The sequence below is a fragment of the Pholis gunnellus genome (genome assembly GCF_910591455.1).
Source record: "Pholis gunnellus genome assembly, chromosome: 19".
NCBI lineage: Eukaryota > Metazoa > Chordata > Actinopteri > Perciformes > Pholidae > Pholis > Pholis gunnellus.
In genome coordinates this window covers 11,992,779-12,064,867 of record NC_136546.1, presented here as the reverse complement: position 1 = coordinate 12,064,867, position 72,089 = coordinate 11,992,779, and the positions used below count along the sequence as shown (strand labels likewise).

Genomic DNA, 72,089 nt, shown 5'->3' with positions numbered 1-72,089 from the left:
TTAAAATGTTTCTGTGAAAAAATTTCTGTGTAATGTTAGGCCTAGATCCTTTTTGATCCTAACATGGCAACTCTTAGCTAACTTTCCAGAAAGAGTTACTGAATACTTTATGGCTTAAACAAAATAGGAAATGATTAAAGTCTCATGATGGAGGGTTTTTTGTGTGTCTGTTGATGTTTGTGTGCATCATATACCGTTGTTTTGCATGATAAAGTCCCGTACATCCTTGGACCGTGACAAATTTCCATATGCACAGGTGGCCTCAAGCATGGCGTCCATGCTGGAGCAGAGCACCAACTTCAACATCACTGAAGTAAAAAGAAAGAGTGGGCAGAGGAAAAGAGAGAAATGGGGGTGTGAAAGGGGGAGGGAATTGAACAACAGCAGGGAAATGGGAGGGGAGGGGAGGGGGGGGGGGGTTTACAATCAGCAAAATACACCTGTTGTTTTTATTTTTCATCTCCACATCAAAGTCTTCTAGTCTTACACTTTGCCATGGTGAGTTGACTGCGTCTGAATACAGAGCTCTCCTCCTGGTAGAAGGACAGGTTGTTGATGGTGGCAGCCACATTCACCAATAGCTCCTCGCTTTCCTGCACACACCTCAGCTCTGTGTCACAAAAACACAAAAGGAAAAGCCACTGCTAGACCTAACCTTAAATGAACATCATTTCCAATAGAGATCTTGAAGTAAATGTCTGGGACTTTTCCTTAAAAATCCTCTTGTATAAAATACAGCCAACAGAGGGAGCATCCGCACTGGACAGGCTTTCATTTAGAAAGACGTCTCTACTCCCTCATTCTGGTCACTAGTCTCAACATAATGTGAGAAATTATAATTCATTTTCTATTGCCTTGTAAAGAACTCAAAATATACAGCTCTTCACCTTTTAATGACTAACCCGGTGAATCCAGGTGACAGCTCTGCTTCCTTTTATGTTGATGAAGAGGAGCAGATTATAAATATAATAAATAGAACTATTATAGAACTATTTAAATATGATAAATACATGCATACATACACCCTTTGCATATTACAGTTTGGGCCACACTGATGTGACACTGTGACATTATCATAAAAGTAGCTGTTATCTGTGGGTTTTGCTTGTTATAGACAGTTTGATCATGAGCTGGCATACATACAAAGGTCAATGTGAACCAATCCAACCAGCCGTGACACTGTGAGCGGCTTGGAAACCGAGTATGCTCCTGATATAGCAGCAGATGTGTGCTCAGTCATAAATCGCGGATATTGCGGTCGGCGTCAACAGGCGGCTGTGTCGCATAGAATTTTTTTTCTGTTTCTGACTGGAAATGCTGCTTTGTTGTGCCCCCTACTCGCCCCCCCCCCAAAAAAAATAGCTCTGTAAAGCGGCACGGCCTGTCATGAACTTGGTCAAAACAGGACATGGATCAGCCAGCCCCGCTCTTTCACTCTTTTATCTGCTACTGAGATTTTGTTTCCAGCTGTCACACCAACTCCATATTCTCCCTCATTCACTTATTTCAAGTTTCTGTCTTCATTTACTCAATTTAATTCTCATCTTACTCTCTGGCATGAATCTCAAACCCCTCTTTATTTTGAGGGTTGACTTTTTTCACCAATTTGACCTCTGATGTGTTTATTTCATTTTTCTCTCCCAACTGCCATGAAGTGTGTAGGAGGCAGGCAGCAGACAAATTGAGAGTTTCACAACCACCTGCATATCAGTTCAGCCTGTCTTGAAACCATCTAACCACATGGGGGAATTTCACACACACAAACCAAGTCGGCTGCGAGATGTGACAGAACATCCTGCAAATGCAGTGAAGCGCTTCGCTCTGTCAGACTTGAAGGAACAACAGGTAAACCGAAAGAGGATGTGCATTGAACGAAAAGCACTGAAAGGAAAGCGAGCAATGGATTGAACAGACAAATGAGGAGCGTGTTTTCGACTTGTTCCCAGCACAGGGGAAGTGGTTGGGTGCTTAGCAGATACTGTACTCACAATGCACAAAACAGCTATTTTTAAACTTCAGAACTCCAGATTTTCACACACTGCTCCCTTTGTATGACAGAGATACAACATGTAAAATAAGAACAAATCTAGAAACGTGATTGCCGTACATCTTCCACTGACTGTATCTTCTATTTTTCAACTTAAGTAGTTTAATTAAACATAGACTGCTCACCAAGTGTCTCCATCAGCAGCTGAATGCAGGCTGTGTGGGTTGCCAGAGCTGGACCTACAGCCGGGTGGATGCACATGTTTGCCAGCACCCTGACCAGCTTTACCAGCACGTCCTCGTCCTGCTGCACTTTCACTGGAGGGGCCTGAGGCTCGCTGTGGGAAGGGGGACCTCTCTGTGGTTGTGTGTGTGGTGAGCCGTCTCTACGCTGGTAGGCGTCGTACAGCTGCAGCAGTGTGTCCATGCAGCCCTCGCACTGAAAGAGCTGCCATCGAGCCTCGTCGCTTTTGGCCGTGAGGTTCCCGAGGGTGAAAAGAAGGCGCACAACGAGGTCCTGTGGGAGAACGGTGAAGAGCACTGTAGTGGTCGATGTGCATCTTTGTGCAATTGTTTTACTTCGTGGATTAAAGTAAACCAACAAAAAAAGTGTGTTCAGTTTCTTTATTTTGCAAATGTTGCTGAAAGGACAAGACTGCATTGGGAAAAGTGACTTAAGGGCTTCAAACCTTTTATACAACTGATTTTAACATATCCAGTGCTAGCGGTAAATAGTATGCAGATAGTAAAGGACATCTATTTTGAGCGTGTTTGTACAAGTTTCTTTTATCTATCACATGAATGGATAGTTTAGGGATGCAAATAAAATCAGTTTGTGCATCTCCCTCATCCCTTGTGTTTCTTGTTGGTTATTCTCTCTCTCTCTCTCTGTCTGTGTGTGTTTGTCTGGACGTGGCTCTCCATTCTACTCTTGCTGCCAGCTCTGGCAGTATATTATGTATCAAGGCTCTTCACTCCAGTTTTCACCAGATCGTTCAGTTCACCAATGTGGAAGTAATGCTACGGCCAAAGTAAGAGCTTGTGTTCAGTAGCTTCTTGTGTTTGTGAAAATTCTTGAACCGGCTCAGCTTCCCAAACTCCAACTCACAAAGATTTCTAAGTAACTCGGTGAACTGTTGCCAGCTGCTGTCTTATTCTGCTTATTCTTAAATTAAACACGTCCTTACACCAGTTTATGGTCCCACTGCTTAAGACTATGTATTCAAATGTCTTGTTTTGTCTCCGATCAACAGTCCAAAAACGAAAGATATATAATTCAAAACAGAGACAAAGCTGGAACCAGTAAATTTTTGACATTTTTGCTTTATGGTTATGTTGAAGAAAATCCTCGTAAAAATTGTTATGTTGAACTTAGCACACTCTGGTTTCATAAGAACATTCCTAGAAAGTGGTAAAGGCGCGCCAGACAAATTGGAATATATGATTCCAATTGATTCCAAACATTTCCCGTATGTATCACTTGTCCTGGCAGAATGTCATCTTGACCTAGACGAGGGCATGAGAGCATGACATAATGAGGAGAGTGTAGATGTGCTGCGTTTGTGTTTGTGACTTTAGACTATAAGAGTAAGCTGTAAGAACTAATACTTTGGATTTGTTGAGTGTTACCTTGTGTACATTAAAACACTTCCCGCTGGTTGCAAACTCCAACTACTACGTCTCTTCTCGTCATTCCTGCCACAACAGTTATAATAAAATATTTATATATAAATTTAGTATATTTAGTATAGTATATTTACTGCACATTTTCTAAAATAAGGATCTCCCCCAAGAGTGTTCCTGCAGCACTGCAGAAAATGAATCATTCAGTCATCATTAGATCCTATGAGATTTAATGAGCAATTCAAGCTCACCAGCCACTTGACCTGCAGCATAGTGAGCCTGCCCTGTCAAGTGTCACTCATTTCCCCCAGAAGGCCCACAGCTGGACATGTTTGAAGGTAGCGACACCCTATCTTTTCTATGAGTTATCACACACTTGCAGAGGACAAATGACGTCCTGTGCGCCGCTCTTGCATCCCGACTCCACTTAGTAAATAACATGAGGAGCAGGTGAGCTGAGAACACACTATTTCCTCCCATAAACCAACACTGGAATTGATATCGGGACAGGACGTGATGTCCCAGGACTAGGTGCTTATTACATGTATCACTCTCCAGTGTGTGTGTGTGTATTTGTAGGCGTGGGCGTGTGTTTATTTTCATTGAGATTAAGAACACATGTCAGTCATATATGATTGCCAAAGTCCCACCCTTTTCTTCTGTTCCTACTCCTCTTTTCTATGACTCCTCCCCTCAACCTCTGTATCACCTCTACTGTATTTATCCGCTCACGCTCACCTCATTCTTTTTCTTGTTCTCCTCCCTCCCTCCGCCCCTTTCCTTGACTGACTCAGGCCCTCCTGGGATGACTTAATGTCAAAACACACACAAGAATAAGACCCGAACGCTTCGTGCCAATGGACACAATGTTCTTGGACTTGAGGTACATAAACAACTTGCTCTGGGGGTAAACATGTTTAGTGGATATCATCATGGATGCCTGAAAGTCTTCACTTCTCTCTAATACACACACACACACTCAAACACACACAAGAGGAGGCCCGTGGACTCACCTGTTTTTGGTGATGTTTGTTCAGCAGTTCTAAAAATAGTTGGTAGCAGTTGGGGGTCTGGGCCAGAGCGAGGCGGCACTCCGAGTAAGAGGAGAGTTTACTGAGGGAGAGATGGGACAACAAATACCACTGACTATTCCACTCACTGCTGCTCCGCTATGTTGACTTAATTTGGAGATATTAAATCAACACTGCTAATGGATAAGTAGCTCTGGACTGGGATCTCCCTTTCATGCTTTCATTATCTTGGGCTGTATTGGAAAAACACTTCTAATAAACACGAAAGCGCTACATGTTTTATTTTGTGCTTCAAACATTGATACAGGTTCTATTGAAACCTTGAGGGAACAACTGAAGATGGGGATTCAGAGCATCATTGCAATTGAACCATTCTCCCACGTGCCTCTACAAAAGCTCAAGTGTATGGCTAAAATCTACTGCATTGCATTTATATCTGAAGCAAGAAGTGCAGTGCGTCAGTGGAATAAGTTGAATGATGAGGGAGGATACAGCTGAGCTCAAGTCAGGTGTCTGTCTGGTTCAGTAAAAGAGCGGTACACTTCCAGCTTAAATTCCATCTCTACAACTATAGTGTGAAATATTTTGCCTGCAAATACTTAAAGAAAGAAATAACACATTCTTCTTCTTGAAAGTTAAATGTTACTGTTTTTTGACAAGCAATAAAATGCATTTACTGCTTACTTCAGTGTTCTCAAAGGTTTTTCTGCTACAGCCTTACTTGTTCTGGTATGACCAGTAGCTTAAGGTGGCTAATATTAGCTAATGTTGGCAAGCTTTAAGTAGATCTAACTGTGTAACTGACATTACAGAGTCAGTTTGCTCACCTGAGTCTTTGCTGCTGCACTACTGTTACACAAGTTGCATCGTCTCCCGTTAAACTATTGTACTATGTGTATTTTCTCTCCGAGTACCTGCACATACAGTCACATAAGACCCAGTTTTAGATTATATCAGATTAGTGTAACCTTGGAAGTGCGTTTTGTAAACTGTTGGCACTGTTTTTTATTTGCTAGGAGCTTTGTGTGACTTAAAAGCACCTTACCGATGTAGCTGAGTAGTGATTATTCTGAGTGAGCAACACAACATCTTACTTTTGTTAGTTCTAGTTTAGATGCGATTGTTTTGAATAGACCAAAGGTCCTAACATAAACTTTACTTTAAACTGCGCATGTAGTAGCCTTTTCTTTGCACGCACGTCGTCACAATTAAATTCATTCGCACATTCAGAACTCTACTGGAAAAGCTAAAAAAGTATTACATTACAGCAACTGGCAACTAGCTGCGTCACTACCCTAGCGTGTTTTTGTTACGATGCGGACACAAAAACAGATGTATAATTACTTTGCCAAAGGCTATGTTTCTCTGGAAACACTTGTTTTGCGAGACCAAATTACAAACAAAGACTCCATGTTAGAGGAAAAAAAGAAAGCAGGGGAGTTAGACGCAAAGTTACTGCTGGGGTTAGAAAGTAAAAGAGCTGAATGACGGGCTGTTTTGATTCAGTTCACGACAGGTTATGATGCTTTGTGTTAGTGAGCTGAGGAGAGGAGTAGGATGATATAAGTGCATGTGTGATACCTGTATATTCTGGAAATGTTGGTGCAGATGTCCGGGTCTTTGCGGTGATGACGCAGCACCACACAGAGCTCTGACAGTATAGAGAAGGAGATGAAGATTGGACGGGAATCAGGGTGATCTGCAAGGTTCCTCAAGGTTGCTGTCAGCTACAGGGGCCAAAGGTCGACAGAGAGAAGCGTGTGAGTGTTGGATGGCAAGAAAAATGTACACAAATGTACTTGCTGTATCAAAGCGTTGATATTTAGGCCAGTGGTGTGTTTCAATGTTAGTCATGTGCTCATGAAGGCTGGCCGTTGGCCCGTACAGGACGCCAAACAGCAGAGCGACCGGAAACTATTCAGGATGGACATAAATCATTTTATCATAAAAAGGGAAACAGTCATTTCCAACACATGGCAGCACTTCTGGAAAGTCCTAGTCTGTGTATTTCCCTTCTTTAACAGCAGAATGAATTGTGTTAGATGTCAAATGAAGCGCTGGCTCAAGGCGTTTGCTTGAGCCAACTTGTACAGTTAGCAGTAATCATTTTCGGAAGAGTGAAGCACTGTGTGTTTTAAAATGAAGTGGCCCGGTCAGCAGAGAACATATACCAGAAATAAACAAAAACATTTTTGTCTAATAGTGGGAAAGTCTACATCATCCAACAAAAACATGAAGAACATTATTTAAGTTGTGTTCCTTTATATTGACCTAGTACATTTTTTTTAACTCGCATAGTCAAACTGTAGAGAAAGTATGTATATTGTTTAATAAACAGGAGTAGATGCTTCCACGGGTAGTGATACAAAAGCTATTGGTGACATAAAATATCTAGTAAATCATTCAAAACTATTTAAAATATCCTTTAAAACGTTGTGACACACCTGTACAAGGATGTGCCCCGCTATTGTGAAGTTGGTGCCTTCAGCTGTGCAGAGCCTCTGGATGAGTTTCTGAGCCACACCAACACAGTTCTTGTCTAGCAGGAGTCTGAGGATTGCACTGTTTCCTGAGAGAAATTTCAGAGTCCCAACGCAGTACAGCAGAGCTTCTCCAGATGAGGACACATCCTCGTTGTTCAAAATGCCCAGAAATGAGTCTAGACACAAGAAAAAACAAACGTTACCTTCCATATTGTTGAGGAGAAAAACATTGGCAATCTTTAATGACCTGGTAAAGAGGTTCCATAGTAAATGACCAGACACAAATATGACCTAACATATATAGAACGGACAGATGCTCTTGGAGCAGCTCATATGCCAGACGTAGACAAAAACATTTTTGTCTAATAGTGGGAAAATCGACATCAGCCAACAAACACAGAAAGTAGATTATTTAACATTGTGTTTCTTTATAATGACACAAAATAACTTTTGTGTTTTTTACTCACATATATTTTAGCACACAGGACTTGGTACAGAATAGGAAACCTAAGCTAGATCACCGTGACCTAGAATAGTGTTCACCTATGATAGTATGAGAGTTGTTCTGGAAGAGGACGTCGTTGCTTTCACTGCGGCTGATCTGGAAGATGAGCTTACAGATGTTGAGCAGGTTGTTTCCACTGACACACAGCTAGGGAGAAAAACATATTTAGTGCCCGTATGCCCTGGATGCCCTAGCGATAGTGACTTGGTGGCAGACATGCTGACACCTACACAGACACAGGCGACTCACAGCAAGGCAGAGCTTGGCGATGTGCAGGTTGAGCCGGGCAGAGTTGAGGTCGACGAGGCGGAACAGTGTTCGAAGTATCCCTGACCTCCTCTTACAGCGTCGGCCGAGCATGTCCGCTTCTGCCAAGGTGCCATGGAGACCGTCACACAAATCACACAGTCGGTCCACCGAGCCCTCGGAGCTGCCTGGCATCGCTGGAAGCCAGATATTGCAAAAGAAAAAAGATCACGTCAAATTCAGGGCAGCATGTCAAACATTCACAGAGAAAGCAAACATCCCAAAATGAAAATACCCTCCTGTGTGTGTGTTGCCAAGGGTGTGTCCATATAAATACAGATGATTGATGTTTTGTGTATCTTGTATGGTATGTATGTGCAATATGCTTGGGCTCTACTGCAAGGTGTACATTTATCATTAGCACGAGGAACCTGAGGTTAAATCCTCAACATCAATAATGCCTTGGTCAGCAGTAAAATAACATTCCCCTCCCTTTTCTGAGAAGCAGCTTTGTGTTTCAATGGTCAAATGCAGGGGAACAATTCTGCAACAGGCAGCTGCGAACTTGACGCAGAGGAAGAGAAAGGGTGGAGTCTTTTCCTTGTTTTTGAGGTAAAATAAATGTTTCTCTTGCAGAAATAACAGGGTTTGGCCATTTCTAAAAAAGGTTGGCTGCAGTCTCACTCTCAACATTTCACTGCATTTCCCTCTGAATCTGAAAGGTGTTTTATGCATGAGCCAGAAGGCACTTGGTACAATAAATATTTAATATTTATCTTTCAAATGAATTTTCCATTAAATTTGTAGAGTGTTAAAATATTTACAGCCATGTATTTCATCTCATGGCTGCCAGACTACAGTTTCAGGCTAAGACAATTCTGCATGGATGCCAAACAAATTACTGTTTTGTTTGCCTTTCTTCAGTGGTTGAAGTGACAGTGCTTTTTCATTTTGCATGACTATCTGCCAATGCTAAAAACCTGCTGGTTGAAAATGAAACGTAATAAGGAAACAGGACGACTAAGAGAAGCTTACCTTTAATAAAAAAAAGACATTATTTTAAATTAGTCTCAGAGACTTTCTTCAGCCCAAAAGAAAAATAATAATATTGAAAAGTGATACTGTGAGTGAAGTTGGTGACAGAAATGTTATATTCTTTGGATCAAATGAATGGACCTGGTCAAAACGAATGCATGTCACACTTTTATTGTGTTACTAATTGCATTGCCCACACTACCTGCAACCACACTCTCTAGTTGTTGGAGACGAGGCGCAATCATGTTATTCCACACCAATGACTCTGCATCCTCCTCTGTGCTTGTTGTGTCAAATCCGTTCCCCTGCTCTGAAATGTGAAGAGAGAATTGAAGTCAGCCAATTACCGCAACCCAACGCAGACAGTGAAAATGAGCGGCGAGCATGGTTCACAAGTTCACCGTCTTAAAATAAAACAGCAGGAAGTTTGATGCCACAATGAAAGGTCACCATCCACAGTTACACTTCCTCTGATTTCTGTTTCTGTGCTGAAATAGTCTGCATGTGGGCATTTGAGTGTGTGCACGTGTGATGAAAACACATGTGCATGCGTGTTTGTGCACGCAAATGTCTGCAATCGCACACGCCATGCACCTTTTTTGTTTAACATTTGCATACCCTCTTTCTTGGTGTGGTGCAGGAAACTGTTGTGGCCCAAACCAACAGCTCTCTCAGCTATTGGCTGGCTGCCTCTCATGGTGGAAAATTAGGCTCTTAGCAACAACACCCCAATCAAAGTTTGACATTCAAGAAGGGGTGTTCAGTTACTGAGGGAGAGGTGTGCCTATGTTGCTTGTGAAATCCCATTTCTGGGCTCAAGTCTTCGTATAATTTGACACACTTGATTTCAGTTTGGCTGTAGACATCATCGAAAATACAAGTAAAATCACTGAATGGTTGAGTGGTATGTCAGGGAAAGTTGTACCTATACTTTACATGCTGTACAAAATGTACCACTCATGTTAAATATGTCAAATAAAAAAGCCTCAAAAGAAGTTAAATCAATATATCTGGACAAACCTGTTCTCCGTCCTGCCGTGCTCTCTGTGAGTCTAAGGCCTGAGTCAACACCGGGCTGCTGTATTCTACTGTTGGCACAAAGAAACACAAGGACAGTGTCTCGTTACATCACAATTTGGAAATGAGTCATACAGTATGTGACTGCTGACTAGTTTAGTTTTATTTAAGTGACGTTGGGAGCTCATGTGGACATTAAGGTAGTAGTAAAAAAAAAAGAAAAAGAAAATATTTAAAAGGTGAAATCAAAGAATTCATCTCCATGAAAAGTTGCTGACTTTATATTCGGTCAACAAGGCTACAGGTGTATTTTCATCAAGAGCCACTAGGTGTCCCTGTTGCAGCAGAGGTCGAGACGTGTGTGCAGGCGCTATTATCTCTAATGTGCGTGTGTCTGTGTTTGTATAGCTGCATGCAGATACACTTGTGTGTCTGTTTGTGCGCGGCTGCTTGTAAGTTTTTTGTGTGCGTGTGAATCTTTGTGTCTGTGCAGGCGTGTGTAGCGTTGTGCATCACAAACTGCAATCCCCAACAGACAGGAACTAAGATCTTAGCTTTGTGGGCAGTTTGGTTAAAGCTGTTCATGCTTTGTCACCGTGAGCCGTCTCCACAGCCTCACCGCCTCTGTGCAGTAACCGTAACGTGCTTCAAAAACACACCCCTTGTCATGCTATGCTATGTGTTGTGGCTTGCCCTCTGCATGTCACTGTTGCATCTTACTCTTCGCATGTCTGCAGATACAAAGAGAATGACTCAATGTAACAACAAAGTCTGTAAAACACGACAGGCAGTGTGTCTTATGACTACTTACTATGTGACAAACTGAGAAAATAACTATTAATAAGTAGATGGATAAACACAAGCAGCATCGTGAGTCATCCTAATCATCGCTATAGAACTGTAAGATTTCCTTCACAAGTCCCACACTAAAGAGAGAATCAATCATAGAAAATATGGAAAAGTGTAATCACTCCTGTCAAAGACAGACATTATCATATTATCAGGACTCCGAAGCTTCTACAATGACACTAGTACAAAAGGCTGACTCTCAGCTTATTGAGCACTCAAGTGAGCCTAATTTCATGGTTTTGCTGACAGGTATGAGACAGAAAATGGGCCTCGCTATTGTAAAGATGTCTCCTTTTCATTCCATTGGAGCATCACCAGCAGGCGCTGCTTGATCGCATTATCAGTAATATACAGTGTGCGGGTTTGACTATAGAGTGCACTTTCATTTTGGTGGAGATTTTAGTGATTGGTGTAAAGTGGCACACAGGGCATATGTAGCAGGGGAGCTGGCCAAGGCCTGTTGCAGTGAATGTCAGAGAGGGGGCTTTGGCTCTGTATGATAGGATTAAGAGCCTGATAATAAGGCCTCTTTGTGTGGTGCTGCATTCTCTGAGACATGACCTCATCCCTGTCTTAGGCCTGGCCAGTGCACTGCAGTCACAACACACGCTGCTGCCAGCCTTGCCCAGATGGGCACCCAAATCTAATAGAGAGCCATTTGGAGCTATAAAGCTCTGGCTTATTGGAGAAAAAGTACCTAGTGGATGTCTAATCTCCCCTATCTTTATATCTCATCCAACTCCTCATATTAATCTGTCATGCTGTGTCTACTTTCACTCGCAGTCCGTGTACTTGTGTCTTGACTATCTCTGTGATTTTCACTTTGTTTGTCTCTGTCTAATGTACCTTTTTAGTAGATCGTTGCAACAACAGTGCTTCAAAAACTCTGACCTGACACCAATCAAGGAGTCTTTAATCTTAGCTTCTTGAATCATGAATTGACCGCAGCCTGACCTCTTGGGACTTCTCTTTGTCAGCAACAAGTTACATAAACATTGCATGTTAACTTGGCTTGTGAGGGAGGAGGCGGGGAGGTTGCGCTGCGGGCAATAGCCCAGATTTCCTGTAAAAGTGTTTTATGGTCCGTCCCCCCTCTACAGCCTCAGCTGCCCCACCCAATCGATAGTCGGATGGATTGTAACGACAGCCCCTGACACCACGCCCAGAATTATGCCCCTCGTTCTGACACACAGCTGATGAGGTCGGCAGAAATAAGCAGAGCTTTCTGTACTGTGAAAGTGTGAAAGCTGACACATGATAGTCATGACAGATAGAGGTAGTTTCACTGAAAATGGAGCTGGATTTCACTGTGCCCAAGATATAGTGTACAGTAAATAATATGAGGTTTTAAAATGGGTGTCTCAAGTTGAAGAATTTGAAATATTGGTTGCTGGCCTAACTAACTTCATCAGCTGTCAGGGATGGTAGCTGAACGTATTCAAAATAAAACACTAGTAATTAACACTAGATTTGAGTTTGTGTAATGTTTGTCCCTGTACAATATAAAGACATGTCAATCAATAGGAGATGTGTTTTAATTTTTGTCAACTTTTGGATCCATGTTAAGCATAGCGCAAATGAAACAAACACTTATAATGAGATCAGCTGTACTAAGGTATATCTCTGGACCAAAACGGGAAATGCAAAGAGATAGGCAAGAAAGCAAGGAGGAGGAGGAGGATTTAATGAAAGGCAAAAATGGAAGGCACAATCAACTCCATCTTGTAATGGCTACCACTGCAACCTTTGTGTGCCTATAAATCTACAAGTCATTGTCGCACTGTCACTTGGGGTGGGGGTTGGGGGGTTGGGGGATTGGGGGGGGGGGGGGTGGTGGGTGGTAGACAAGAGAGAAGGACAGATCTTGCAAGTCAAACAGAGGCCTTTCCGTACCTTTCACTTGCTGTCCTGCGTAGGCCTGGGTTGTGGGGACCACTGCGGACCTCGGTGTGGTCTGTACTGGGGAGTCGTTTAGCTGACGGCTGCTTTTGTGCTGAGCCTGGATTTAATCGTTCTTTCACTAAACACACAGAAAGGATGTGGGAAAGTTATTTTCAGGTTGCCGCTATATGCTGCGTTGGTGCTTGTTTCACTATAAAAGTACATTTGTAAACTATATATGCACATGTACTCAATTCAAAGATCATCCTCATTATCTATTTCATTGCTCCAAATAGCAGAGCAGATTTGCAAGACAAGGTTTGAGAGAGCGAGGGAGAGCTCCCATTTCCCACTCAAAACAGCAGCAGTAAATCACGTTTTTCACCCAGCCCAACCACAGAGAATGTAAATCAGGAATAATGTCGGCACGTGAATGGCTCCATTCATTTCCTCGAAAAACTGCTCTGGCTCTAGTGCTTTACAGGGATGCAACGAGTGAAATAAATGGAGTCTGGTTTTCTATTTTATTGTCTACCTGTTTAAAAAGTGCACCATCTAGCCCCTTCTATTATTGTAAGCACAACATGGATAGTTAGGTAATAATAACAGCTTTACTTGTATCTACCATCTTTTCTCTCTTGATCTTGCAGAAATATGTTTTCCTTACTATCTTTGTGTCCCTCTACAGGAGACAACGTGGTGAGAGATCCAGCCCTGAGGAGGCGTGCCCGCGTCCCTCGCACCCCCTTCTTCACTTCCAGTGGGGCACTGGGGGTTTTAGGAAAGGCCTTGAAGGGATCCTCAACATCACAGTGGACTGGGAACTTTGGCTTCTGGTACCACACAAACATATTAGTGGAATATGATGGTGTGAACAATGAGCCACAACTTGAATCCACAAATGAAACTTCTTATGTCCACAAAGAGATTATTTTGGTTGCTCATTTATTCCTATTTTTTGATTTCATATATATTAACATAATAATCCCATTTATTAAAATGAATATGCTTTCATGTTGGTGTACAGAGGCGTGCTTACTCCACATCCTTTTTTTCAGTTTTCATGGTAATGCTAATAATATCAAAAGATGCAAATATGTTACAACAAATAACACCGTAATTACTATTTGAACTACCATACTGTATAGGTGTGTGTGTGTGACATAACTTACATGGTCTAGGGGAGAGAGGCGTGTCCCTGAACCTGGCCTCGAGTCAGGTGCATCAAAGTTTTGAGCATGAAGACTGAGGAGTGAAAGAAAAAAAGTCGAATTACTTCTACGAGTCATATGTGACCCACAGTTGATCTCAGGACCTGAAAAAAATGAAGGAGATTTAATTGAAATGTGTAACTAACCTAAAGGTAGATGGAGGTCTGCTCTCGCGGTCAGAGCAAACAGTGCTTTTTCCAAAAAGCTGCCTGTGTCCATCTCTGGGAGTAAATGGTCGCTGAGTGGAGTGGACTCGCAGGGACCGTCTGGCTTCACTGACAATTTCTGCACTTGTTTTCCTCACTGCGTTACGTCGTGGAATGAAGGGGCTGCAAACCTCATGCTTTCTATCCATAGAGGCCATTTAGGCTTATGTGACATTTGACGAGACAGTCTGCAAATGACTTCAGTGGTTTGAGTTCATTATGCAGGTGGTGACAGGGTGTCACACTGATGGGAAACAGTTGGAAACATAAAATAAGGATAATGCCAGAACAGAAAATGAACAGCAGGTGTAAAATACGTCTGAAGTTGCAATGAATAACATTTGATGCTTGGCAAGCGGAGATGAAAGAGGTATCCAGATCCTTTGAGTGATCTCAAGTTGCAATGCTACAATTTAAAATGACTCCAATGGCAAATAAAAGTCCTGCATTCAATCTTATTTAGGTAAAATTATGAAAGTATCATCAACAAAATGTACTTAAATTATTAAAAGTAAAAGTACTCATTCTACTTTGTTATAATGATTGCATTTAATTGCAATGATTGCAATGCATCATATTTTATAGGATATACAAAAATGCATGTAAATCTTAATCTGCAAAGTAACTAGTAACTATAACTGTCAGATGAATGTAGTAAGGTAAAAAGTACAATATTTACTTCTGAAATGTGGTATAAAGTAGCAAAATTCAAGTAAAACACAAGTACCTTAAATTGTATGTAAGTGTAGAAGGCTAGTATTCACTTACACTTAATTATATAGCTCTGACAGCTCCAACAATGAGTCAAAATATAATATTTCTAGAAAGAACCTCCGAATAATTTCTTATTTTTGTGAATGAGAAATCCCCATGCGCGTTCACGCTCCATCTCCATGGTGACCAAATGATAGCTTGCACAACAAAGCCGAGATACAAAATAACCAAAGCATTCAAAGAGACCTTAACTTTTAATCATTCCCCGTAGGAGCAGATGAAAACGTATATTCTGTAGAAAGTGCACCCACCTGTTAAATGACCAGACCGAGCAGGAAGCGGTTGAACAAACCTGGGTATGTCCATACAGTTTAACAGATAGTAAACTATAATAAACCTACCATTAACCCCGGAAAAAGCCTCTTTGGGTGACAGTCGGGACAGTTATCACTCCAGATCCTTAAATTCGGCTTCCACAAAAAAATCAAATCAGTCACAACACCAGCAACTTGTTGATAATTGTTAAGTTTTCCAGCTTTGCAGCCTGCAGCAAGCTGGTCCGACGTGCACGAGCTTCTCTTAATGGAAGTCTCGCGCGATTCGGTGACGCGCGTCTCCTCGCGGTGTAAAGGTAAAAGGTTGGATGCAAAGTATAAAGGTTTCTTTTAAGGAAATGTGTTGATTTAAACATTGTAACAAATCGCTTTGATGAATATAGGCCCTCTGAAGGACAAATGGACACGTAGGTGAGAGGAAACTTAAAAGTGCTAAACTCGAAATTCAGAGCATTAATTCAGCAGATAACATTTGCAATGTAAAGATATAGTGGAGGTCATGCTCGGAATGAGGTCACCCTGAATTTCTTTGTGCTTTGTTTACACAGTGCGTTTTAATACATTTAATACACGTCTCTGTTGTGGCCCATTGGCTCTAATGGACGTCGTGGTAGCGTAGCTCCTCCCCTCCGGCTCCTCTGTTGCTGTTTGCAATGTTTGTGCTGTTAGCTTCGCTAGCTTCTAGCCGCTGGCTCAGCAGTCTCCATGTTGAGAGCCTCGTGGAGTCAATGCTCTGAATTCTGTATTGAGCACCTTTTTAAGATTTGACAGGATTTATAGAGGGCTTGTCTGTATTTTGTGGGGGTCCTTAAGAACACAATGACAAAAATGTCCTGAATGCTTAAACTTAAACTTGTGGTCAGTAAATCAATATAATCTTCAGAGTCAAACAAAGTAAAAGTACTTTGTGAAGTCTTAATGAAAATACTCGTCAGTAAAATATATTTTCAATCCTGGGCAGTAAAATCCCATAAAAAGTTAAAAAAATATACAGCAAATATACACTATATATAGATAAGGTCTGTAGACCACAATGGCTTTGACTGGATATGTTTCTATTTATATGAAGCTCTATAGAAATGGGTCTTGCTATACTGAGGAAGTAAATAATATTACGCAGTCTCTTACATAATCTTGTTTGAAAGAAAGGAAAAGATCTGAGAAGTTAGGAAAACATATATATTTCTTTATTTCATGCATTTTAAAAGTTCCTAAAACAGACCTTCACAGGTTACAGCAACCCCTACAGCGGTGTTATATAGACTACAGCAGATGGAGGTGTGTGTGTGTGTTAAACACTGTAGTCATAATTGGATGAAGCAGGGTAACAAAAGGCACAATTCAGTATCACAGTGTAGGAAGAAAAAAAAAACGCTCCACAATTTAGCTTTATCATTTAATAAATAGGCAGTTAAACGTTAATAGTTAAACAGAAATTCAGTAGCAACTTGAAGTGTAACTGTCATGTGTCATCTGCTCTGTAAACCTCACTCCACACTTTAAAGCATTACAAAAATGGATAAAAGCAATACTATACGTCTGGCACATTTTGTTTTTGTGAACCCACACTTTACACAAGCTTTATTAAGTTCACAAAATACACTTCTTTTTCTTCCGTTCCGACACCTTCGATCTGTCGGTCAGTGAGTTCTCGTGGTCCCGCTGCAGTAGGGAGCAGCGGTCGTAGCTGTAACCTACTTTCACCCCTCGTTCATGTGAAAGACACACAGCCAGGTCATTCTCTATAATCCTGTAAGCCAGAGAGCTTGTTCTTTTGACATATCCGCTCTCTGTGACACAGAACAACATATGTGAGCGCTAAATAAACGCAGTATACCGTGTAAAACACTAGTAGCCTTGCTTTCAGCTGTATTGCAAGTTACACGATTATTTACCTCAGACGAATGTAAATCAACAAAAGACACGAAGAAAAAGTTTATCATAACCTACAATGTCTCATATAAGCAGTACACACAAAATAATAATCTCCTACAAGATGGAAATGTTAAAAATGCACTTTCAGCAAAATTGTTGAATTTTGTTTTAAAAGGATTTAGCGTGGCCAGCCCGACGTTCGGGTTTGTCCACCATTTTGTCGCCACGGAAAGTATGACGTGTCAAAAAAAAAAGAGGAGTGGACACAAAATGGCTGCAGACTTACGCCGTGTTCGCCAGCGAGAGTTTCATTCTCTAGTTGTGGTCGCACTGCAAGGTGGTGTGTGACGCAAGAGTCCTGCTCCGGGGTGCACCATGAAACACACGGTCGCACAGGAGAAACGACCTCCAGCTTTAACTTCCTCTGTCCATTTGATTTTGAACCGTGCCGTCCCCTTGCTCTCTCAAAACATCAGTGCAGAGAAGAAGTAGAATCACATCGATGTTCCTAGATGAACTCAAGGTTCAGGAGGAGTACATGATGCAGAAGTTCATTCATTCGACTCGCACGCTTCGCTCTTTTTAACTCGTCTAGATGGGCCGACCACTGTAAACACCAATCAGGTCTGTCTGGATTTGCACATTCGTCCACTCGTAAACCTTTTCCCCCTTTTTTTTCTTTTTTTTTTGCACCGTGAAATATACATCTGAACAATCTTGTGAGTCTCTGGTTGGATTTAAATAGCCTTACATGCTTCAGTCTCTTGGATACAGGGAACCTGATTGGCCGAGAGTGAATGCCGGGCATGCCCAATCACGGGGCATCACCATGGAGCTCAGCAGCCAATGGGAGGAGGAAGATGGTCTCTGTGATTTCATTGTCACTATGGGAGGGGGGAAACATACTGCCAGGACAGTTGGCACTAACATGCTAAGCGGTGGACTCCATTATAGTTGGAGTCTATATGTTTGAGATAACCTGTGGAGCGCTTGCCAAGGAGAGAAGAGCACAAAGCGGGTGTAAAGATGAAGCTGCTCTCAACCAGGAGCTGCTCACAGTGCACTCACGTCACCGTTATCGCTGCTGCTCACGTCACAGGAATGAATGGGTTGATTTGTGAGAGCCATCGTCCTGGTGGAAGGTGGTGTGTCTCCTTGGCAACCAGCTCCATCTCTGACAGAGAGCACTCGAATTGCAGGACGGGGTTTTTCTTTTTCTTTTTTTTTTTACAGTCCCTCAATCGCCATTCAGTCCTGGTTTGACCCCTGAAGAGTGATATCTCTTCTTCTCTCCATCTGTCCCTCTGTATTCTCCCTTTTCTTTGACCTGTTTTCACCTCATTGTTGCGTTTTATCTGCTTCACGCCTCCCAAAACCCCGTCATCTCTTTATTCATATAGATGCAATTATTATCGAATAGTCGATTCATTGTTTGGTCTTTGAAATGTAAGATAATATATGTTTATGTTTATTAACATGCAGTCCACAATGCAGAGATAGTCATTTTGCTAAAAAACAAAACAGCAAAGCCTCTCATACGAGAAGCTGAAATTTGAATTTTGTCATTTTTGCTGGAAAATGTACTTATGCTGTACAACTTGATTGTTTATCATTATCACACTATGCTATTGTATAGTGTGCAAACACACACACACACACACACACACACACACACACACACACACACACACACACACACACACACACACACACACACACGCATCTTTGCTATTCTAAAGCTGATATTATGATTTATCGTCACAAAACTGTAAAATGCTTCTGTTTAAAATTAACATTTTATTAAATTGAAAAAGTACAATGTTTCAGGCACCAATTGGCTATAGGTATAGAGGCGGTAAAATACTATTAATTATACTTTTTAATTTGCAATTATTTATTTAATGTCCTCTATTCCTTTGAATATGTTTCCAGAACTGACATGACGAGCAGTATACATCATTTTAAGTGTTTCATATCTTTTGAGCACAACAGTTCATTCTTGGCCTTGGAAATATGTTTGAGACAGAAAATCTTGTTTAAGTCCACTTATTTTCAAGATCTCCATACAGTTTACTACCCTTTGCTGTATCGAAATGGAACATTTATACAGATGTTGTAACTTCAATGTAGTTTTGTTTAAAAATGGGACATTTCTTTTTAAAAGAAAGTACTCTCTCATGTTTCCTGTTTTGTCCGTTGACTCATAAGGCCGTAACACTCCTGATGTGACAGAAGTTATTCTTATCTCTCTCCTTTTAACGTGCAGCCTTGTCTTAACTCTGTAGTCAGCTTTTCTAGCAGTGAGAAAAGTAACCGCCTTTGTTGAGTCACGTTTTAATGAGCCAGCAGGTTGACATGACAGAAATTAGCAGTGAATCGTTCTCGGGTTTTTCTTTTGTCAGCAGCTTGCTTGTTTCTGACAGACCGGAGCGTGTGCTCTGACACGAAAAATCTAACTCCTAACTTCTCAGCACTGATGCTTGTGCAAGATTGCATTCAGCTTTTGTGCTTAGTCAGATATCTAAGATGAGTTAGGTTCTTCAAGGGACGTTAGTAATAAGGGGAGATGTGTCATACAGGAACAGGACAGTGTGTATTTTGCATTTCTGTGAAGATAAAAACATGCTAAAGTAACTCTTCTTACATGACAACAAGCACTGTTTTTCACTTGATCACCCTTACCAGTCAGTTTTATTAAGGAGGAAAAGGCAAAAAGAAATACCGTTTACAGTCAGAACCTTTTATCCGTGCAATCATTTTCCTTGGCAGTATTCTTTTTGTTTCTAAACGTCAGGCTGTCCACGTTCATTTCTTTCCACACTGTTCGGTCAGAGGCAGAGGCGGGCACAAAGCCAGAGTCTCCTGCTGTCTGTTAAGATGAAGAGTCAACTGACACTGTACACAGACATTCAAATAAAGCTGACACGCCGGGCAGACAGTCGCCGCCTTATCGCTCGTCTCTCTTTGTGTGCATGGAAAATAAAACATCTCGCACACACACACACACACACACACACACTTGTGTTACGCTCAGATGAGCTTTTTGAAAGCCTTATCCAGGCGTAAACAAGGCACGCAAACACTTGAACATATGGGCACGCAGGTGCCCTTATGCACATACAGCAGGAGAAACCATGAGATACTTGAAAATGATACGAAGCACTCTATTGTCTGGTCACTTGTATAATACTGGTTAAACCGTAAAACCTTTTCTATTTACATGCATCAACATCTATGAAAGGCCCCATTTGAAATACATAAGATAAAATAGATAGTAAGACATTGTAAAAGCTACAGTTCGTAGGCCAGCTGTTTCACCCTGTTTCCAGTCTTAATGCTAAGCTAAGCTAACCAGCTCATATCTTTTTCTACAAATAGGAGTCAATCTTCTCATCTAAAGAAAGCAAAATGTAGAACTGCTTCTTTTAATATAGTTTTTAAAACTAGTCCCCCCCCCCTCCTGATATTGCCATCACCCTGACAGATCCCAGTGAGGCATGTCCATCTCATTTTGTATGCTAATCAAAATGCAGGCGACTCAGCCCTATCTTGATGGAGCTTGTGCCCGTTTCTATGAATAGATATGCGGGTGTGGGTGCTGACCTGTCTGCGTGTTTCACCGTGTTCCTCCCTTTGCATCGGCCCTCGCAGCACTTTTCACCAAGGCCATCTCACCACACATAAACATCCTCGAACACACATTTCCACCGACTCTCTCAAACATGGCAGGCCTTGTTTTTCTCCTGTATTATTCTATTTGTGAAGCACTTACAGATGCTGAAATGCTAATGTGTGTTCCATCTTCGACATTCCTCAAAAATTCTGTTTAAAAAGTGAGCATCAAGGTCTGCGTTCGTCGCTCTCAGAATGGGCTTTTCTGAACAAGCACACTTGGGGGCTGGTGAAGGCCATCGGCGCTCACCTCGCTCTTTTACAGATTCTATTCTCTTTCCAGGCTTTAGTGTGTTTATCAGGGTCCCACTTATGTAAGTGCATTTGTGTGTCTTTTTGCATTTGTATGGCAGTAAGTAACCTTCTCCTTTTACTTGAATGCCTTTTTGCTCATTTTACGTCACACAACCGATGGTGCAATCATGCTCTTTTATTAAGAGCAAAGAAGAAAAGAAGAAGAAATGTTTCAGCGTCTTAGCTTAATATAGTTTTATCCCCTTGAATATAATTTTATCCCCTTGATAAAATTACTCTTTACTTAGGTTTGGGGTCTCAGAAACCACAGCTGCAAAACATGATTATTGCCATTTACAACAGTTTGCTCATAAGGAGTCTAACAGGTTGATCGGCCTCTCTAGGGTGTAGGCAGTGGGGTTTATAGGACGCTGAACAATGAGGAAGTAAAGCAAATTTAAACAAAACACAAGGGTTATTTTTGTATAGATGTGCTGATCAAAGGCTGTTTGATTTGCTACTTTATTTTAAAGCTGCCTACATCTCTCTCAAACTATGCATTTTAAGAGCAACATACACTTAGACAAACAAGAGAAGCAACTGTTATGGTTTCACAACGATCTGGAATTCGGCTGCACGGTGCATGCTTCCTCGCTGTTACTGGAATTGTGGAATGCAGCGGAATAATATTAGGTACAACAAAATGAACCGATGCCAATCTAGAGTTGTCTTTCAAAGTGTGCTGGTGCACAAGAGGGTGTCCCATCGTTTCTCCGCTTATCGCACGGGGAAACATCCCCTTTGACCCCACTGTACTTGCAAACACACAGAAAAACTGAGCCAAGTGGAACACAAAACAGGAAAGAATACATGGCTCGGTCACTCCTACTGAGCATTCCCAGCTGACCCGCATGTGTCGAGCCCAAACCACATTTTTATAACATCCCGTTCTAAAATGGTAACAATATCTAACCGACACAAAACAGGGACTGATCCCATGTGGACCAGCAGGACATTATGCAGAGCATTTGATGGAGCTCTATAGTAACCTGCACTATATTGACTGCCACACACACTCTATATCACTATCATCGGTGAGGTCTTCTGGTCCTGCCGTCCCCCCTCCCCCAGACCCTGATCGCCATTGTTCCATCGTGAGGATCATCCATCCCTCTTGGGTGATATTTGCCATTGAACGACCATAACTGGCCTTCTTTCTCGTAGCATTTCTTTCTCTCCCTTTTGTTTCTTCCTGGTGTTTTCCTCTCTTTCCTAAATCCTGCCACAGTCTCCTGTCTGATTAATGGTGAGGGATTTTTTCCATGACTGGACTTGCTCGTATCTTGCACGCACATGCACACAAGCAAAAAACACAATCTTAGACTCAACCGGTTAACAATTTGTTTAAGATCTCCTAATGAAAGACAACTTGATTCATTCATAATACTCGCACACACACACGGAAACAACAAAGCACAATTATCATCATGTGTCCATGTGCAGGTTTGCGTATCTTGCTCTCATGCAATAAACAAAGTCAAGTTTAACTGTACATGGACTCATGCACACGCAAACATATAAACACACAGATGTGCACGTCAAAGCCAGAACACCCCCCCCCCCCCCCCCCCCCCCCCCCCCTCATAAACACACATGTAACACAGATGAGAATGAGGCCTTTAAGAGAAGGGTGGGGAAGGTAGTCACACAAGCATAACTCACATAAACACACATGTGAGCATGCTGTCACACACACATGACGAGGACAAAGAGACAGGATCTAAGACAGACATAAAACACAAGACACAAGATGCACATTAAAGCAATTAGAGATCATTTTCCACATTTGACCAGACTGGTTAGAGCCAGGCAGCGTCTGGTCTGTAAAGTGGTCACTCGTCTCATGTGTTGTGTTGGCAATGTACGGGCACAGTTTTGCTGGATATTTTGTAAATATATTACTGATAAATAAGAATCTAAAGTGATGTATGCCTGATTGGATGCTGACTCATTCTCATTCGTTTCAGTAGATTAGCTCCTCTTTGTTTCCCCACCAACACCAGTATTACTTAACGGGAGGAGAAAACGGGATGGAGGGAGGGAGGAAAGGGAGTAATGAAGCTATATATGTGCTTTCCCCGGTGGTTTGAATGGCGAGTGCAGGCCATAATTCACCTCAACGCACGTGCACGTGCACGCAGGCACAAATTAATGCATACCCTCACACACGTGTGCACATGCACACACGCGCGTGCACACACACACACACACACACACACACACACACACACACACACACACACACACACACACACACACACACACACACACACACACACACACACAGGTCTTTGTGTTTGTCCTGCCCTCCATTTAGGTCAGTGCAGAGAAGATATATGGATGTGGGAAACACAGTGACCTTGACTGTGTGTGTGTGTGTGTGTGTGTGTGTGTGTGCGTGTGTGTGCGTGTGTGTGCGTGCGTGCGTGTGTGTGTGTGTGTGTGTGTGTGTGTGTGTGTGGGGGGGGGGGGGGGGGGGGGGGGGTGAAGGTCTACATTGACTGTGCACCAATACACCCATCTATGAATCATTATAATGGTGCACCAGCACATCACTTTTCAAAATGAATCAACTAAGACTAGAAAACATCAAATGAATGCAGTAACATGCCTGCCACAGCAGTTTTAAATTGCTGGTCATCAGGTGATTACTGGCAATTATTTGAACTGATATTTAGAATGTAACTGTAAAAATCTCAAATTAGACATTTATAGGATTGAGTTATTTTGTTTAACAACCTTTGAAGTCTACTGAATGAAACACTTGTAATCTTTAACTCACTTCAGTTTAACATGCTTTATTGTTAAAATAAGCGTGTTCATTGCCGGATTAACCTGCTGGGGGCACCTGTTATGGCCAAGTTCCCATCCGGTATAGTGTACGAGGCACATTTCACCACCCGCTGCTTCGAGCTACCTCGCCTCAGATTTTCTGTATGTCAATTAGTTTGTGATCCTTTGAAAAGGATTACGACTTTTGATTTTGCAAGATGAAATGATAATGTAAGACCCAGTTGCGATCGTATTTTAGAGATGCAAATTTGGAAGCAATACTAATATTTAAAAGTAACTGATACGCAGTAAGTCTGGGTTTTTGGGACCCTGAGAGGGCAGTTACCTTGACTGTCTTTTAAAGTTTTAAAAATTGTCTAACATCGTCGACCCCGAGTAATGAAACCAAACAAGACATTGCAGTTGGCAATGATGTGGTAGCTATCACTGCTATAAGTTAGTTTTACTAAAATAAAAATAAAACATTATTTGAAAGATGCTATAAACCCATAACAACTCTCATATAGTGGCTTTAAAGACATTATCAATCATTACCAAAACATCAAGATAACAAAGACGTGTACTACATGAATCTGTGCCCAGCATGATGCAGTTTATCACTTATCAACACTGCTCTGTCTGTATCTAAATACACTGCATACATTTTATCTCTCTATCGAGGTTGCAGAAAGTCTCGGAGCTCCCGGGACGCTCGTATAGAGGATGGAGGCTGACCGAACGTGGAAGAAAAGTAATGTGTTACATCTCAGCCACACAAACTCTCACAGGAACAACATGGGTTAGTTATTAATCCATATTAATGAACGTATCCTCTGCAAGACAACACATTTCCATGGAGGTCAGTGGGTGATGCAAGACATGTTCACACGCCCATAGAGTATGACACACAAACGCTTCTTAATGTCTTCAGCCGTAACTTTTCATAAAGAATCCTCCACCACAAAGAGGCGGCATGGTAGAGTATGATATCTTTTGCCCTATGACCCATTGGACACACATGTAATGCAGTCACATGCTACAGTGGGAGGTAATGCTCTCAACCCAGAGGGAGGGGGGGGGGGGGGGGGGGGGGGGGGGGGGGGGGGGGGGGGAACACGATGGGGGTTAGTGGGCTTATACGGCAACAGGATTGAGAGCAAGCCGAGCACGATGACCCTCACATGGGGACATAACGCAGCCGAGGTGTGTGTGTGTGTGTGTGTGTGTGTGTGTGTGTGTGTGTGTGTGTGTGTGGGACCGATGAAATCTACTGGCTTGGTATTAAGGAGGTGAAGACGAAGGTTTGAAAGGCATCTTTTCTGTTTCCTGCATGATTATTCCTCCTCATCTCCCTCCCTGCACTCAGCCCAGCATCATCCTCTCTCTTTCTCCGTGGGGCTGTTATTGAGGAAAAGTGGGGGTGACAGTGGAGAAATAAGAGGGGGGAAAAAACCCCCCACAGGAAAGAGGTGTGAGGATGAATGAAAGGAAGGTGAGAAAAAAGAGCGGGTGAGGGAGCAGAGGCCAAGGAAATGAGTGTGAGGGAAGAAAGATTTTAATTAGATTTTATCTTGTCCTATACGTGCTTTCATTTTGCATTTATTTTTTAAATTAATTTATATTACTAAGTACAGCAGCGGATACAATAAAACAAAATAGGCTTATCATGTCTAACTCAAGATTACATCACATGTTCAAACCCCTCCGAAGTCCAACAACAAATCAATGTGACAAATGAAAAGCATCACTCAACGCGATCATTTCCCCTCTTCTAACAGTTCACTCGTGCACTGCTGGTGCGTGAGGTTATCCATTTCAATCCCATCAATGGTCAAAGCCCATCGACTGAGACGGAAAGAACAGAATCATTTTGAATCCACGGCGATGCTTCACCAAGGTGGATAACAAGAAACAGCGGGAACATCCATCTGCCTCTGCTGCTGTTTCTTTCTTTATTCTCATCCACATCCTGCGAGTTTCATTCACACTTCTTTTCTCTTCACATTTTCTTTCAAAACATCGCCGCAAAGTGAAAGGATTTCCCCCCCCCCCTACACCTTCATATATCAGGGCGATAGAGAGAGTGTGTGGAAAACACAGAGATCAGAGAGTGATTCGACAAAACAAGATAAAGAGAAAATGAAACATGAGGATCCTTTCTGTATTTGATGTTGAATTTCATAATGAGACATGAAAGACCACAACATATTGCTTCCTTTATGAGACTACTTCATGAAAGTACAACTCACTTTGGAAGAAATGTCCGTCACACCGAGACTTCCACCTGTAGAAGGAAAACGATATCGCAACGTGTGCCCATGTAAGGAATTATTAATAATTGTCAAAAGCAGCCAGGTTCTAGTTCAGCTTGAAGTTCAGACTTGTTTAGTAATGCTACAGTACATTACTGTTGTTAATCCTTATCACTCTTTGATTTTTCTGTTTACCATGTAACACCGAAAACAAGAGAGCAGCCGGCAATACTTAAAAATACATCAAAATCAGTGTCATCGGCCCCCATCGTGCGCCCCTGGCCTGATTGGCAGCGCGGCTGGTGGGGTCTCATCTAAAGATGGCCTCTAGTTATACAATATCTTTAACTATACAATAAACCATTTAGAAAAGTAGTCTGACTCACAGGACTGACAGACAGACTGGTATTAATGCCCCGATCAGACGGAGCACGTTTCAGCAGCCTGGGGCATCTTCTTCCACTCAGTGCTTCTCGCATTACAGGAGCTCCCTGAATGAAAAACAATTCAACTCGGAGCGGAAAACCGCCCAACGTCATTATGGTTTTTTTTCTCATTGCTGTGACTTTTGCTGCATACCTGGATACATATGACTTCACCAATCGTAGTTACCGTGATCTGAACAGAAAACAGCAGGCCTGAAGGCAAATTAGTGCGGTAGCTACTTCAGGTTTTGAGTAGGTTGTTTTCATTTATTTAAAGTGTGCAATTAACTATTAGGTAGCGTACAGTTCATGGTTTGTGTTAAGATAGTCAGCACACTTTTGATGTTTGCAAAACCTGCTACGTCTCCTCAGGCCCTATTCCTGCTATTGGCCGTCTATTTTAGCCGGCGTTCTCCTCCCTTTCTGCTTTCTCCACTATGTTTTGGCAAGGGCACCGTCGCTGCATCCTGTGCTTAGCAACGCCCAAGACGATTGTTATTAGTTTAGAGAAGAACTAACAAGCCAGAGCACTTTCCCCTTATACCAGAATGATAATGTGATGTGTAGAGATAGGCCATGCAAAACTACTAGAGAAGAAGTTGTATTTTTCATGTAATTATGTCTGAAAGGTCATTCTTTACTTTGGATGTAGTTGTTTAACAAAGTCCACTTTTGGCAGAGCTTTAGGCCACGTCTCATGGTCTCCATAAGCGGATGGAGTTTGCTCAGTTGTCACAAGGATGGTTCAGTTGTCATCAAGGCAAACGTGTTTTATTTGTAAAACACATTTTTTACTGAAGCTTTGTTACGTAATGTTCAGAAAAGTTCTGAATTTCTATAACTTCAAACCACACAGAACACATAATTAACATAGCAAAGAGTATACAAGCCCACAAAACAACCACACAAACAATCAAAAGGGAAAAACAAAAACCTTTTGGTATGGACAGCTCAAGAAGCAATGAAAGTGGACCAAATTCTCCTCAAATCATATCGTCAAATGTAAACATAAGAGAATCTTATAAGGTCAGTGAAGCTGAAAGAAAATGAGGGGAACGATGCCACAGACCAGGGCGATGCTGCTGTCTATGTAAGAGCTAGCAGTATTTTGTTCTTTATAGCAACTGAAGGGCGTTGATGATGTAAGGCAGACATAGGACAGGCTCAGTTGTTGTACATCACTTTGACTACAGCACTTCTAATATCCTGATCATTTAAAAATCTGCCAGTTTCTCTTCTTTCCACGAACCCAACCATTCCTTCTCACTTCCTCTCATATCTCTATTTCCGTCATTGCACCTCACCTCTCCCTATCACTTTTCACGCCGATGCTGTGCATCACATCCTCACACGTTCGTACTTTTGCCCATATGGATGCACACATTGTGAATCCCAAACGGAGGCAAAGGAGAAGCAATTGAAAGGCCCGTGATTACGTTGGTATCAATTATTACACGGAGATCGTTCCCACATAACAGCAATAAATGTGTGTAAATCCATGATAATGATGATTGTTTTGTTTTTTTTCTGTCCGTGAATGTGTAATTACACAAAGTCTGTGCAGTGTGAAGCGATCTGTCGCTCCACCACAGGCTGTGTGAGCTATAATCTGCCGTGATGACGCTCATCACAGCCTGTGAATGGAGGTGCTGCGGGACAATGCTCAACCGCTCTGTGCCAGTGTGCCATTACAGAGATGACATCATTCCACTGCAGCACTTAGCAGACAGACACACACACACACACACACACACACACACACACACACACACACACACACACACACACAGAAGTATCATTTACGACTGCTCAGTTCTCCGGTCTCCCCCCCCCCCCAGTCTTGGATTCATCCTTGTGTGGCCAGCAGCAATTAGTATGCGTATTTTTGTGTGTGTGTGTGTGTGTGTGTGTGTGTGCGGAGCAGGAGTTTAGATAAGGTATAGAGATCAGGCGAGCTATCGAGATTAAGAGATGCCCTACCACATCCATCAGCGGAGCAGTGTCAGTGCTGGGGGATGAGAAGCCCACTAATGGCCATATCTCAACAGATCCATCACGTCTCCATCTTGTTTACACTTTTAACCCCACATCACATATTGATGACTCACTGCTCATTAGCCAGTCGGTGTTTTTGTGCATGGCATCGCGTGTCTCCATTTGTGTGCGTGTGGAGAGAAAAGAAAGAGGGAGATGGATTGATACGGGGGCGTAAATACAGACAACGCAGGGACGGAGGTTGTACTCGGGCCCATGTGGTTGAGCAAAGATTGGCCATTTGTGATTGTTTTGGGTATGCATGCTGTAAATATATCTGCGTTTAGAATGACTGCACTAGGGTAAAAAGAAGGTGCTATTTGCTATATTCACCCTCAAAAAGGCCAGCTCTTATTACAAAATGATGTGCTTATCCTATTTACACTATAGAAACTATATTAAAGTATAAAAACTAATGCCGTTAAATGAATTCTTTCTTTTTTTTGTATTTTTGTCATATATACAGATTGTTGGATAACATGGATGTTGATCTTGTCCGATTATCTATTTGATCGCGTTACGAGAAGATGTGATATACAGTAGCTAGTCCTGATAGCTTCCTCTCTACTCTCCCAATACAAAATAATTTAGTCTAACTAACTAATTTGACTATTAAATCTAACACATTGTTGGTAATATATATATATATATATATATATATATATATATATATATATATATATATATATAAAGTATGTGTGTGCGTGATAGATAGATGGTGGAATGCCACTTATTGCTCTGTATTTAGTTGTTTCATCTTTATGTCAGAACTTGTCATCCAACCTGTCATTGTGAGTAATAGCACTGGAAGCCAGAAGCCTCGGTGACTCCTCAGCCTCCAGTCTGGCCAGGCAGTAGTCTGATTTCTTGCTTGTTCCAATTGCAAAGTTATCTATTCCTCAGCCGTTTGTCGTGGTTCAACCAAGGTTTGGTCTCAGGCTGGTCATACCTATTATAAATGGCTAAACTCAAATGTGGGGTCCATCAGTGAACAGACTGGGATTAGAAGACAGAATTTAGTCATCGGTCATGAGGTTTGAGAGAGGATTAGAAGTGGACATATGACAAGCTATTATGATGCTTTATATAGCAGCACTGATTCAATGTCTATTACATTTTATTAAATCTTATGTGTTTTATTTTTAGAAACTGCCAGATGGCCGAAAGATTACCTCAGTGGACAATAAAGTTGTATTCTATTCTATGATGTAGCTGCAAGCTTGGAAATATGCGTTTGCCATTGTTAATATGCACATGAATGCTGAACAACTTTATCAAGCGAGCGACACAGAAAGTTCCAAACAATCTGAGGACTAGAGCCCGATCAATACTGGATTTACTGATCAACACTGGATTTACTGGAGGCTGACACCAACATCAATATTTGAGAGTTTAAAAAAAATCCAATAACAATATATGAACCAATATACTGTAGTGAAATTGTTATTTATTGGCTTACATAAACCACAATATTGATATCTGCAGAAAGCTAATATCAGTCGGCACAAACAGTTTTCTGTGTAAACCCACACACTGGCGCTGGCGAGGAGTAAGTCGTGTCTGTTTAGTGTCTACTGAACACTGCGATCCTCTCCTGTCAGGTGACAGCACGTCTCCTTCTGTGGTCAAGTATCTGTCACAATGGATGAAACTATGACTCAGTCCGGGATAACGTTACATAATGCATCACCTGGCGACCTAGGGCTCAATACATTGTTGACCTGATTCCAGAACTCTGAGTCACTGCACATATCTCCTGTTCTGCGTGTCAAATAGGCCCGGTGTTATGCGTGTTGATGGCTGTTAGTTACCACCTGTTAGAGAGACAATCAAACAATCACAGGTTATTAAAGTCACATGAATGGTAGATTGCTTCTTCAGGTGACAAATCAAATAAAAACCAGACAAGAAAAACTTCACTTCATATGCTACAGTACACAATATGGTGTGTGTTTGGCAAACACAACACTATCATGTACTGAATGCCCACAGAACCTGCTAGTGTCTTTGCTTCATGTTTTCAAGGGTCTTAGTCTTTTAGTGTGAGGCAGCTGCATGCATGTTATGTAGGTGGTGATGACTCACGATACTACAACACTGTGTGCTATGAACAAAAACCAACTACACGCGTGTGTGTGTGTGGGAAGACTCACATGGCACTCAAAGAATGTACTGAAAGGACCCCACCACTCCCTATTAGGTATTGTGTCCCTTTCTGACACTGAGAGTCGGCATACTCGCAGGTAAATGCAGGGTGGAGATGAAGACGGCGGGGAAACAAATAGAAGCTGTTAGTTATGACATGACAGGAAACCCGCCGACGAGACAACGAGCAGAAACAAGAAACGGGCAGCAGATGGGTGCTTATTTTGCTGCGTATAAAACGGCATTACTGTATAGCTTTGGAATCCTCTAACCATATAAAATGTAAACTTCAGGTGAAAATTGGAAAGCCACATTTAGTGTCCTGTCAATTTAAAGCTAAAAATGATGCCCATCATCACGCGAGGGTAAGGCTCAACTTCACTGAATTTTGAATCTGGATGCAGTTGCTCTGAAATGAGTCGAGAAAACGCAGACGAGTTCAGAAGAGTTTCCAGCCAACCAGTAACCTCAGTGACCTCACATGGACGGGTGTGACTGCAACCAGTCATGTTGTCAGCCAGGTCAGGCGACCAGCTGACCGTCAACGGCTATTGAAGTGCGGGTTTTGGTATTTGTAGTCGTGGTGAGCCTGCTCTTCCGGTCATAAAGCATGTTTGAGAACTTTGGAGTCTGCAGTCAACCCTGAGCTTTTGCAATGTCTGTTTGGAAGAGCACAGTGGATTGTTTTGTTTCCATTTCTTTTCTCCTTTCTAAAATGTCTCTTCATGAAAGAGTGCTTGAAGATACAGAGTAAACAGAAAGGACTTTTGGTTTGTTTGAGGTTCTTTTGTATATTTGAGAGCAAAATGAAAGGGCCACATTGGTAGACCTAAAATACTTGATGCATGTCCTGGGTTTGGCAACAACGACAAACAATGTGGTTATGAATGTAACATACTGTATATGACGACACTGCTTGGGTTCCACAAATCATTCTGGCTAGTTTTTACTCTGACAAAGTGAAGACAATAGACTGTTTCAACAGAATTGAAGTGCTTGGCGACAGCTTGTGTCCATGTTTACTTCCTGTCAGCTGATGTCATTCACATACACCGCCACGAGGAATATATAAAAGAAGGAAGGGTCATTACGGCGTTCCAATTTTGCATAGGTGCTACACTTTGGTGGCAGCTCTATTGAAGTGAATTGGGAGGGCATTGCAGGTCCTCCTATAACCCATCTAAAACAGTCACATGTACGATAATGACGATAAGGAAGATCAGTTTCAGTCACCAGGTGAAGTTTTTCCGTAATTAAAGGACATTTACTGCATCTTATGTGGTAGAAATCCCCAGAAACAATATGACAACACAACATAAGGTTTCTAAATGATAGCTACTGTATGTCCCTTCCCTTCCCTGATTAAGTAACAATATTTAAAGATAAGGGATGAAAAATGGACTAAAAGTGACTACAATTTGACCATCAGCCACAGCAATGCATCATTGTTTACATATTTAGTGTCCAGCAAAGATTGCCAAGGACCCTGAAGTAATGCACATGTTACAACGTTGAAATTAGCACTTACTAAATTAAAATGTAAGGTAAAAAATATGAAGCGATTTAGTTATTCATCTATGTTTTTGTGGTATAGTAACAGCTTTCAGGTGCACCACATTTAAAAATACATTATAGTTACCTCAAATGCTGCAGCCTGAAGATTCCTTAAAAGAATGAGTCTCCTGTCGACTAACCCGTAAGTTACTCTCATGCACACACTGAAACGCACATTGTTCACACTCGCTTGAATTTACTAGATAACCCGGAGTAATCTTTTTATGATAACAGACCTGACCTCTGGCAGAAGGGAAAGTGGCCTATTGGCTGTTCTCAACAGGCGGGAGGCCAGACGGGGAGTAAGAAGAGCTGCCCGGCCCGGGTCTGAGTTAAAATTTCAGACATGCAAGTGACCCCCATCTGTGACTGTTCCCCCTCTCCCTTTTCTCTTTTATGTTTCGCAACAACCGAGGAAAAGCACCCCGCCCGGTGTCAGGTATCAGAGGGTTGCTGTACGTCTGCTCTGGTTTAGTGCTGCCTTCCACAAAAAAAAAAAAAACATTGTGCAAGAGGACTTCCAGGAACTTGAGAGGAACACAGAGTTGTTTTGCTGTTTAGATCCCTCCAGACTGACATGAGAAGAAGATTTATCTCCTGGAGGGAGGGCGAGGATAAATTTGCTCATGCACAAGTGCTCAGACTCACACTGTTCTGGAAAACATTAGGGCAACATAACTGGTGAATTAACATCATATGTAAGGCAGGCGTTAGCTGTAACGTTTTCTTTACCGGGCTGAACGTCCCTCTCGTGGCTATACGAGCAGCTTCCACAGCAGCACTCGCGACATTAATGTAGCTCTAATACTTTCGTATTTTCACAGCACTAAAATCATTTCACAAGGACAAGGAAAGGGTGTGGAGCCTCACCAAGCTTTATTTACATGCGCACCATTTCTTATACAAACTAGATTACAATTCAAAATGGAATACACAGGAAAAATACCCACTAACATCAAGTCGAGAAGAAGCAAGATTAATAACGGAAAAGGTTCAGAGGGCGTAAGGAGGGGAGCTGGCCTGGGCCTCTAAACAATTATGAAAAAGGTCCAAGAGAAGATAATGAAAAGGAAACGTCGAAGGTGATTAAGGTATCTAGTGGTATGTTTCTTCTATTTTTTTTTTGCTTTTCTTAGCTTTAAATTTGCACGTGATGTGCTGCAGGTGTGTGTGCGTGTGTGTGTGTGTTGGGCACAAGAGGAGATAATCTGTGCATCAATGAAGCAGTATAGCACTGAGTGGTTGTGTGGAAGGCCTGCTCCACTATGACGAAGTGTAAACTATCTCCCCAAAGAGCCAAAACATTTTACACGGAATATACAAAATGTTTGGAACACCTTCCTGCGATTGAGATGTGCATTTTTATCAGGGATCGATGACCCCTGTTTGAATCGAATGGATTACAGGGTTCCCTGGATTTACCTAGTCAGACGTCTTCACAGGAGTAGTTAAGTGCTTCTAATATTTAGTACGGTCAGCGTAGATAAATCCAAATGCTTAGCAGTTCAGGTGATGGCGCAGGATTCCCCCTGCCAAGACAATGTGATAAATGCTCTGGAAATTTTAGATGTGACAGGTGCGTAGGAAATTCCAGCTCGTTGTCAGATGAGGCTTCTACCACATCGAAAGGATGACCAAACACTCACTGAGAGCACCAGGACGTTAACCTGCTGTACTCCACGTGGAATAAAACAAGTGTGAAGCCGAGGAACGTCCGTTAAGGAGGCTTTCCCTGTGTCTGCCTCGATGTACACACACTCGTAATAATAAACCCATTAACGTGGGAGGACGCAGCTCTGTAAGCCCCGATTTTAAAAAATAGAAAGTGTGTGTGTGCTTAAGTGCTAAAGACACAGGGTTCCTCTGTGAATTACAATATCTGTCGCAGGACGGCACCATTGGAAGGGTCAAGGGTTACAGCTAGGTCATGCACTAAACCTCAGATAGCACAGTAGATCATTCTAGTCAACCATGCACACACACTCCTCTGCCTTGGCCTCAAAGTGATATACACACACATCTGTACACTATTATACACAGCGGGGCATACACTTCATGTCGCTACCCCAGACAGAGAAGGGATACCAGGGTGTCCAGATGCTACAACAACGGTGCTTTCCACCATTTAAAAAATCTGGTTCAACAATTAAATCGCTGGTAACAGTGTTCCCTCCTACGGGGGGGTGTAACGTTGTTCATTACTTCTTCAACTTTACCTTCAGAGGTATCATAAAATCCAAAGGGGTCAAGTACTACATGAGTATATAAGGACATACAGCGAGTATATATGCATTTCACACAATTCATAATGCATAAATACATGCATGCATACAGTCAGCTGTGCTGTATGCACCATGAGGGATAGTGAGGGATTACACATCCTCGTGAGATTAATTCAACAGAAATAAATTCCACAGATAAACACATACACACACGCACATAAACATGTACTCAGGAGATAGAGGAAATCACCTGCAGGAGCACCAGGCGTGTCCATGAGGGGGTGGGGGGGGGGGGGGGGGGGTGGATGCGTGTCACAAGTCCGACAAGAGGAAAAAAATCTAAAGCCATAACAGCAAAACCAAAAATAACGGACCGCGTGAAGTCTTAATCCTGACGTTTATCTTCCTTCTTCATCTTGACGGCCAAAAGTTCACAGGTTACAAGTTCACAAACACAAAGCATTACTGTTTTCTATCAAGAAATGTTAAAATACCATTAGAATGTGACTTGATGTTACTTAAAATGGGAAGCCTCCCTTTCCCCCCCTGAGTGATTCTATATATGCATAAGAAGCCTCACAAGCTCATGACAAGAGAACAGCAGAGCTTAACACAGATCCCTGGTATCATTTCTTCTATCTATGTGTGTGCAACAAACGTGTGTGTGCTTGTATGTGTGTGTGTGTGTGTCGTGATTTGGCTGCCAGCATGTCCTACTGTTTGTTTCAAGTAATTTGGCAATATACATAGATAGCTTATTATTGTTGGACTCGAGAAACAAATGGCTTCTAGAGGAATGAGCCTAAAACCCTAATCCCCCCCCCCTTCTCCTCGCCGTGCTACAAATGGCTGCAGCTTTGGGCTTCTGCAGGTCGTGGGTAAAAACAGAAACAAAACGAACAAAATGCACGGCTTGCTCTCAGGGCAGGGTTCAACACTGTTTACATAGCACCTGTAACGGTGTGGAAATGTTCACAACCCTAGGACACAGGTATTCATTTTGGCTACATCATATGCAGTGATAAACGACCCCAACAGAATTCACCAGAAGTTAAGAAATCTGACAAAAGACAGACAAAATCTTTCCCTGTCCTTGAACTTTACACTGCTCTGCGCTGTACAAATATCCATGTCAGAGATTTTCTTCCTCTAGTCGTTTTTTTATATTTTTTTTACAGTTAGATTACAGATTTACAGATTTCTTTTTACAAATGATAGCAAATATTTTTGTGATATTCAGCTAATGGTAATATAACCCTCAGTATGCAACATTTAATTTAATTGAAGCAACATAATTGGAAGTGCATGGCATTGAGTTGAGCAGTTTTGACTTTTAAGGGTCCTGAAAATGTGCAAACTGGGTCAAAGAGTAGGTTGGTCTGTTGGTGTGTTTGCATGTACTGTATGCGTGGCCACTCAGCGAGTAAAGATACTCCATGTTCATCTTTCCATTTCATCAATACACTGTACAATTTCTGTAAAGACATGTATGATGCAGAAACAATGAGGATAAGACAGAAAATCCAGAAAACAAACACTGAACATTTAAAATCACCAAGAGAGAACAGAGGGATATTCTTTTTTCAACATAACACATCCCATGAAACCACTGGATCAGATTTACACCACATCGCTGCTTGATTGTTTCACTTTACACTTTCTTTCTGTCTTTTTTTTTGTGTGTTTTCAACGGAAACAACTGCTTCAGTCTTCTCTTGATATAAAGTCCTTGTATATCACCTGAAACCCCTTCTGATGAAGCAGTGTCTCTTTGATGTCAACAGAATGGGTGTCAAAGGAAAATTGCATAATTTGTGAGTTTGACATAGCTTTATTTTTGTTGCTGTTGTTGTTGTTGTTGTTGTTTCACAGGAGGCTTCGAGGGATGATGCGCAGTATCTCTGGAGTCTGTCGGATTGTTCATGGTTCACCAGTGTGGGAGCGAAGGTAAAGCTCTCAAGAGGAAGTCTTCTTCTGTAAACACAGGGTTCGTATTTTTACGTTGTGCTGATGGCAGGTTTGGCAAAAAGGATGTTGTGTGTCTGATCTTCTCTTGCACTACATAATTCAGACCTGGAGACATAAAGAACAAGATGATTATGACTGAGTATTCATAATGTACTAACTAAAAGCAAGTTAGTACAACTTTTCTGTTGCAAAGTCGGACGTTTATTAACCAAATGTCACCATTCCAGCTTTTTTTGTGCCACTCTGCTCATTTGCAGCAGTAATTTAATGTGCTTAAAGCTGCCACTGGTACTTCCTGCATGTGGCTCACAATATATGCATTTTGTGAAGGCAGAGGTAGACCTTTACCGTGAAACCAGAAGTGTTGACATTAACTTTTGCAGTTTCCATAAACAGTAGATCTTTTTGAAACTTTGCATGGATGTAATACATTCTATTACGTGTTTAACACATCTTGATGAATGAGAATGGCCCAGGAAACGAGGACTGACAATTATATCTGACTGTGTTCTCGAAAACCGTTCATCCGATCTATTTCACACTTTGCGGGCGTATTGCTGGGGACCCAATCAGCGGGGTCGGTAAAATCATAAACTAGTGGAGAAGCTTTGTTGTTTAGCAGGTCAGTTTTGGTTTGAGGAAAACAGTTGAAGTGGTTTAGTGAAGAGATGCAGAGTCTTGTAATTACGTTGAGAGAACCTTTTCCATGTGGATTTACAAGCCAATGAGTGCAGCATCGACTCTGATTCGGGCTTATGACAGCAGTTCAGAGCTTTTTCTTCAGGTCTGTATCTGTTTGCAACACCAGTAATTGTACAGCATGAAAATGAAAACAATATAGATAATACACATACACTTTCACAAGTCTAGAAAGCATGTTGGTGTATGAATATTTTCACTTAAAGCACACTATCATCAGTTCTGCACAGAGACTTCTACAGATTTTACATTCTGTAAAAAAGAACACTAGTATCGTATCTGTACATCAGATTACATGTCGGAAACCGAGTGAGGAAAGGTTGGATCAGTGCATCCCTAATTCAAGGCCACATGATTTACGCCCATGCACACAACACCCAAACATACACACCTGCTCTGCTCCTCCCCGGCCTGACCCTCTCAGCCGGGTACCCGGCTCTGAGAAGTCTGCTTGGTGTTTGTGAAATTGCCGACTCCGTTCATGTTGGCCAGAGAGTCAAAGTTAAAGTCCAGGCCATCTGCGTCCATCAGCTCGTTCCTAATGATGGAGTCCATATCACACTCCAGGCTGCTGTTGAACATGTCCAGGTCCAGATCTGTGGGGAAACGGTCCTGACAGATCCCTCCACTGCTGCCAATTGTCCCGTTTAGGAAGATCGAGGTGTCGATCTGCATGGAAGAGGAACCATTTCCTCCCAAGGGTGACAGCAGGAGCTGCTGCTTGGCATTAGCCAGAGCGTTAGCCTCGTTGGCTAGGTTCAGGCCACCGTTTAAAGACCTCAGGGAGCTCTGGTTGTGGTTGTTACTTTGAAGTATCTCCACTTGGCTGCCCTGAAGTCCTCCAGTGGTGCCAAAGGTCATTACGGGATCATTACGGAGCATGAGGCCACGACGAGAGTTCTGGGAAACGATGGCGGCAGCGCTGGCCTGTGACATCAGCGGATCAGACTGGGTCATCATGACATCGCTGTGGCTGTGACTGTCAGAGTTGAGCAGGTCTTGTAGTGTCTGACTGCCAAATCGAGAGAGGCTGATGCTGGAGAAGGAGGTCTGCTTGTTCTCCTGGATGGTCTGCATGGGGGCCGGACGCAGCGACGAGCCTGCCGTGTGGGGGCCAAAGATGGAGTTACTGTAACCATTAACTCCACCGTTAGTAGAAGTGTTGGTGGAGGGAGAGGAGGTGGTGGAAGGTGAGCCTAGCCCGTTGGATTTGGACACAAAGTTGAACCCCGGGGAACCATTTGGAGCTGTCGGCCCTGTCACGGGTGGCACCAGGTCGATGTTATCCAGCAACTCATCCATCAGGTCATCTGTGAGTCCGTCATTCAGGTTCATTGTACCTGCCAGGTCTGCAAGGCGGGGCAGCTCAGCCGGCGCAGACGTCCCGTTGGTCGTGGCGATGCCAGGAGACAGCGCTCTGCCGGGGCTGGAGTACAGCATAGGCGAGAGAGGAGGCTCGTCATCGGGCACCTCGTCTAGCTCAGGGTTGGCCAGAATGGGTGAGAGGCGACCGCTCAGTGTGCTGGCGTTGGAATTAGTGCGGGAGCGGAAGTCCGTCCAGGCGTCCAGCTCCTCGCTGCTGCGTGACGTTGGGCTTCCAGGCCACTTGGAGAGACCTGAAGGACTGTCTCCGCCGCCTTCACCAGCTGCAGCGGCTGCGGCCTGCAGTGCTGCCTTCTTCTTGGCAGCACGGCCGCGGGCCGACTTGGTGTACTTGTTGCTGTTGTCCATTGACACAGCACGGCGGCGGGGAGCCTTGCCACCCTTCCCTCCCTCTGGGTTGATCATCCACCAGGAACTCTTCCCTGTCCCCTCGTTCTGTACGCGGATGAAGCGGCTGTGAAGGGAAAGATTGTGCCGGATGGAGTTCTGTAACACAAAGCAGAGAAAGAGAAGAGACTGTGTTAAGTGACGTGTGTAAAATCCTTTTGAATCAATCGCTCAAACAATGACATGAATATTGATTTGTTCTGTTCTTTCTCTCCTTTTACCAATACAACATTCAATGAATACCTCTCATTAAGTCCAACGAAACCGATCCATAAACAACCCAGTACTACGGATTCTGCAGCAATGTAAACAGTTGCTCTGGTGATTAGACACACAAACAACAAAAAAATCCAATTGTTTCAATTGTTCATCCCCTAAATAGACAGGAACACATTAACGTGTTGCAGCACTTAGCGCTGATGTCTGCATGGTTCCCCTGTAGCTTTTGTGTAGTGGTTATAAAGGAGACAGTGGTCTATAATCAAGCGTCTCCTCGATTATGAATGACACATACAAAGAGCCCCTGTGTTGCTTAAGGAGCTCGTTCTGTGTCGGATCACGTGTGTTTGCGTGCGAGTCTTGTCTGGTGTTTATTGATCAACTCTGAGCTCCTTCCTTGTGTGAGCCCTAGAGGCTCATTGTGGGGGAACTGGTGCACATGATCAAGCGTTTTACTCACGACACAGAGACGTATGTACACATTGAACTACCATACAACATCCCTGTTGTATCACTGACTCTCTTTCTTATTTCACACTTTGCTAGAAGGCACTATTTAAACAGGAGTAGTTCTTGTAAGTTTTATGGTTGCGCGCCATTATTGGTTTCCATTTGCACAATATAAAGCATTCACAAAACATGTTTACAACTGCAGAGAAGTCATTCCAACTCCGTCGCTACTCATCTTCACTGATCGATTAGTGTGGAGTCAATGGCGGATTGTATGATGTAAGCTCTGGCTTTGCAGTTATTGAAGACTCAAAACTCCCAACGACACTTGATCTGTAAATTAGACCCATGCACATGAGCATCTAGACAACCCTCTGTTAACACCAACGCACACACATGCACCCACACAGACACACACACACACACACACACACACACACTCTCAGCCATCTGGTTACTCAAGAAGACATCATTTCATGGTTCTTGTGTGACAGCATAATGACGATACACAAATAATGAAACAAACATGCACAAACGTTTGGTCACATTGTCAAATATGAACTCGATTAGACATAGTTATAAACCTTTATAAACCTGCATTTGAAGGTCAATTGATGTATATGGTTATGACCTCGTTGATTTAACTTCTGTCTCAAGCATTTCCTAAATTTCTGCTTCTCCTTTTTCCTCTTTTTGTGCCCAACAACCTACTGAAGGCCTCATTAAATTCATTGTTTTGCCTCAGTCTCCTCTCTCCATACCCCCTTCCTCTTCCGCAGTTTGTGTTGTTTCACAAACACATAGCTCTTATGAGCCCTGAGGGACTCTGGGGCTATGCTATATCCTCCCATATAAACAACCCAACCGCCATCCACAACATGCAGGCATTTTCCCCTCTGTTTTCCTCCCTTGTATATTTTTACTCCCTGACACGGAACAGATTTCTGGGTTCCAATTTTCGAAGGCCAAAATCCTCGAGTTTTTGTGGGAATCACAATATTGTTTTCCACGAAGCAGTCCCGTCTTTCCTGAGCAACAGTCTACAGACAATTTAGTCTGGATTGTTTTTCTGGTCTGAGGCAGTTCAATCAGAGAGGAGAAAGAGAAGCTTAAGTTACTGTTCTGAATGCTGCGTTAGCAGGATAAGAAAGTTGGATCTCTGGAGGCCCGACTGAACCTATGACCCTGTGTGAGTGTTTGTTTTCGAGCATTCATCTGTGTGTTTTTGATAGTTATGTGGAAATGCCCGGGTTTTTCCATTTGCAAAATGCGTGTTTGAGTGTTTTGCCATTGCAACGTTTTTACAAAAAAAACATACAAAGTTAATCATGAATGTGGATGTGAATGAGCATTTCCCAAGTGTGCGTGTGTTTGTGTCTATTCTGTGCAATGAGGTAAGATGAGAAGCGATACCAGGGAGACCAGTGTTTATCCTCTGCCAGCGTCTCTCGAGGCATGACCTAATGCTGCTTTATTACAGGACATTTTACACACAGCACAGCACATATACTGGCTAAAAGTTTGCGGCTGCCAAAGAGATGAAAAATACAGGCAGGAGATAGACTTTGTAAAGGAAAAAGAGAACTTTTGGAGGGATGAATGAGAGCAGAATGAATGGAATGCGAGTTTCCTTCTCCCGCTGCTGTAAACATTTACCTGCCAGCTCCTGACACTTCATCAATCCTTCTCCCTCGCTTCATCCCACACCACCTTTATCCGTGCACCGCCCCACTCCCTCCACCCAGCAAAGCCACTTGTTTAATGTTTCTCTTTTCCGTGCCACTGCTCGTATCTTTCAAATGTCAGGTGAGATATTTCTAACTGGATGGAGCAGCACAAAAAAAAGGAAACGGGACATCTGCAAGCGACGCATGGACGGTGATAAATAGAGGAAAAAATTGGGTGCCAAGTGAAAATGTGTGAGTGATGGTGAGAAAGAGGGTGAGAGGAGGATGATTGCAAGATGAAAGAAAGAAAACTGTGCCTGGTATGTATCAGTATTACATGTGGTGTATGTGTGTAGTACATGGTAGTAGTAGATCCTCTCACATAAGGCTACACTTCCTCACAAACCATGTAATGATTATTCTTGTTATTCTGGATCATTTCCTAGATATATTTTCTGCAAAACACACATTTTTCAAAGGTTCAAGCACCACAAGCAAAATTGTATTCACCTTAATGGTATTGGAAAGAAGCATGTTCTGTACATAAAAATATGTTGTTTTATTATTTTAGTGGACTGAGCTCAGTCCACTGTTTTGACATTTCCTTTGCTTCACATTTCATGTAGACATTCAGTCTCTCCTGCAGACCACAAGGTCTATTTTCTGGCTGCCATGATTCTGACTGTATCTAATGACAAAGTCAATCATATTATTTATGTTACTTTATGTTTTGTTATTTGCAGAATGTATGCACTCTATGAGTATGTGTGTGTACATGTCACATCGCAGTGCTAGTGGGATGCTGTATGCTTACTAGTGTAGCTCCTCTGGGATATTCCCGAAGCCCACTGGGACAGCAGCTCTGATTCATAACTCCTACTATGCGGCAACAGCAGATAAATAACACACACATACACTAACACAGCTTGTGTTTTTTTTCTTTCTCGACCTAATTTGTCCCTCCCTTTTTCCTGTTTTGTACCCTCCACCTCATTCTCTCTCATTTGAGCATTTATCTCAGAGATCTAGATAACACATCTGGGCCCTGTCTCACAAGTAGATTAGTGAACTAACTTTGGATTCATTTGTCTAACAAATGTCTTTACTTTGAATATTAATACCTGCCTGGCAACCTCACAGTAACAACTCCAGGAAGTCACTGAGCCCGGCCAACAAATATTTAAAAAATAAAACATTCAAGAAATGTGTTAATTAGAGGTGCTGTTAGGTGGATTTTGTTACGTTCAGACAGAGCCGGAATATTGGTTTCTATTGGATTTTATGCTAAGCTAACTGGCTGCTAGCTGTAGCTTCATATTGAGTGTACAGACATGAAAGTGATCTTTTCATCGAGCTCTCGGCAAGGAAGCAAGCGCATGTATTTCCCAAAATGTCAAACTATTTCTTTAATCGGTCGGGAAAACTGGTCTAAAGAGCCAACTGTTCATGAGACCGGTTATCCAGGTTCACCAGTGCAACATTTTTGAAGCAAACAGATTCAAAGAAAGCCAGACGAAGCTGAACTCACTTCGTGAGACAGGCCCCAGCTGTGTGTGTGTGTTTTTGTGGTGTGTGTGTGTGTGAGCGCGCGCACCAGCTGCAGCCAAAGCTCAGGAACACAGAGGCCTTTTTGTCTGTCAGCAACATGTGGGAACAATTAATCACTGTCAGCAACCACGCTAGGAATCTCTCTCTCCTTTCTCTCATTATTCAGATTTTTGTAGGTGCGTAGGTGGGAACTCCTATATTTGCATTTATGTTAATCTAAATGTAGAAATTGTGTGTACATTGATTTTTTCTTTTAAGGGGGAATTTTAAGAAGATTTTAAACTGATGTGAGGGAATGATATCAATTTAATACCCCATATGCACGTTGTAATATAATAATAATACCTCAGACCACTGAGGTTACTCAAAGCAGGTTCCTCTGATTGGTGCAGAAGATTCTGAGAGTGCTTTCTAATAGGTTGTAGCTGTCCTCGCTCCATCAGTGGTGATTGGTGGAGTGAAATGGGTTTGCGTAGCCAGGCAGTACAGAAAAGGGAGGGTCTGCATGGTGTTGCAAGTGAATTTCATCACCCAGCTACAGCACATATCTGAACTCAAATGTATGAACTGGGTCAGTATCACTTTGCCAGGTTCCTGTACTGTGTTTGTGCCTGAGAGAATCATTTTACTGGTCAGCCCAACCCAGATACAACCTTCCCCGCCTGTAAGAAAATGCAGAGGAAAAATACAACAAAACCCCTCAACACACACACACACACACACTCACACACTCACAGCTCTTCATGGGTTGTGCTACAGGAAAGCGTTGGGTCAGAGGGTACAGTTTCACAGAGCCAGGAGACAGCAATGTGTCAAAGGTCAAAGTGCTTTGAGGTTGCAGCTCTCGCCTGAAACGTTAGCCCCGCCCCCTTGACCCTGCTGCCACTGCTGTGATTGGACCAACTATGTGACCTGAACCTCACACCTCTGTTGTATTTAACCATCCACTGACACAGTGCGTGTGTGTGTGTGTGTGTGTGAGTCCTGGCCAAACATAACCACGCTTTCAACCATTATGTAAACCAGCTCTAATCTGAGTCTAATGTCAACAGTGGCCGCTGCTGGGTCCAGCAGACAGCTTGTGCAATATTAGTTACCATTTAAGACAAGGGACTGACAATGGGCTGTGGGGAAAATAATGCTTGTTTTGCACTGAAGTGTTCTTTCTTTAAAGAATGGAAACAATATTAACTTTGTGCAAACAGGTGACGGGAAGCAAATGAGCCAGATACACGATGACTTTTAAATGTGATAAAAGCAAACATAACAGGTAGAGACAAAAGAGCTCATTGATTTTTAGAAAGAGAGGAAGAATTCTATTCATGAATTTGCACCTTCTCTCTCAAATATTCCAATCAATCAATAAATCGACAAAGACACAAACAAGAGCCTTGGCCTAAGATTGTTTAGCCACAATTACATGTCATATTTGATTTGTGTAACTCTTAAAGCCCTGTTGGCCGTCGGTGAGTGTCTGTGGCCTCAGTTTCTGTGGTGTGTCTCGAACTGTTGGCAGTTGGCACTAGTCGGCTCTTGTCGGAGACTTTTCAGCCGAGCATGTTGAATCGGCGGTGGAGGCCATCGGCGAGAGAAATCACTCTGATTGACTGTTCGGCTTAAGCAAAACAGAAGTCAGGAAAGAAAGAAAGCAAACGAGTAAAGTGAAGAGGGCACACAAAGAAGGTTCTTTTCAATTTTCATCTCATCTGGTCATTCCGATACACATCTATTTTTAAAAACGCGGTGGGGATTAGAGTACACACATGCAGTTCACAAAACCAGTGTTCAGTTTGCCTTTCTGTGCAGATGACACACTTGTTATGTGGCTACAGATTTATGTTGCGCGTTCCCTCGCAGCCACGTGGACGTGAAAACCATGAGCCTCAAGTCGGAGAGCAGAGCGGTGAAAGTGTAACGAGGTGGCGTGAGGTGGAGTCGTAGATGTCTTTGACACGTACAAGGCAGTTTATAAATCAACAGCCTGGCTGGTCTGCGCGAACGAGTCCGGGAGAGGATGGTTATTTATACTGTGACCCTTCACTAACACACAAATGCACACAAAAACACACACGCAGACGCACGTTGGGTCCAGGTTCCAGCTGCCCTGAGCTCTGGACTGCAGACAGAACATTCCATTCTCTTCAATCATACGTGCTTTTTCCCGGCCAGCGGCTGGGTGTCTCTCCGCTAGTGTGTGTTTAAGTTTTATTTATCTGTGTGTGTGTGTGTGTGTGTGTGTGTGTGTGTGTGTATGCGTGTGCGTGTTTATACACTGGACGGGGATCTGGAACTTGGCAGAAGGAATCCTGTTCCCCTCATTCTGCTTATATTTCTACTCTTATTCCCCCCCTCTGCTCCTCTTTTTGTGAATAGATTACGGTCTTCATTGGAATGCAAACACACACACACACACACACACACACACACACACACTTTAAACATCAAATCAATTCAGGAAATAGATCTATCTAATCTATGATGCCTTATTGAGACTGACAAATCCATCGCTATGGTGTGAACAGCAATATCGAGTTCCTCTTAGAATTAAATTGCAGTTCAAGTGAACACACACACACACACACACACAAACATGCACACACACTGCTTCCCAAGCGCTGTGACCTTGTTAAGTCACGAAAAAGCCTGGTCTTGTCATCACCGAGAACCTACTACTGCAATGTCGACCTCTCTCTTTCTGTCACTCCCATCTGCCTCCCTCCGTCTCTTCTCTCGCCTGCGTGCAGCGTGTCCCGCGTTGTGTAAGGCCACATGCTCAAAGAAGTCCTTGTTTACTCTTACGTTTCCTCCAATCAGTTGGCCTGAGGTGGGGTAGCTAGCCAACCCAGCCCCCGTAAAACAGCCAATCAGTGCAGGCCGCTGAAAAGGCATGGCTAGTCACGTTACCCTTTGTAACCCTAGTAACGGGACTAGCGTCAGAGCTGGACGGTCACCTCAGCTGCTTTGGAGCGTTGGCTCACGGTCACAGTGGAAAGTTAAGCACACAGACACACTGGAAGGAGAATCAAGGATACAAAAGCAAGAAGAAGCAGCAGGGAAATCGATCACTACATATTTTCATGATTTGGCTCCTGAGAAAGGACAAAAACTAATCTAATTTCTGTCATTCACGCAAAGAATTGTGCCAGCGTCAGTGGTTGTTGACAAACACACTGTACATTACTCAGTACAGGACATGTACGCTTTACTTTGGAACAACACAGGACATCCCTGCTGGGCTTTATCAACCCGAGTTCCAGGACACGGCGTCCTTAAGCTACAGAGCAACATGCCTGCCAAGAACACACACGCACACACGGACAACAGACACATTTCAGCAAAGACGAAAGACGGCGTATTCAGACGGAGAGACAGAAGGAGAAACAGGCTTAACAGAGTAAAGCAGCAGTGAGGATAGTTACTGAAACAACGCGTCCAAACATAACAATAATATGTTAATATTTATGTATTTCACTTTTTCTATATTGGCATACCAAACCTAAGTACTGGGGCGGGGAAGTTGAGTCAAATATTTTGCAGTTTAGAAACTGTTTAACCAAATGGGAGTTTGTGTTTTTTAGCAATCTAGCAAATGGAATACCAGGCACATTACAATACTTTCACACATTGATCCTTAATATGCAACATAGCCCACAATGACCTATGGGATAACTACTTTGATATATATTGTTTCTGGTAGAGAAATCTCTATTGTTTCATGGTACTTCAGATACCATCATAATGTCCCTTCTTGCACAGTTTACCAAACAGGAGCTCCTTTTTCAGAAAAATGACAATTTTATCCGTCAAACTCTTTCGATCTGTTATGAAAATAAAAATACACTCTAGGGTACAGTACTGAAGGGAAACCATCTGCTAGTCAATAAATACAACCAGAGGCAAACATGCTCTTAATATTTTGGCGACAAACTGCTGGTGGATTTCAAATAGTTCATTTGCTGTGCGACATTAATGTTGTTTGGGTTTGACTGTGGGGTTGGGTAGACAGATCCTGTGCCCCGGCTTTATCAGGATGCCGCAGCCTGCCCTTTTTAAGAACTTGAACTATTTCAACATCTGAAGTCTAAAAATAGACGGGGACCAGAGGGCAAGTCTGCTAGCGACGATTATCGTATTTATCTCGGCGTAAGAGCGTGCTGATGACAGATGCACTCTAATACACACAGAATGAAAGCACAGCGTTGTGGTGCATAACGTACATGAGTATATAGAGACAAGGGTAAAAAAAGACAGGGGAGGCCGACCACCAAACGATCCCAATGGTATGCATTACAGAGCTTTTCTATGTGAACAGGTGATTAATGAGACCTTCAAACTGTGTGTGTGTGTGTGTGTGTGTGTGTATGTGTGTGAGGGAGATTGAGAGGCATTGAGGGAGACAGAGTGAGATAAAGAGTATAGGGGGAAGACAGAGAGATAGAGAACAAGAGGGCACCCTTAGTATTAAGACTAGCAGGGTGTCTACATGATTAATTACATCTCTGCGCGATACGAGCAGCACCGAGGAGTGGAGGGATAGAGGGAGAGAGGGATAGAGGGAGAAGGGCGGAATCATTCATAATTATCAGGAAGAGGAATGTTGCTATTCCTGTGGGAAGACATGGTGCGGGTGACAAGGAATACCTTCGGGAAATGAGCCTGCCATCTACACCTCAACCCACAGACCTATTTCAAGGACAATGGAGTAGAGAAGTGGGCGGATTTATTTTGAGCATTCTGGGGTTTGAAAGTTGAAGTCCTGTTCGGTTTCTGCATAGACAATGACTGGCAGCTGGAGAACTTCCTAGGCTTCAATGAGATGAAAATCTCCTGGTTCAACCACGGAGCAACTGCGGTGAAAGACCTCTGGCTCAATAAGGAAATACGCAAAGATATAAGTCGTTATCATGCATGCTTGTCGCCATTGTAGGTGCCAGGCGAGCTATTTGGGAAGATGGCATCTCCATTCTTACTGCCTACAAAGCTCTGATTGGTTGATTGTTTCTTCAACCAGTAGAAGAAGCCATCAATGAGCTTAACAGTATGATTCACCTATTTCATTCATCAGCTAATAGCTTTATTATTGGTACATTTACGAATGCTTCATAGACCAGTCCCGTGTTTCATAGTGGAGGAAAATGTAGGTTGTCGTTGAAATTGAACTTTGAGATGATTAAGATGATGTATTTGAATAGCGAAAGGAAAAGCAGGAGATGGCAGGTCAGGGGAAAGAGAAGTGGAGGGGACAGAGGGAAGAAATGCTGTTTTTATGTGGGTGAGGGGTTGACTGAGAGCTTTTGCCTCCCGTAGCACCACTCTGCCCTGGGTGCATACTTTTTAGACCAGCTTGAGTTCTGCACAGGACACAATTGTAGATTTATGGATTACACCGGGAATATGAAATAGATTTATGTGAGATCTGTGCCTGAGATTTTTCTGTGGAGATGAAGTTTTCCGCCTGAATGAATCCCTTTGAAACTCAGAATGTTGAGTTTTCTTAGTAACCCAAAGTCATTTAATTTCTTGTCAATGGCAGGAAATCTTCTGCACACACATGAAATGACAAATTTCTTCCTGACTGGTATCTTATAGCGATCCTATGTCTTGTGATGTTTTTGATACTGTATCGATTTTTAATTAATAGTTTATATCTATTTTTTTCTATTATATTCACCATGAATGGAAAAAGACATGTAGGTGAAAAAATTACGACTTCACCTCACATTATTGGTAGAAAATCAAGAAAAGATGTATCAATCACATAATTCTGTTACACAATATTATGTTTATTACCAGCGTGACAGCGAAGCTGGTGTTGTTTTCACCTTCTGAGTCTGTGTGTGTCTGTGTGGACAGATTCTTTCATGTTTCGGGGCCTCTAGAAATCCTTTAAATGAATCAATCTGAAAAGGAAAACTTCTCACAACTCACGTCCAAACTAACCCCCTCACCTGTGACAAGTAAAGTAAACTTTGGCAAAAAGTTAGGGGCCCACGGCCTTACATACTGCAATGTCTTGGGAGTCAAATTTAAAGATAACTAGTTCATGCTGACATGTGGAGCCACCAATGTGAAACAACTACCTCTTGCAGTAGAGGTGTTGATAGTAGGCATGATGTCACGGTTAACGACACTCGTAAGTGAATTAAAGCCAATGAAATGCCCTTCACGTTATGTAACGTGTGCAAATGCCCTGCAGCATACCGTGCCTTTCTCTTCAACTTTTTTAGGTGTATTCAGTAATCAAGCTGAATGGACACACTGACACTAAAAGACACAAACACCTTTGCCACTGACTTTCCCTCTGTGCATTTCAGTATGTCCACATGTTATTTATCATTACAGTGGTCTGCTTGATTTACCTTTGCTCTGGTGTGTGTGTGTGTGTGTGCGCTGTCCCTTTGACCCTGTGTTTCCACAACACAGCCTTCTTAAGGCCCCAAGGCTGTATCTAGGCCACGCCCACGGGACTTAGTTTTGGCTTAAGGAGGCGTCGTCTCATCTGTCCACGTACGCGGTTTAATGACCTATCAAACCTTCAATTAACTCCGCTGAAGGTGAGCTATGATCTCATTGAAACAGATTACGGCAATAATAGCATTACGCATAATCATGTTGGCTAACTAAACAGTGGGCCACCAATCTAGTTTGAGCCTGAGTGTTCGGAACCCAAGGGTGCCGGTTCTTGTTTGTAATGTGTGTATTCGTGCGTGCTAGGTGTGTGTATGTTTTGAGTTTTGGTGCAGTGGTGGATTTCACATCTGGGTCGGATTAGTGTCGGGGCCCCGCTGGTGTTCATGGGGCTATTCGCTCTAATGGTGCTAAAAACAGAAACGGTACACATTACACAAGTTGACACACACACACACACACACACGCTATACTGATTCTTAACGTATGCTGTTCAATGACACATATTAAAGGATAATTCCTGTTTATTAAAACTTGGGTTTTATTTTTTTTATTGTTAGCCATCATTCCTAGTTGGGCTCACCAGGTTAATTTCTGAGATCTGGGAAATCTGACTTTCCTAAAAATACGCAGGAAACACAATCAGACAGTTTAAACAAACTTAATTTGAAGTGAAAACGAAGGGAAATCATATATGTTTTCCCCCAAACTGTCCACTGTAAACACCGGTCTCAGTTTACAGTCAGACTTAGTTCAACTTTAACCCACCGCACCCACTGTAGTTATGGGATGAGGAATTATTTTGGGTGCACTGTCTTTCTGTTTTACAACCAATTAGTGTAGTTAAAGTAATTTAGCTAAAAGATTAAGTTGCAATAAACCAGAGATTTTCCTTTTTATGTTTTAAACTAAACCTTAGGTGCTAAGTGATAGTGATGAATGATGGTGCAGACTCGGTGTAGAGCTGTCTTTAAGTTTCATTTTCAAGATTTATACCAGTTTAAGAGCTGAGCCTGCTGATTTAATACTGAGCTATTAGTGCAAGCGAGAGCACTTATGTAGAAAATTTGACTTGTTTCCATTCAATCCATCTCCCATTCTCTCAGGCTCAGAATCTATAGGTCAGTTTAACTCGCCTGACCTTAATTCACGACACCTCTGAACTAGAAAGTATTTCTGTTTGACCGTGTGTGTTTGTGTGTGTTTGTGTGTGAGCCTCATTCTTAGCTGATGTCAGCATTTCCAGGCATGTCAGCCCTGAGCAGCTGGAGAAAGGGAGGGAGGAGGTGATTTTTGACACACGTACACTGACTCAGTGTATCCGTATCCCTGAGTGTGTATTTTATGTGTGTGTTTTAGCATGGGGTGAGATCCTAACCTTTGTAAGGAAAACACTCAATGGCTGACACACACACACACACACACACACACACACACACACACACACACACACACACACACACACACACACACACACACACACAGTAAGGCAGACAGACAGTTAAGACACAGACAAACGCACACACTTTGTGAGAGTTTTCTCTCAGCAACAGCGAGCCTCTTCCTTAACCTCTGTAGGGTCCGCCCTTTTGAGGAGTCACATGACTTCCTGCTTTGAGACAAAAAGGAAGGAGAGCAGCAGTTTGTCTTCACTCTCTGCTCTTTTTCTCCTGTTATTCTGACCTGGGTTTGGACATGCATTTTGTAGTTTGTCTCAGGACTGGTGTGATCACTCCGGTCTTCTCCAATTACTGCATCACTTCCTGCAAAACTGTTCTCAGAGGATCCTTTGAAAAGCTATCGTTTCATGACCGCATAAACCCACCCCACCGGTTTCTGTGCATGCATGTGTCTGTTTGTCCAATATGATTATGCTTGAACATGTATGCATCATTGGAGCTTTTGTGTGTCTGTGTGTGTGTGTGTGCACAAACGTGTGCGCCCAAGCGTTTGTTTATACAGGTCTACTTGCGTGTGGAGCACGTTTCTGTTAAGCTCATTAATCATTGCCAAAGGAGATGATGATGATGACGTAGCCGTGGTGCCTCCACTCTGCTGTGTCAGCTTAAATCTGCACGTCCTCCTCGCCTTAATTCAGCCACTGTTGCATATGCATTTATCTTTTTATTAGGTCTCTGCTCACAATATATGACTTTTCATCTCCATGTCTTACCATGTTTACAATCAGTTCACTCTCAATGTAAATAGAATAGGTCCAGTTTGTATGCCACCTCTGCTTTTAGATATTTTACTGATCTGATCTGTCTGCACCTGTCGTTAAGGCTTTCTGGTGTGCCAATGTATCTGTATCAATTATTACATGTTGAGATTATTTACTGCAGAAAGAGACAACGCAATAATGGGACAACTGTGCTGCCAGGATACTTCATTCTTCTCAGTCATGCTACTCTTTTATGGCATTTTGTTTTTTTGACAAAAAAAAAAGTACCCAAAGGAGAATGACAGGAAGTCTGGGAGAGAAAGAGAGGACATGCTGGAAAGGTTATGAGCAAGATTGCAAGGAATTTTCAAATATGCATCTCCGTCCAAAGGGACCCACCACTCCTTCTAATGTCTCATTCGCCCACTCTTTTGATTTCTTTCTTCCACTTCGCAGAATGTACAGCCAATTACATTCTTCACCACTTGGAAGCCAAGCTGTTTCTTCCATGAAAAAAGCATTGAAGCAAATTAAGCTCCATGTTTTTGTTCATATTCTGGACGTTATCATTAATTTCCATCGCCTGGCTAAATTCAAACGCCACCTTTTCCGTCCTCGCTGCTTGAAGTGAACTTCAATGCCATGGTGACAGTGTTGGAATTTCATTAGCCAATCAGACTGTATATTGTTATCAGGTCTCAGTATTTATTTTGGACCCAAGGGCGGCGTGAACCTAAATACCCCCATGCTGTAGGGGGTTATTTGAGGGTACGCGAATGGGCATCTGAGCCCCAATTTAGCCTGAGCACAGAGGGTTCAGTGGGGATGCAAGAGGCCCTCCTCTGCCTTCCTTCATCCTTCTCTTTGTCTTCGCTCTCTCAGGCGCTCACAGCTTAGAGCTTGGCTTCATACATGACAATACACACACAAACCCACTTACTGTTCACAGGTCAGGCTGGAATTTCCTTACACCCAATAGCATGTTATGCAAATCCACGAGGATACACACACACACACACACACACACACACACACACACACACACACACACACACACACACACACACACACACACACACACATATACAGTCAGGTGAACAGTGGCCTCTATTGAATCAGAGTGTCCCCTCCCACCGTCTCTCCAGTCGAGCTCTTTTCCCCACACGCAGCACTTTGTATTTATACTACCCCGCTATTAATAGACCACTGGCAACCACACTGCTACCCCTTCTGTCTCCTGTGTCGGTGTAGAGTGTGTATTTTTGTTTTGCATGTGCGGCCACCAAAAGTAGTTTCCTTTTTTTGGGCCCTTGCTATGTTTAACTTTTGTTTTGAAGGATTCTCATTCTGAGATGTGCGTGCATGCATTTGTGTTGGCATGGCAGGAAGCAATGGTCTCGCAGGTAATCAACCTCATCTAAGCTGAGGCTGACGGCATTACCCAGAATGACCAGCTAGTGACACAGTGATATCAGTGCACTTCCTCTGACGTCACCTGGGGAAATAAACGAAATTACAGAGTGTGATGCCCAAATGAAAATGTAAGTGTTACAGTTCGTGAGATTTTGGAGACTAGAGTGAGTTTGGGGAGGCTAAAGGGGGATGGAGGGAGTGATAGAAGGGTTTAGCTGTGGTCTGATCTCTTTAATCTACTGTACAGGCTCATGAATTAGTTTCTATCATCTGCTTTAAACCCTCCTCCCATTCCTCATTTTTCTCCTCTCTCATTATTTGTCTGTCCTCTCCCTTACAGCGGCCTTTTGTGATTATTTCTCCTCCTCTTTTGCTTCTTCTCTTCTTGCTCTGACGTCCTCTCATTGCTCCGTTTTTGTATTTCTCTGTCATCTCCCACTCTTTTCTCTCCCTCTCTGAAAGGTTCTTTCTAAGTCAACTCTCCGTACAAAAGCTGTATGGTGGCACTAGCTGGCTGCAGGCCAAAACTCCGCTCTCGCTATTTCTCCTGCTCTGTGTTGGTGAGCAGCAATCACTACATCTTCCTCTCCTTTCCACCCCACTCTCCTCTTTCCACCTCGCTTTTTAGTTTTTTTTGTCCTCCACTTTCTTTTCTCTGAGGAGGCAGAGTGGGTAAAGTGTGAGATCTCGAATGCTCTAATTTTCGCTTTCAAACACACACAAACTGTGAGGTGAGGGCTTCTGAAAGAGGTGTGTCTGGTAATTTTTCGGAGCTTGTGAGCGAAGGCCTTGTAAACCGGAGAGAGGGGGAAAAAAAGGGGAAGAAAAAAGGAAGATTGGAGGAAAAGAAAAGAGAGAGAAAGAAAGCGCTGACAGGCTTTTCAGCCGAGCGGGCCTCTTTCTGATAAAAGGCTCAGCACCACAGCATCCACATGCTAATAAAAAAAAAAAAAGAACACAAATGCACACATGTGCTGACACAACACACTGACCTTAGAGTGTGTGAACCTTTCATGTTGGACTCTTCGGGAAAACCTCACCTCAAAGCTGATTGACAGCACTTTGAAGCAAACGCACACATGCTCACGGTAATGAACGGCTTGCTCATGAATGCTAGTCACCCAACAAGTTCACATCGCTTCATACCACGAGTCTACAAAGAAGCGAAATAAAAAAAAAGAGATTGAAAGGCGGTGAGGATAGGTACAAAAGGCAATCAAGGAATAAATGCAGTAAGTGCAACACAGGACACACTGCAGCCTGCACACGGAAAGTGGTTTCAGGTGACCAATGTGCAACGTTTGTGCAAAATTCAACTTGTGACTTTTACCCCTCTGAACTCACATGCTGACCTCGCCCCGGTCACTGCAATGTGGCACGAGCAGTCGGCAGCCACGAGCCTCAAACCGACTGAAATAACCAGAGGAAAAGGGAAGTGGTGGCGTTACGTGAGTACATCGGTCTGTCGCTAGCTTCCCTGGTCACGAGATTGAGGTGCAAAAAACAGCTGAACTGGCTGTAGCTCTGACCCCTGTGTCGCAACACAAAAAGAGTTTCCAGAGTTGGAAGATATCTTGCCGTCTGTGAAATAATGAAGTTAAATATTCGGTGCTATGGTGAACATCTGTGTTGCATCGTCCTCAGTGTGTTACATAATTATCACAGTGTGTTTAATTTTCAAGGTGTGGTCACAGTGTATATATATCACATGCTTTAGGGTGTGTGTATTTTACGTATGTTGCTATTTACTGAACTATATCCTCTACACTTTTTACGACCAAAGAAGTAGCTAGAAATGAAACTAATAGTTTGACATTTTGAGAAATACTCTTATTTGCTTCATTGTGGAGAATTAGATGAGAAGATTGCTATCATATCTGTGTGTTCAATATGGAGCTGGAGTCAGCAGCTGGTTAGCTTAGCTTAGCAATAACCTGGAAACAGCAAGCCTGGCTCTGTACAAAGGTAACAAAATCTGTCAATCAGCACATCTAAAGATTCCTTTAAACAGAGACTAGAGTATATTTAATGAGGGCTCTTGCATTGGTAACGCGGATGTGACTGTCTGCTTTTCTGTGCGTTGCTGATGTGTCAAGTGGTGACATCAGTGGACCAACCCGTATGCGACTTTACTTGATGGCATTGAAGCAGACAGTGCGTTCCATCGTCTGCATGATCAGACTCTGAGTAAACTCGTGCATTGTGTGCATGTGAGTATGTATGCATGTGCATCTTTTGTTGTTTTTACCTTATTTTTCCCAGAGTGCCCTGGAGTAAAAAACCTGCCGTCTGTCTGGTGCTCTATTCCACACTAAGTGGGTCAGTGGCTGGCTGAGTAAGAGAGTAAAGTCAGGCTAAAGTCACCCAGTGTGTGTGTGTGTGTGTGTGTGTGATTGTGTGTGTGATTGTGGATGGATGGGGAAAAACCACCTACACCCACCAAAATAAGTTCAAAGCTAGTGCAGAGTGAGAAGAAGACAGACAAAAGATATTTAAAAAAGGAAATCGAGCAAAGCCAGACAGGCTGGAATGTACTTCACCTCATGCGGGCAGGGCTTCCTCTGCAATGCAATGAGTGCGACTGTACGTAATGACGGGTTCCTATTAAAAAAAGTGAAAATGCAGGAGGGTGTAAAAGGGCGAGATGTGTAGATAGAGAGACAAGACAGACATAGAAAGGGAGGGCTGCAGAGAACACAAACTGCTGTAGGGTGCTTTTAATGTGAAGTATGCAGACAGACACTGCTGCAGAGGGAGTAGTAAAGTGAAGTGTACAAGACTTTATTTTGTCTGCTTTTCACAGTCTGCTTGTCTGGGTTAGACTACTATGGGCAACGCCTTGGGAGCGCCACTTACGGGGGGTGCTCGAGTCTGTGTGTGTTTCTGCGTCTGTGTGGGAGCACTTAGGGGTAGAGTAAGCACTGTAGAAGAATTTGGGTTAGCGTGAATTATTCACTGGTGTAGCCGAGTACAGCGGTGCCGAGCAAGCGTCTCCTTGGGCGGCACACTCACTTTAAAAGCTGGAATAGGGCGTGTGGGATAGGTCTGGCCGGATGGCCGTGTGTATCAATGGGTTTAGTGTCCACAAAGTCACAACCTAGCAAATTAGATACTCAAACGATCCTCTATCTATGCCGTTTTGGGGTCTACAAGTCTGTGAGGACACCCCGGGATCAGCGTCTGGGTGAGGAGCCAGTAGCGGGGAAACTCACGGGCTAAACTAGTGAAATGAAGAGTTTGAAATGGTAGAAAACCAACAACAAAACCTTTTTTGTCGTTCATGCCGCCTTTTATTCATAATACTCTATCCTCCCTTTCCCTCTCTACCACATCTCTTTGCACATTCAAACAGAGAGAAAATAAATACCCTGCACTGCTGTATTCGCCAGGAGTTGTCTGTTTGGATAGTGTGTGTGTGTGTTTGACTGACACACACTGTACTATTGCACTGTTGAGTGCAACAGGGCACCCCATGCTAAATCACTCCCTTCCCCCACCTACGCTCCTCTGCCCTCTTCTTTCTCCTCCCCCTCGCCTCTTCAACTTCCCTTCCTCTTTTAACCTCCCTGCTTTATTCCCCCTTTCCTCTCTTGCCTCAAGTCTCTCTGGGTTTGAAACTTGGAACATGGCCAATTAACACAACAGCCGGCTGAGGTGGTGGAGGAGGGGAACAGAGAGAGAAGGCTCACATCGCTACACACTGACCTACATACACTTCCACCCAGCTGATTGAATCTTACGTTGAGGCCTGCGGCCAATCACGAGTGGGGGTGGAGTGCCAGCCAGCCAATGGCATCTGCTGCTCTCCGCGGAGCTCTTGCACTGTCTCCATACAGTTTTCAGTAATCATACAGGGGCAGAGAGAATAAGAGAGACGTAGACAGAAAGGGCGAGCTTGACAGATGAGAATCACAGAAAACGAGCGAAAGAAAGAGACCGAAGGGAGTTTGGGAGGCTGAGAGACAAAAAATAGAAAGGCAAAGTTTGGAGGCAAAATGTGGCTCAGACAGACGGTGTTTCCTTCCTTGTTTGCTCTCAGCGTCAGTGTCTTATGGCGCGATAACAGTAGACAGATGAAGGCTAATACTGGCTAATGTTAAAGAGTGGATTAGTGCCCCATATTTGTCCTTGCTCCTTTCACAGCCCGAGGCCCAGGCTAGCCTTTTCTGAGCCGGAGAAGTCTGCTCTCTAAAACAACCCCTTCACCTCATTAAGAGACACTCAAAAATATCTAAAGCGGCAGAATTTATTGCTGCCGCTTCCCAAACACCTCGTGACTCAAGGTCGTGATCATCATCATGTTTTTACTTGAGCTTGAAGTTGCTTTCATGACCCCCCCTGACTTGTATGAAAGTCAGTCACAACATGTAATTAAACTTTAGAAATGCTCGAATTCCTCGAAAGTCTTTTTGGTTTCCATCTCTTTGTCGATGAGTTGAGTAATCGGTAGTTGTGGTCTTAGTCTCCTAAGATCTCTTTTTTATTGCTTTGTTCATGCGGAATTACTTATTTGCATTTAATTTGGTCTTATTTGTACTTTGTTGTTACACAAAGAAGTCATACATGTAGGTGGACTTTGTGCCAAATAAAACAATCAACAAAAGTGTACATGACTTACTGCAGATGTCTGAGACTGAGAATAATAAAAGTAACACTGAGCTCATCTAAACACAGCCTGAAGACAAAGATACAGAAATAACTCTCGCCCACAAACACACACACACACACACACACACAGACGACAAACTACACACAACATGCACTTTCTACACACGCACACCACTTATACACAAACACTTACAAACAAACACCTTTGACAGCATGATGCCACCACAGAGAGGATGAGGGCATCCCTGGCACCAAGCGAAATGGAAAATTCAACCTGCAGCCAACTGACTGCAGGCTCTAAGAGAAAACCTTACATAAGCGATTTTAAATCCAACCTAGATAAGGAATTTACATTCTTCTCTGTTCTATGTGTCCTCGCTTTGCTGTGGTGGCAACAAACTGCGGATGGAAAAAGAGTCTCAAAAGCGAGACAATAAAAAAGCCAAGAAAGCCAAACTGAAGGAAAAAGAGGGGGCAGCGGGGAGGTGCAGAGAAGCAGCGTGAGGCACACTAACCCATATTTAAAGAGATGGAGGCTTATACAGCCCCAACAAAAGAGCCAACTCTCTGGAAATGATGGATTATGAGAAGTAGAGGGAAGACAAAAAGGTATAATATGATGCCCAGGGACAAGATGGGATTCAAATCATTTAAACATGCAGACATGCATGCACTAAGGCGAACCATAAATTGGCGCTTACATATATTCACATTCAAAAACACTCACAATCCAGATTTGTATCTGGTCCACACATCCTGATGCACACACAGACACACAAACACACTGTACATTAATCAGACTAAAAGCCTTTCAACCACACAGTGATGTCACTGCACAGTGATAATCCATCCCTGAGGATACAGTGGTCAGCGCAGGTCTGGCTCATACTGGTGGTCCATACATGGCGTCCCCCCCTTCGCCTTCCTCTTTTCAGCTGAGCCTATCAGGGGCGATGGGTCTTCATGAATAATTTGACTGAAGTGCTCATATGAAAATGGATTCCTGACCAATATTGACCCGGCTACTTGAAACAAGAAGAAAAAAAAGATGAGCAGCACTTTAAGGTCTCTCCAGAGCGAGGTGTCCAGGATAATTAGACTGTATAGTGAAAGTGAGAGGGCTGGTGTGACCCTCCAGTTTCAACTCTGCACCATTACAGAGCGGCCTCACCATGATACAAGGGGGCGGGACCATACCGGAGCGTCTTATAAGCCCGTTTTCACACAGGGATTCTGCATTACTGCTATAAATAAGAGATGCTGTTACGCCGGCTTTACTTTTTAACACGGAACCAAACAATGGCGGCATATTCTTGCCCCAGTGTGTGATTTAGTAAACAAGTGTCATGTATAACATACGCGCCAGGCAGCGACTGTGCATATCTGTGGGTCAGCTGCTGACAATGCACTCCAATAAATCGACCAGGCCGATATACTGATCGATATCAGCCTATTGCAGATATTTCTACATCTGTTGGAGTTAGTTTTTCCCTACATTTCCCAGAATGCACTTGGGCAATCAAAAAAAAGAGTGTGCCTGAACTTGACTCTTTTGCCTGCAGGTGTAGATAGCACTGTGTTATTGCTGGTGATAAAGCAAAAAGAGTTGAGAGAAGGTGACCGTCGCTCAAAATGCATAACTTCTTCTGTCTACTATATGCATTCTGTTCCACTTCTATAATCCCCTTCTGTATGATTATTAAACATACAACTCAGAATACAACTCAGAATAATCTTGTATCATCGACATGTTGGCTTAAAACTGTGTAGAACTTTCAGAAGATTTCCTTTATCCCTGTAATCATCCTCGGTTACAGTCTCCATTAGTATGTGTAGAAGCTTTTACATAGATAGTAAGTGGACCAGGGTGGGACTGCTCGCTTGACTCTCCAGCCAGATCACATGAGCTCCAGCACTGTACATACCCATCCCCCACCACCAATATGCTGAGGGAATGACAGAAGAAATGGAGGGAGATAGACAAAGACGAGGAGAAGGCGAGAGGCCCACTTTCTTTTTCTCATTTCTGTTGCTTTAAGTCCTCACACGTCACGGTGACCTGAAGGCCTGCTCCAGAATGGGAAGTAGGAGAGAAGGTTTACTGTGCAGGGAAAGGGAATATATCGGGGGGGGGGGGGGGGGGGGGGGTACATGTACAACAACAGCTGAGGCCAGGGCTTTCCCCTGCATTAGCCCTGCCCCCTCTGTGTATAGTACTACACAAACACACATGCCTATATATTCATAATAAACACAAAGCCCTCCCCCCTAAATTAAAATGCCAGGAGCAGAGCATGGAAATAAGAAACTTGCACTCATGAATATCTCCCTGGCTAAGTGCTTGACTGTGTGTTACTCCACTTTTATGGACGCATGTTACATATGAATAACAATTCATGCTTGCTTCCCTCCAAATGCACATGTGTGTATTCGGCATTCCTTGCCGTGGAGCCATTTTGAGAGCATTCTGGTCTAAGGGTCAGTGTCTCTGGGTATCGGTTACTCTCCTCAACTGCACAGAGGGACTAAGTGATTGATAGACAGATGGCTCGCTGGTTGGGATGAAGGTCCCCGTGGGAACAGAGGGATGAGCTACAAGTTGAGAGGAATCACACATGCATTCACCCATAATGCCTACAAACACATCACCAGGGTGAAGACGTAGGAAGGGCTGAGGGAGAGTGTGTAAAGCAGAGAGGAAGGCTCTGTGTCTGGGCAGAGCGGTGCTCAATGTGCCTTGGGGCTTTGGACCGATTTCATGCCCCCATAAGCAATGAAACGCACAGTCCCAGACACACACACACACACGTACAAACACACACTCACTGCATGGCATTCTCTCTGCCCAGCTACCCGCATCAGATGAAAAAAAGGCATTGGCACGTGGTGAGAGGCGGAGACGGACAGAAGAACAAAGATAAGCAAAGAGAGAAGTCTGCTACAACATGCATTCACTAATGGTTGCCACAGAGTGCTCTAACTATTCATACAGCATTTTCCTTTCAATGTCCAAAAAGAGATCATATTCAGCTGTCTCAGTCAGCATGAAAAGTCTTCAGTAATTATATCTTAGAAAGAAGTTCGTGCCTTTTTAACCTTTGCGTGCATGAGCTCTCTAATAACACTGCACCATTTGCAAATGCAAAATCCCTTTCATATCCAGGAAGCTGTTGGCCACTCTGGAGGTTCATCTGAGTGAAGTCAAGTTGTTTAGTGCAGCCTAAAATCACAGACTTACGTTATAAGGGGCAAATATAGTGTAAAAACGAAGGTACGAATGTTGTTATTAACATTAATAGCTCCTGACTTAACGAAGCTCTCAAAGAACATAGTTCAGTGCCTTGCTCAAGGATATTTCCCCAGTCGCAGTTGAGTTTTTTTTTCATATGCCCACCTAGTCCAAGGATTTTACCTGGTAGACGTTGGTCGTATATCCTTAGAGTACTAACTATGTTTTAGACCTGGACATTCGATGCGACGCTCTCATGTTGAATTTCTACAGAGCAGAAGAGATGGGAGAAGCTGAAAGGGGTTCATTGCTTTCAGCTCTCCGACTGCTTGAAGTCAAACTGGAACTGTAGGTTTGTGGGGGAGAGGTCCTAAAGAAACCGTTCTCTCCGGCCAGCATTCAAGCTCTGACCTTTCCCTTCGTCAGCTTAAGGTAGATATGACCCTGCCTACGACCCCGGAGTCAGATTTTTACTAACTCCAAGGTCTTAACCTCAGGTTCATTTGCAAGATTCTTCTGTCAGCTCTTCAGTGTCAAGTTCTTTTTTTCCCCAATAAAACAAACTAAAAGGTCAAGTCCGTTTGTGCACTGTCAGCAAACACATAGGTGCATGCTAATTAGATCCACCCATATCTGCTGCTGATGTGCTCTGCAGGCATATCTGCTGATCCTTATCACCCCCCCCCCCAACCCTCCCCCACTCTCTCTAAAACCCAGGTGTGCAAACACAAAGGTTTACCTAGGCATCATAAAGAATAACAGATAAGACGACAGGAGGGGAGTAATGAAAAGGAAGGAGGCCCAGCTCCGCAGAGCCACAGTGACCTCCTAATCTGGGTTGTGACTTGGCCTAGTTTTTTCCTCCCAAGATGACAAGAGACAGAAAAAGTGGAAGTTCTTGCACAGCTACACAGAAGGTAATTTATTACCTCATCCTCTCATAGGTCAAGAACCAAATCTGTTAAAAGAGGTGGCTGACATCTGTTATCTACTTTGTAATCAGAAGGTCAAAAGCTGGAATACGTATTTGAGGCATCTATGAATTTGAGGGAGGTCTCAAGGCATCGCTAGTTCTACAAGACATAGAGGCTACATCTTTGCATATAGACACTGAAATGTTGACCTGGTTCTAGATGATTCATGTATCACCAAAATTACTATAATTCATCCTGTGGGGAGCATGAACGTGTGTACCGAATTTCATGGCAATCCATCCAATAGTCGTTGAGAAGTTCCACAATGTACCACCAAAATCATTAGGATCCATCGTCTGGGAACCATGAAAGTCAGTAAAACAAATGTACCGATCTATCAGGTAGATGTTGAGATATTTTACAGAATATGTGAAAGGTTTAATTAATGAAAAGTGTGTGGCATGGCCGAACCAAAAGATGGGAGATAATGAGTGGATGCGATATCTCAGATCCAGTTTTCAACTCTCGGTGTCCCAGAGCAGATGGTTTCCAGCTTTTAAAGAGCGACGTGAGAAAGGAAAATTGTAAAATTGAAATTCTATCCCTGACGTGTTTTCCCTGTACCTCTCTTGCAGTGACATTTTCACATTTGATCCATGTTGAAAACATTAACTACACCAACAAAAAAGATTTTTCGCATACATAAACAGAAAGGAACACATCACGATAAACACAGACACACACACAGACACACACACACACACACACACACACACACACACACACACACACACACACACACACACACACACACACACACACACACACACACACACACACACACACACACACACACACACACACACACACACACACACACACACACACACACACACACACACACACACACACACACACACACACACACACACACACACACACGCGCGCTCTTTGTAACTTCAGCTGCTGCAATCAGCCTCGTCTTTCTGTTTCGGTGTTCAATGGCTAAAGCAGGCTCAACAATGGCTTGCCTTCTTCCCACAGCAACCCGCCTCCACACACACACACACACACACCCATACACTCACGCACGTAACCTCTGAAGTCCAGCGCCATAGTATAGTGACTTCATGAAGAGTAGGATTAGTGCTAAGAGGCTGCCGTGTGTGGGACCTTGAGGCAGACTAACACAATGGACTACAAATTGCCAGCTACATGCAAACATCTGAGTAGGCCTCTGAAAGGCTAACACACACACACACACACAAGGATACAAGTATTTTGTTCAGACAAATCGCCACAAGGAAATTATGGGAACAATTATCAGATGCCTAGAAAGAACTGAAAACATCATTCCTATGTTTTAATGGTGCATGGAGGATGTGGAACATTGGAGCCCAGCATGTGTACAGCAACACATCTCGAGCTGTGTAATTCATACCAGAAAACTGACACGCTTTGCATGTATGACTCTGACCTGTAGGATTTCACAGAGACAAGAGAATCCTGTGTGTCCAGATAGAAAGGCTGTGGGTGGAACAGGTGGCTGGCAGGCTGGCTGCTTGATGGCACTCTCAATCTTTGCTTATCAAATCTGGGAGTGCCGTCTCTGTGGTTGGAGAGCCTCCACCAGTAACTCTGGAGCCTAAAGAGTGTGTGAAACTGCACACTGGCTGTGCAAAATGTTCGAAACACAACAGACCACAGCAAACCAGGCTAAGAACGACATGTAATTGCACGTTTCCTCGATGTTTTATTTATCTTTCCAGTGACAGACATTTGACTTTCCAGTCAAACTGGTATTTCTATATTCTCTCTGACATCACTAAAACTTTTCTGCCCCCTTTTTAATTTATTGATCCTGCTGGAGAAAATTGTTCTCTGATTGACTTTTCTCCAGAGAGTTCAAAGGTCAGGGTCAACTACAGAAAAGAACGCTTGGAGCTGGGAGGATTAGCCCTGGTGCTCCAGTTAAAGACTAGTTTCTAACCACAGGACAAACCACAGTAGTCCTCTGCTCTGCAATACTGAGCTGGTGTGTTGTGTGTTTGTCCTAGATGTTAGAAATAAATCTCTACTTCCTGTATATCCCTTTTTTGTTTGGTGTTTCTAGGGAATTCAGTGCATTTCTACCAGTTTTTCTATTCACCAGTTCTTGATGAATTCTTGTAACTTCAGTTGTGCGCTTTGCTGCGGTTATCTGGCTCCAACAGATCAGTGTAATCGGATGTTGTATAAACTACTGAACAATTGTTTTGTAGTGAGAGGCTGCTTTGATACCGGGATAAGAAATGTTGGTGATTCAACAGACTCTGGTTTGATACCGAAACGTGATAGTTCTGCTCCAGTTTTATACTATAATGAACAAGTTTAAGTTAATTTTCCACCTATGATTTTTTGTCATGCGGGCTGCGGAAAATTACAGCGTTCGCATTAACATGTCCGGCTCACTATCACAAATAAACTGAATATTACAAATTCGTATTTGCTTAGTAACACAGGCTTCGATTGGAAGCACTGTTTCTAATAAAATGAACCCTTTCTAGTGCAAGTGAAGAAAAAAGGTTTGTTAACAGTAGCTGGTTAGATTAGCTTAGCATATAGACTGGAAACAGCTAGCTTAACTCTGTCCAAACGTAAAAAAATCGACATGTTGTAGTTTTACAAGGACACTTACCTTTGAATTGACTCGTTTTCAGTCTTTATGCTAAGCTAAGCTAACTGTCTCCCAGCTGTAGATTCATATTGTCCGTACAGACATGAGAGTGGTATTAATCTTCTCGTCTAACTCTCGGCAAGAAGCATTTGGAATTTCTTTTTTATTATTCCTTTAAGTTACTGTATGTACTTCAAGAACATACACTACATGAGACAAAATGCCTGTTAAATCAGCCCCACCTTTAGCTTGTAATCAGTGCGTGAGACACAAGTGTTTCAGAGGGGCATGTGGAGACCGCGGGTTTCTCTTTTGCTGGGTACGCATGTATGTTCAACACATTCAGGCACACTGCTCTTAACTACCATCATCATGTGTAGCAATTCTAAGTCATTTCTAAAATCTGCAAACAGCTCAGCCCACCTGGGCCACATCGAAGACGATTCATTTCTTTTACAATCTGCATATTTTCACAGTGACAACAACAACAGTGTGGCCAATACTTCAGTGTTACCGTGATGGCCACAAAAAGACAAGAAGGAATCAAGGGAGTATGGAGTGTAACAAGAGCAGAGGCCCGAGATTTATCTCCGTTCATTAGAGCCCACAACTCATTTCAAGAGTTGGGCTTCAGAGGAGTAAGCTACAGGGGGACGGCTTGTTTTTGCTCACCACAGTGTTTTACATGCAGACAAATGAGGGAGCTGGCAGGAAAAATAATGAGGGATGGTGTGAGAGAGAGAGAGGGAAAGAGAGTGTAGTGAAAAAGAGGAGTTAGAGCGATGAAAGAGAGACTGAAAGAGGGTTAGCCCTTAGCCAAGAACAAGCTTTTAAAAATTAATACAGTGATCTGAATTCATCCCGAGCACATTGAATAATTGAGAAGTGTCTTTGAGGGGAACAGATAGTCGGAGTGTGACATGGTTGGGTTGGTGAGGACACAGAAAATACTGTGAAAAGCTGTTACTGTTTGTCTGCAAGTTTCAACGACTAGTTTCAACATATTTATGACAGAAAATTTGACAAATCATGTGTCCACTTTCACATGCAAACAGCAGGACAGACAGTAAGATATAAAGACAAAAAGAGAGAGAGGAGCATACATGCTGACATAAACTATGGCAAAAAGTATGTCGTTGTTATACTCTTCTGTTATTGTGCAGATTAAACAAATGAGATATGGTGTGCTTATTAAAGCGCTTTAGAGGTGCTGGCAGGCAGATGTTTTCTCCTTTGGCGAGAGCAGGGCTTGCCGTTTCCCCCTGTTCCCAGTCGTTGTGCTAAGCTAAGCTAACTGGCGGCTAGCAGGAGCTTCATATTTACCATACAGACATGAGAGTGGTATTGATCTAATGCTCACTAATGCGCTGAATGGGCACAAATCGCTGCTGGCAGGTTTTCAAAATGTTGTGAATAAGGCTTTCCAAGGAAGAATGGAGGCTGTGGCCGCTGAACATTAATGAAAGTTATTTTGGGATGAAATGCTCAAGAAATTCTGTATGGGTGTGATGCTCAGGTGTCGGCACACTTTTGGCCAAATGGGGTAATTTTCAGATGTAAAATCTTGATGAAGCTCCTCAGGCATCTGGAGAAAAAAAAATGTGTTCATTGATTGGAAATGGAACTAGAACAGAGCCTGGGGGTTTTCCTCCACACAGAGGTTGACTGCTCAGGGTGACACTATTCAGACTTGGGGGGGTGTCTGGAGCTGGTGTGTTCCCATAACCCATCGGCCCTTTAGCCTCACACAACCACAGACCCCTCCTTTGGGAATCACAGCCAGAGGGCAGTTGTAATACACCAATTTAGAGCAAAGCTTGTTAATTTACCCCTCAGCTCCCCCTCCCTTCTCCTGCTTCTACTGTCTTCAACCCCCCCCCCCCCCTTTTTTATTGCCTTTTTTGCTTCAGTTCCTCCAGTTTGGGTGCAAGCTTTATCTGAGGGGCCTCCTGATTGCGTTCTGAGTACCTGAGTGCACACACACACACACACACACACACACACACACACACACATACACATACACATACACACACACATACACATACACACACACACACACACACACACACACACACACACACACACACACACACACACAAATTTATAAAAACAGTTCCTATTTCCCCAGCATATCTCTATTTTCTTCAGTATTATAATAATTTCCTTACTAGTCAGGTATCTCATGTAGCCCTCAGATAATGAGAACAAGTTTGAATTCTAGCCACGAGTAGCCAAGTCTTGCAGGAAGATTTGTGGCTGACACTGAGATCTTATCACACATGAAGCTCACCCATTGAGGGACAGCCAATGAAAGGATGAATGCTTTTTATTTCTTAGCAGCCCCTTCTTTTGTCAACCCCGTCCTGCTCTGATAGGAACAATAAATAATGTCAGCCCTAAGAATAAACACTTTCAGCATGCTAGGCCGTTAAAATGATAATCAACATGCCCGGCGGGCTTATGGGGCCTGTTTTCCATACGCCTCCAGACAATGTCAGATGGGGGAAAGTGTGGAGAGCAAAGCAGCAGCCCACTGTGTATGTATCTGTGTGTGTGTGATGGTTGTGCCATGGATGAACCTTTGCTATTTGGTCTCTTTGTAAAGTGACAGATCAAAGGAGACAAGGTGTGTTCAACACTTGTGGTCATGAGTCACTTGTTCATGGGAATTACCTGCAAATAGCCAGCTGTTAAACAACATAACACGTAATGACTCATGTACATGTTAAACAACAACGTCATGTTGATAGTCATGACTCCTTGCAAACAGGCGGCAACCTCTGGTTCTGATAAGTAAAGCGAATGTGGAAGTGTCTTAAAACTTTCCTTCTCGCCACTGTCGAGCAGGGGGTGACTCATCTGGTTGCAAAAAGAAGTCTGATTGTATAGAAGTCTATGAGAAAATGACCCTACTTCTCACTTGATTTATTCCCTCAGTAAACATTGTAAACATGAGTTTATGCTCTCAATCACTAGTTACAAGTCTTCGTCAATACAGCATGATGTTCATTTAGTAAATGATGGTCCCATTTAGAAGTCGCTACCGGAGCCGTATACGTTGTCTTCGTTGAATTCCTGGCTTCAAAACGACAAAGTCCACAAACCAATGGGTGACGTCATGATGACTTCGGCCACTTCTTATACAGTCTATGGTTGCAACCCTAGGGGTCTTAAAGATTAAAACAATCTCATGAATGAGTTCTAATGAGTTCAACTCATTTCAGACACCTGCATACATTTAGACCCGCAGCTGAGGCTCAATGTCATGAACCCTGGTGATAAGCCTGAACATGACCGGGCGAATGCTCAGTACACGTCTGAGCATGTCTGTCTGGAAGGTAAAAGTATAACAGGTTTAAAAACTTTAAAGGTCAACTTTATCTAGGTAGAAAGAACTGTATGTACCGGGAATGTGAGTGACCTCATAAACCTCACAACCTTAAATGAGAATATCAGACGTGCGCGTGTGTGTGTGTGTGTGTGTGTGTGTGTGTGTGTGTGTGTGTGTGTTTATGTGGAGTGTCACTGTGACATAACTCGGTCTGGGCCTGTGATGTGCAGCTGCTGGGAACAGGGAGCCTGTTACAGCAGGGTTAAGTAAGACCAGAGCACAAGGTTCACTGATGCTAGAAATATTTACACACACGCACAAATACACCTGCCTGTTGACACAAATACACACAAGTGCACCTAATCTTTTGATTATGCAAAGACACACAGGTGAAAGACACACACCCACACACACACACCCACACACACACACACACACACACACACACACAGACACACAGACACTAACAGGCGTGTTTACAGGTGCTATTTTGAGTTGTAGCTTGTCACTCCTCCGCCATACCAAAGCTTCTCTTAGCACACATTTCAGCAGCTCCGAACCGGACCGGCCCCTGTAACGCAGGCTGTGTTGGTACGACGTGTGGTACTAAAAAAAGGCTGACTGCTCCAACACTTAAGCTGCCAAAGTCTTAAAAGTGATGCAAGAATGATTTTGATTATCATGGCTGCTATAATTAAGAATCTATCACGAAAAAGACTGCAACTGGGTATCATTTGTTATTTTATTGAATTTATCTAAAATGGGCAACATTTTGTATACCTAGAACTATCTCATGAAAGAATAAATCAAAGTGATTATGAATCTGAATAGACACCGGATGCCAATTGAGAGCACTGAGAATCAATACCTAGCCCTAAATAAGATTTAAAGAAATTAAATTATGTAAGAATAAGTAAATGATCAAACATTGTATTATTATTTAAAGCTTGGGCGGTGGCTTCTCTAGGTCAAAGGCAATCTAAGGCAATGAAATATGTCCTAGTGTTGTGCTTGGTTGTCTTAACCAACTTTTACAAGTGCTAATGGTTGACCGACAAAGATATGAAAAAGAATGACGTAAGTGGGAACTTGGGAGAGAAACCCAGGGGGATTACTCGGATTTGCTAAGCAAATCTCCTCAACAAAGGTGCCCTGGCTGCATGAAACGGTAGGTGTTCAAACCCGGCTCTGTGTGGAGGTGAAACCCAAGAGTCTCTGAGAGTGAAATGGAGAGCAAAGGGGCTCTGAAAAAGTGCCCGCACAGAGGTAGTCCTCTTAACACCTGGCTCTGCTGGCTGTCTTTGTTTTCACGTTTTATTTTGAAAAAAACCTAACTGCAGCTTTTGACAGGCTCAGGCCTTCATGCCGAGGGACCGGCTTGTCAGTTTGGGGCTGCGGAGATCTGTCATCAAAAAGAAAAGTCTCGGTAGATATGCTTCGCCTAAACTGTGACTAATTTGTGATACTATGTGTTGCCACAAGTCTGAAGAACAAACAACTAGTCTGTGATAAAGAGTCTCTTGTAAGAAAACAAAAAAAAGGCACAGGCTGCGAGCTGCAGCAGAGATTTATTGACAGACCATGCGTAACACTAAACCACCGACAGCCTGGCCCTCATGCCCGAAATTCCAGGAGTAACAGCCCTGCATGGGGACGGTGAACCCGGCCTTGACTTGGTGGGGCTACACACACACAATCTCCCTCTTTGCTCTTCACTGAAGCATATCACATAGCAAAACTTGAGAAGCCCTGACAAAATATGGCCTATAGGCTCCACGCCCCATGGAACTGGTCCTTTAGCCTCTGATGGGTGTTAATCTCTGCTCTCTGACCTTCTGCACCTCCTTCCTCTCCGGCCCCATATGTTTTATGGGTGACCAGATAACTGCCTTTTAAAAAAAAAAAAAAAAAAAAAGCTTTCCCCTTTACCGCTCATCTAAGCTCACGGCATCCCAGTATTTATGTAATTCCCCCATGGCCGGATCAGCAACCTTGGCAGTTGCCTACCTGACCCAAGAGATAGATCCCTGCCAAGGTTTACATAACAAATGGCCCACTGTGGATACAGTAGCGTGATGGAAATTTAGCCTCTAAATATAATAGCAAAAACAATGATGTGACTATAACCTCAGTATTCACAGCCTCAAAAAGACAGTGTATCACATGGATTTATTTGTACTTTTGCAGGCGGGGTCATGCCTTTAGCAGAGGTCTTTTCAGGATTCACACTTTTGCACACAGCATGTTAAATCGTTTTGTTTACATCCAGTTCCTTGTCCTATTAATGGATTAGCTGCTGTTTTAGTAAACTGTCTTATGTAATTGTATCATTCTCGTAGCCGCCTTAAATGGGGTTGCATCACTCAAAATAGGCTACTGTGTTTCCAGACAAACTGGTTACAACGTTTCTGTTTGCTCTAATTCCAGCCATGTGACTGTGACTGTGGCCTCAGAAGAATATCATGCACACAACTCACCAGAAACGTCCAATGAAAAAAGACAAAGGACATGCATCCGATGCAATTTCAATCACAACTCCACAGCCTTATTTGTCTATTAAATGTCTGGGATTAAGTGCAATATGTCACGTTTTGGTCAATTTATGAGATCATTATGTGTAGGTCACCAAATCCGACGCTGCTTTAAGAGATTAATGATCTTAAATGCCTCCCTGATGTGACCCCCCCCCCCCCCCCCCCCCCTCCCCTCATTTGCTCTACGTTTTCAGACTGATCTGTAATTTCCATTAGAGCGATAATGAGAGGTACAATGAGAGCCAGACTTTCCAAATAGACGCTCGTAAAAACGCGACTGCGCGCGGATAAATGTGTGCGCGTGAACGTGTCTGTCTCTGTGTGTACGTCAGTGGGTTTACAAGCCACATGCTTTTTGTTTTTGTTTTGATGGAGAAAGGAGGGGGGCTGCGTGGGTGAGTGGGGCGACTCTTACCTTCCATCCTGCAGAGCTGTTGCTGTCGCCTTTGTCTTTGAAGTAAGGGATGGATCTCACCATCCAGTCATAAATTTGAGACAGTGTCAGTCGCTTGTCCGGCGCGCTCTCAATGGCTTTGGTTATCAGGTCGGCGTACGAGAGATTGCCCCAAGCATTACGGCGAGATGATGCTTTCCTCGGGGTCTGCTGGGCAGCTAAGCTGCTGGCGGTCAGCGCGCCGGAGGTGGCCGTCGGGGAGTGCGCAGAATGCGGGGAGCCTCCGCTCTCCTGGCCGGAGGAGGAGAGCGCTCCATCGGCCACGGGGCTGTTGCTGCTCTGGTCCTCTATCCCCAAGCCCGAGCCATTGACACCGATGGCCGCAGGGGTGGCGTTGTCGTCTTCATCATCCTCTTCCTCAGGTATAATATCTGTGTCATTGCTCTCCGGTTTCGCTGTGTTGGAGTCTGGTCGTGGCAGCGGCCAGGTGCAAGATCTGGGCCGCTTCTGGGGCTCGAAGTCTGGGTCGATGACCACGTCCAAATCCGGGAGTGGGTCAGGGAGCGAAGCCTCGGCCATTATCTCCTACCACTATCTCGCCCCCGCTGCCAGGTAATAAAGTTAAAAGACAAGAGATGAGGAGCTGTCAAAGTCGCGTCCCATGAATGCGCGCTCCCGTCCTTTGTTGCTATTCCACAGCAGCGAAGTCCCAACTGGGCCACGAGCAACTTAGTTATTAACGCCTGTTGAAGACATAAAGACAGAAGAATGAACCCAACACATTTCGGTAAGAGCCGAGTTAAAACACAGCCTACCAGATACAATACAGCAGCGCGAGTGCGTATGTTTAATCTATTTCTGTCAATGATGCAACAATAAACTACTAACAAGGAATTTAATTTAGGCAATTCGTCTCCCTACGCGTGTCTTCATTATAAAACACGACTTGCTCATCAATAGGAGCTCTTTACAAAAATCCGTCCTGGTGCGAGGGTCTGAATCCACCCACTGGCTGCAGGAGAAAGTGCTCAAAGCTCATCATCTCTCTGGGAAATAAATCCGCTCTCTCCGCTTTTAAATGGAATACCTACCACAGCCAGTCACTTGTGCTGTGTGGTACCAAAAAAAAAAACCCCGAAGAGACTAGATCCCGGATCGTCCACAGCCACTTCCAGATGCCATCTTGACTCTTTCCTCCTTCACTCCTCAAGTGCGCGCTGCGATATAGAGACCGATTGGATGTACGCAGGGCAAGTCAGTGTCGATGTGGAATAAGACTGCCACCTCACTCCGGGTTACTACTGTATCTCGATTTGCTCTCCACACAGCGCTACACGCACACACGCGCTCACTTACACACACGTACACACACACGCACACACTTACGTACATACACAGACACGCGCATGCAAGTCGATCAAGGGCCAGCCCCCTGGATCCTGCGCATGGGATCGCCTTTTAAAGAGACACTACAGTCCAACAGGACGGAGCTTTCTGTGCGCAGGTGGAGGCTGGGAACACGTCTTGGCATGTTGGTGACAGATAGAGAGACACCAACAGAAGACCAAAGGGAGAATCAGTAAAGTCGAGTAATGCATTTATTTAAGGAAAGATTTCTTTTTTTTTACTGTCACAGAAAAAGGAAAAAGTTTGTCAATTAAGTTTGCGGGACATCTTGGTGTAACTGGCACTGCAGGTGTGTTACAGGTTTCTACTTTCTGAGAATCCATTTACTTAGATTATTTTTAAA

General features: G+C 43.2%; 2 protein-coding genes across 3 annotated transcripts in view; both read right to left on the bottom strand.

The window, feature by feature from the left end:
- Positions 1 to 14,231, bottom strand: part of armc2 (armadillo repeat containing 2) — a gene marked incomplete at its 5' end in the record, with an annotated part of 16,576 nt that extends 2,345 nt beyond the window's left edge. Inside the window, 14 exons of the mRNA XM_079180699.1 lie at positions 195 to 308; positions 488 to 610; positions 2,173 to 2,503; positions 4,623 to 4,722; positions 6,222 to 6,367; positions 7,085 to 7,299; positions 7,667 to 7,775; positions 7,878 to 8,062; positions 9,109 to 9,219; positions 9,930 to 9,997; positions 12,669 to 12,795; positions 13,324 to 13,489; positions 13,829 to 13,901; positions 14,014 to 14,231. Of these exons, the coding sequence (XP_079036825.1) occupies positions 195 to 308; positions 488 to 610; positions 2,173 to 2,503; positions 4,623 to 4,722; positions 6,222 to 6,367; positions 7,085 to 7,299; positions 7,667 to 7,775; positions 7,878 to 8,062; positions 9,109 to 9,219; positions 9,930 to 9,997; positions 12,669 to 12,795; positions 13,324 to 13,489; positions 13,829 to 13,901; positions 14,014 to 14,231 (2,086 nt within the window). The remainder of the gene's footprint in view (positions 1 to 194; positions 309 to 487; positions 611 to 2,172; positions 2,504 to 4,622; positions 4,723 to 6,221; positions 6,368 to 7,084; positions 7,300 to 7,666; positions 7,776 to 7,877; positions 8,063 to 9,108; positions 9,220 to 9,929; positions 9,998 to 12,668; positions 12,796 to 13,323; positions 13,490 to 13,828; positions 13,902 to 14,013) is intronic.
- A 19,020-nt stretch (positions 14,232 to 33,251) lies between these two features.
- Positions 33,252 to 71,573, bottom strand: foxo3b (forkhead box O3b). Of its 2 annotated transcripts, none has more exons than XM_079180064.1 (4): positions 71,431 to 71,573; positions 70,361 to 71,082; positions 37,426 to 38,903; positions 33,252 to 36,440 (listed from the first exon to the last, which is right to left on the bottom strand). In XM_079180064.1, exons 2-3 carry the CDS (start codon positions 70,916 to 70,918, stop codon positions 37,455 to 37,457), a joined length of 2,007 nt encoding a protein of 668 aa, XP_079036190.1. In that variant the 5' UTR covers positions 70,919 to 71,082; positions 71,431 to 71,573; the 3' UTR covers positions 33,252 to 36,440; positions 37,426 to 37,454. The 2 variants fall into 2 exon arrangements, with proteins under 2 accessions (XP_079036190.1, XP_079036191.1); XM_079180065.1 differs by having other exon boundaries at positions 33,252 to 36,341.
- Between the last annotated feature and the right edge of the window lie 516 nt (positions 71,574 to 72,089).

What these genes read in the sequence shown, in the direction of transcription:
- foxo3b (XM_079180064.1), bottom strand. Translation starts at nt 70,918, where the DNA reads ATGGCCGAGGCTTCGCTCCCTGACCCACTCCCGGATTTGGACGTGGTC. An exon ending in ACAGCTCTGCAGGATGGAAG is followed by an intron (nt 38,904 to 70,360) that starts GTAAGAGTCGCC and finishes TTTGTGTTACAG; the next exon opens with AACTCCATCCGGCACAATCT.